General features: G+C 36.4%; 6 protein-coding genes and 1 pseudogene across 7 annotated transcripts; 4 read left to right on the forward strand and 3 right to left on the reverse strand.

The window, feature by feature from the left end:
- Positions 1-23,049: 23,049 nt before the first annotated feature.
- On the forward strand, positions 23,050-24,401 carry LOC148578551 (uncharacterized). Its single transcript, XM_088503093.1, has 3 exons — positions 23,050-23,575; positions 23,714-23,824; positions 24,214-24,401. The coding sequence occupies exons 1-3, from the start codon at positions 23,050-23,052 to the stop codon at positions 24,399-24,401; spliced, it is 825 nt and encodes a 274-aa protein (XP_088359219.1).
- A 3,625-nt stretch (positions 24,402-28,026) lies between these two features.
- On the forward strand, positions 28,027-33,909 carry LOC107619583 (type I inositol polyphosphate 5-phosphatase 12). 2 transcript variants are annotated; one of them, XM_016321887.3, is made up of 11 exons: positions 28,082-28,907; positions 29,009-29,261; positions 29,465-30,281; positions 30,436-30,560; positions 30,737-30,821; positions 31,327-31,492; positions 31,595-31,635; positions 31,726-31,993; positions 32,313-32,436; positions 32,519-32,876; positions 33,312-33,909. In XM_016321887.3, exons 1-11 carry the CDS (start codon positions 28,145-28,147, stop codon positions 33,588-33,590), a joined length of 3,279 nt encoding a protein of 1,092 aa, XP_016177373.1. In that variant the 5' UTR covers positions 28,082-28,144; the 3' UTR covers positions 33,591-33,909. The 2 variants fall into 2 exon arrangements, with proteins under 2 accessions (XP_016177365.1, XP_016177373.1); XM_016321879.3 differs by having other exon boundaries at positions 28,027-28,907; positions 31,327-31,635.
- Positions 33,910-35,019: 1,110 nt separating this feature from the next.
- LOC148578552 (uncharacterized) lies at positions 35,020-35,646 on the reverse strand. The gene has a single exon (XM_088503094.1). It carries the CDS (start codon positions 35,644-35,646, stop codon positions 35,020-35,022), a length of 627 nt encoding a protein of 208 aa, XP_088359220.1.
- A 549-nt stretch (positions 35,647-36,195) lies between these two features.
- LOC107612645 (uncharacterized) lies at positions 36,196-37,365 on the reverse strand (annotated as a pseudogene).
- Positions 37,366-43,157: 5,792 nt separating this feature from the next.
- Positions 43,158-47,078, forward strand: OEP37 (chloroplast outer envelope protein 37). Its single transcript, XM_016339310.3, has 6 exons — positions 43,158-43,725; positions 43,806-43,895; positions 43,978-44,154; positions 44,391-44,485; positions 45,954-46,074; positions 46,726-47,078. The coding sequence occupies exons 1-6, from the start codon at positions 43,351-43,353 to the stop codon at positions 46,855-46,857; spliced, it is 990 nt and encodes a 329-aa protein (XP_016194796.1). The 5' UTR covers positions 43,158-43,350; the 3' UTR covers positions 46,858-47,078.
- A 765-nt stretch (positions 47,079-47,843) lies between these two features.
- LOC107635754 (uncharacterized) lies at positions 47,844-51,321 on the forward strand. Its single transcript, XM_016339323.3, has 6 exons — positions 47,844-48,298; positions 48,594-48,779; positions 49,188-49,304; positions 49,454-49,603; positions 50,359-50,417; positions 50,696-51,321. Exons 1-6 carry the CDS (start codon positions 48,092-48,094, stop codon positions 50,829-50,831), a joined length of 855 nt encoding a protein of 284 aa, XP_016194809.1. The 5' UTR covers positions 47,844-48,091; the 3' UTR covers positions 50,832-51,321.
- Positions 51,322-56,600: 5,279 nt separating this feature from the next.
- LOC148578553 (uncharacterized) lies at positions 56,601-58,155 on the reverse strand. Its single transcript, XM_088503095.1, has 2 exons — positions 56,841-58,155; positions 56,601-56,740 (listed from the first exon to the last, which is right to left on the reverse strand). Exons 1-2 carry the CDS (start codon positions 58,153-58,155, stop codon positions 56,601-56,603), a joined length of 1,455 nt encoding a protein of 484 aa, XP_088359221.1.
- Positions 58,156-70,873: the final 12,718 nt, after the last annotated feature.

The raw sequence follows: 70,873 nt of genomic DNA on the forward strand, positions 1-70,873 counted from the left end.
CCGCACCGCGAACACCCCTAGTATCGCTAACTGGTCCCAGTGCCGAAAGGTAATAAATTTCTTCCAATAATTCACTAGGTGCGTGTCCAAAGTTTCTAGTCAAATATTACCCAATAACAGTTCTTCACTTGCAATAGGCAAAGCAAATGCTTCAATAAAGAGCATGTGATTTTGAATCTTAACTGGTAAATCTCTTATGTCGCCTTCACATTGTAGTAATTCACTTCTTCCCACTTGTACCCTAAATTTAGGAGCTTGGTAAATTGGAATAGCTAACCGAGTTGCTAGAGAGTGGTGAATAAAATTATTCAAATTGCCCTACTCCATTAGAATATGGATCTCCCTGCCATTAATAGTTCCGGTGAAGCGAAATGACCTCCTTGTTGGTATTCCAATGAGAGCATTATAAGAAAGATGGAAAAGCTCCTCTATAATCACTTCTTCCACCTTCTCTGGCTATTGACTCTCTTCAACCACCTCTACCAATTCTTGTTCTGGTAGAAATTCCTCAACCGATTATATAATAAAATAGTATTTGGTAGCACATTTGTAATTGGATGAGTCTCTCATCACATCTGAATCATATTCCCTTCTCCCTTCTGAATTGAATTTCGGCTGGAGATAATTTTCTCATCGATCATGGTTTAGGTGGGGATGATAACAATGGTGGAAGCTGTGGTTGTGATTGGGTGGCAGGGGCTTGGGTGGGTGGTTTATTGATACGAGTGAAATTGGGTTTAGTGTAAGTAGTCTAGGTCGTTGGTGCACCTGCGCGCCACCTTTGAGTATTGGGGAAGAACTTCTCTTCGAAGAGCTTGGCAAAAGCTACTGCTGGAATAAGTGAGGCTGGGTGCCATGCCTTAATCTCCCGTCTGAGTTCAAGGTGTAACCCACCAACGAAACAATCTAATAACAGGGTATCATCCATACCGTAAAAACCATCAAAATAGTTTTTCACAAAGAAAGATTGTTTAAGCACCAGTAACTCTTTTCCTAGGGTTCTTAAATTGGGATGAACTAAAATGTATATAAATTGCAATAGAAAGGGTGAGCCAATTGTTTAGCATATCTAAACTTTCACATATCTTAAACCACGCCAGTGCTCACTCTTCTAGATTCCCTAGCACCAGATCTAACCTCTACTCTTCAAGAATGTCATAGATTCTGAAGAACCTCTCAGCCCTATATATTCATTGAAGTACATCTTCTACCCTTAAGAATTTGGAGAATATCTTGTTTAAGTACCATTAAGTTGATAGAAAAATATCTTTTTTAATGAAAAAATTTTCTCTTTTTTTAATATGTTTGGTAAATTTTTAGTAGTAAAAATAAAAATTCTAAAAAAATAAAAAAAAAATTTGAGAAGCTATAATTTTTTACATCTTTTTTAAAAGATCTTTTTTTCTTTAAAAAAGATATTTTTCACATGATAAATAAACAAAAAAGTAATTTTGTATTGTTATACCCAAACATAATTGATAGATAAAAAGATTTTTTTAGATAAAATATTCAAATATAAAATTACTTTTACTTTTTCATAAGAACTTTTAAATAAAGAAAATTCGAAAAAAATCTATTCTTAGAAGCTCATCCAAACAAGCCCGAAGTCTACCTTCATTTGCCGTGGGGTCGCAAAAACGAACCGAGCCTGTGGCCGACACGACGCCTCTTCCATCCGTTGAGCCAATTGAACCTGAATCTAGGCTAAGGTTTGCACAATGGTTGCAAACCATTCGTTGTGTCTATCGACCTATTCTGTCAGCTTCATTATGGCCGCTTGCATTGACTGCATCCTTGTGTCTTCAGCCATTATAACTCACTAAAAGCACCCATTGATACGAATTAAAGAATGAAAATTCAATCAACTAATAATGATAGGAGTACAATGAGAATACAAAGAGTATAGTGAGGGATAAGTGATGAAACTCAAAGGAAAATTCTCAAATAAGAAGAAACTAGATGTCCAAATATCACCTGCACAAGAAGATTGAGGTAGTAGGAATTAGAACAGAGAAATATCAGAGAGAGAAAAGAATAAAAGAAAAATTCAGGAAGGAGAAGACACTCACATTACAATAACCTTCTTAGAGCCAGTCAAATATTTATTTGCTTCACATAGCACTTGCATTTGCAAACGACACTTTCACATTATTGACATCCTCCCTTGTATCGTAGACTTTCAATTTTTTTTTTTTATCAAATTGTACCTATGTGTAATTAAATTCTGCCTATGCTACACCTGCGATACATAGCTGGTCTCAAACTTGGATAAAGGAGGAGGATTGTGTTAGGTCTTCGACAGCCAACATAAAAACTTAGTCGAATCTTCATGATATAGATCAAAGATATCATTGCGCTAAAGCTATGTCATTGTCTGGAAGCAACACGATGTATGGCTTCCCGCATTTTTGTGAACGGATGAGGGTAAATAAGCTAGTTGACAAAGAAAAAGGTAAAGGTAAAAGTCGGAGCGACAGAAAGCTGAGATTTGGGACATGAAACATAGGCACTCTAACAGAAAAATTCATGGAGATAGTGGATACCATGACAAGGAGGAAGATTAACATCATGTGCCTAAAAGAAACAAAATGGGTCGGCGTGAAGGCTAGGGAATTGGATACTTCCGGGTTTAAACTTTGGTATACAAGAAAGGTGAAGAATAGGAATGAGGTAGGTATTATTGTGGATAAGCGGTAGAAGAAGGACATAGTAGATGTCAAGAAGGTGGGAGATCAGATCATCTCTATCAAACTTGTGGTGGAAGGAGGTACTTTTCATGTAATTAGTGCTTATGTATTGCAAGTGGGTTTGGATGAGCAATACAAGATAAGATTTTTGGAGGATTTAGAAATTTTGGTCCAAGACATACCTTCGGGAGATAAGATTTTCTTAGGAGAAGATTTAAATGGCCATGTTGAAAGAGAAGTGATTGGGTATGGAAGTATTCACAGAGGCCATAGTTTCGAGGTGGTCAATACCGAGGGTAAAACTATTTTGGACTTTTCCTCAACCTTTGACTTTCTCATCGCAAATACATGTTTTAAAAAGAGAAACAAACATCTTATAACCTATCGGACTAAGAGACAAAGAGACCTGGTGGTAGAATCCGAGTGTACAAAAAAAGATAAAGGCAAAAAGAGAGTGCTTTAAAGAGTGGTCTTTGTGCCGCAATACAGTTAAATGGAAAAAATATAAGACGGCTAAGAAAGAGATAAAAGTGGCTGTAAGTGAAGCAAGAACAAGAGTATATGAGGGTCTCTACCAGTCTTTAGGCACAAAGGAAGGAGAAAATGGTATATATAAAATTGCAAAGAGCCGTGAAAGAAGAACGAGAGACTTGGATCAGGTTAAGTGCATAAAGAATAAAGACGGAGAGGTTTTGCCTCAAGAAGAGAAATCAATGAAAGGTGAAAGAGCTACTTCTATGAGTTATTTAATGAAGGACAGAAGACTCTTTCGAGCCTTGGTCGGTTATGCACGAGGGAAGAAGATTAAAACTTCGACTACTATCAGAGAATTCGAGACTTCGAGGTAAAAGAGACTCTAAAGCGGATGAAAAATGGCAGGATAGTAGGACCCAATAATATTCCGATTGAATTTTAGAAGGGCCTTAGAGAGAAAGGCATCAATTGGTTAACCAAACTTTTTAATGAGATTTTAATGTAAAAAAAGATGCCAGATAAGTGGAGAAAGAGCATCTTGGTACCTATCTACAATAATAAAGGGGATATACAAAGTTGCAAAAACTATAGAGGGATCAAGCTCATGAGCCATACCATGAAGTTATTGGAAAGGATGATAGAACGGAGGTTGAGACAAGAGACACAAGTAACAAAGAACCAATTTGGTTTTATGCCAGACAGATCCACCACTGAAGTGATATACCTGTTAAGAAGGATGATGGAGAGGTATCGTAGAAATAAAAGGGATCTACATATGGTGTTTATTGATTTGAAAAAAGAATACAATCGGGTGCCAAGGGAGGTCTTATGGAAGATTTTGGAAAGAAAGAGAGTTAGGATTGCATATATTCGTGTAATTAGAACATGTATAATGAGCTACAACTAGTGTGAAGACTCAAGGTGGTGTGACAGAGAAATTTTCTATTGGTATAGAATTATACCAGGGATCATTCTTAAGTCCATACCTTTACACATTAGTCTTGGAAGTACTCACAGAGCATATCCAAGAGCCTGTGCCATGGTGCATGCTTTTTGCCGATGATATCGTCTTTATGGGAGAGTTAAGAGAAGACCTAAATAAGAAGTTGGATTTATGGAGAAAAGGTCTAGAAGTGTATGGTCTGCACATAAGCCTTAGTAAGACGAAATATATAGAATGTAAGTTCAGCCACCGAAGGAAAAATCCTAATACAGAGGTGAAGATTGGAGAAAATATCCTACGAAAAGTTGAAAGTTTAAGTATCTTGGGTGCATCATACAGGATAATAGAGAGATTGAACATAATATAAATCATAGGATCCAAGTAGGGGTGTAAATTACCGAACCGGACCAAAAATTATCACAAAACCGAACCGAATTTTACAACAACCGATTGAAAAACCGAAAAACCAATTTTTTTTTTTTTGAAATAAACCGATCGGTTTGGTTCGGTTTTTGTTGGCTCGACAGAAACCGAACCGAACCAAACCGAACCGAACCGAATAGTGAGGGTTCAGTGGCGTGTGTTTTTACTAAGTTGCCCTTTAACCTAGGTATAAAAGGGCCACTTAGCCACAACCCTAGCTTTCTTCTTCTTTTACGCCGCTACACCGAATTCACCCACAAAAAACTTCTCTCTCCCATTCTTCCACGGTTCCACCTCCAACCTCCATGCTTGACAGAAGGAGAGCCTGAGGGAGCTAGAGAGTGCTGTCCACCGTCAATGAAGTCGCCAATCGTTGCTCGAAGGCGTTCATTCGTCGCCGTCACAGGGTCGCCATCGAAACAAAGCCAAAGCCGAGCAGCACTCCAACCAGCCCGTCGCCGAGCAGCAATCCATTCGCCAAGCAGCAGTTCGTCGCCGAGCAGTCCAACTCGAGCAGCACTCCTGTCACCAAGCCCTCTCCTACAAAAAGCAAGTGAACAATGTCTTCTTCGGAGGTTAGAATTTGTGGTTGGTTATTTTTTTACAGTAATTTTTTTACAGTAATTTCTCCTAGTCTGCAATATTTTTAGTGATATTTGTACTTGATTTAGTGGAATTTTTAGTGATATTGTGCCTGATTTAACCTGAATAATTGTTTTTTAGAAATTCTGTTTGTGGTTTTGTTTTTAGAAATTCTGTTTGTGGGATTTTTAGTGATGTTGTGCTTGATTTTTAGTGATATTGTGCTTGATCTCATTTTCTCTCGAATTCTGGTTGAAAGTTTATCAAATCAAGTTCTTGTATCTCATTTCCACACTAATATTGATACCAAAAATTACTGACAGTGAAATATGCAACCAATAATAAATGCAATTCTTTGAGCAGTCAGATTAGAGAACTTGTTAAGATCATGATGCTAGATTCTGCAGATTACTTATGGAATTGATGCTCTAATACATAGAAGTGGATTGCTTAATTGACTTTGCTCTAACTCATGGTAACATATTATATTATTATGAAGTTATTAATAACAAGAATGCATGGTAGTTGTCTTACTTAATAATTTAATGCCTTAGTCTTGGTTTAGGGTTTTTTTTGGAACTTTTATTGTGTCTTTTTAAGTCTCTAAGATGTAACAGAACTGCAAGTTGAGGAAGGCTTCAACTGTGGCATGAAATATCGTGACATTTGATATTTCACATTGCAAAGGTCAATTTATAATATAGTGTATAAGTGTATATCTTTGTGCCGGTTCTACACTAATTACCCCTTTGATTTTAGTTTAAGACTTTGAAATATGGCTATATGTTTGGTGCAAGATGTTGAAGTTGTTATCCAATGGTTTTGTTCTGCATAAGTGCATATATATGGCTGCATATAATTAAAAATGCTAATTTTGCATAAGCTGCTTATGAGCTGTTGTGGTTTTGTTGCTGGAAACAAAACTTTTGGTGCTGTTCATGAGTTAAAAATGCTAATTTTTCTTTGTTCTGTTTATATATATGCAGCCAACAAGCAATGAGGTGCCCAATGAGCGGACGCCTGAAGTTGGGGGTGAAATTGTTGAGTCCGTGGTACGTTCTTCAACGGACAGCGACATGCTTACCAAACCCCCGCCCCATCCTAGATCAAAGAAGAGGAAGGTTGATTCAACTAATGTGGGTGCAACTCCGGGAGCAACTCCTACAAATCCAGCTCCAAGCACTGTGGAAACTGATGAAGAGGATGGCAAGGATGAAGCTAATGAAGGTAACAGAAAACCTTCTAGACCTAGATCTTGGACTTGGGAACACTTTACAAAGGATCCTAAGTCCAAGCCATCACATCCTAGGGCTAAATGTAATTGGTGTGGTGCATCATATGCATGTGACTCTCATAGAAATGGTACAACTAATATGCGTTATCATTTGTTGAACCAATGTAAAAAATTTCCTAGGGACTCGGGTGACCCTAGTCAAACAATCCTTACCTTCCAACAAAAAAAAGAGGGTGAAGGGGTATTTACTGCAGTTACTTTTGATGCTGAAATGTGTAGAAAAACCCTTGCTAGGATGATAATTGTTGATGAGCTACTGTTCAAGTTTGTTGAGGGGGAGGGATTCAGATTCTATATGAGTATTGTGCAACCTAGATTTCCACTTTCGGAAAGGATTACTGTTGCTAAGGATTGTTGGAATCTTTACATTAGTGAGAAGAATAGGTTGAAAACTGTATTCAAACAACCGAATCAATCTGTTTGTTTAACTACTGATTGTTGGACTTCTGTGCAAAATCTGAATTATATGTGTCTCACTGCTCATTACATTGATCATGATTGGAAATTGCAAAAGAGGATTATCAATTTTTGTCTTATTAAAAACCACAAGGGAGAAACAATTAGTAGAAAAATTGAGAGATGTCTTTTGGGGTGGGGGATATCTAGAGTGTTTACAATTACTGTTGATAACGCTAGTTCTAATGATACTGCAATATCTTATCTAAGAACTAGAATGGAGGATTGGAATTTACATCCTTTGAAAGGAGAGCATTTGCATGTTAGGTATTGTGTACATATTCTTAATCTTGTTGTTAATGATGGATTGAAAGAGATGCATGAATCTATTAGCAAGATAAGAAATGCTATTAGATATGTGCGTGCTTTCCCTAGTCATATGAATAGGTTCAAAAATTTCATTAAGGAAGCTAGGATACAAGACAAGTGTATTGTTCAACTTGATGTTCCCACTAGATGGAACTCTACATACACCATGCTTGAAAGTGGTTTGAAGTTTCAAAAGGCGTTCAAGAAGCTAGGGGAGAGAGATACAGAATATGCTCTAATGCAAGGTGGGATTCCAAGGAATATTGATTGGGACAATGCAAAACACTTTATGGAATTCTTGAAAATTTTTCATGATGTTACAAAGAGTGTGTCTGGTAGTTTGCTTGTGACTTCTTCTCAATATTTTCATGAGTTTTGTAAGATCTTGCGAGTATTCAAGGCTTCTTGTGGTAGTCGAGATCCATTACTTGGGAGTATGGCTGAGAGGATGAAGCTTAAGTATGACAAGTACTGGGGTAACATAAAAAATATCAATATGATGATTTTTATTGCTGTGGTTCTTGATCCTAGATACAAGTTGAAGTTTGTGAACTTTAGCTTTGAAAAGCTATATGATAAGGATGATGCTGATTTTTTGGGTGCAAAAGTGAAAGAGACCTTCTCCAAGATGTTTGAATGCTATGTGAATGCAAATAATGGGGGTAGATCTTTTACTTCAGCAACAATGGATGGTGCATCAGATGTGGGAGTACCTGATGGCGACATGGCTGGTGATTTTTTCAAGAAGGTGCATTTTCATGAGATCATCAACAAGAATGAGTTGGATTTGTATTTGATGGATGGTTTAGAGAAGTCTCGTGATCAAAATACTTTTGACATATTGAATTGGTGGAAGGTAAATTCTAGCAAGTATCCTATCTTATCCCAAATAGCTAGAGATGTCTTAGCAATGCCGGTCTCGACTGTTGCTTCAGAATCCACTTTTAGCACTGGTGGAAGAGTGCTTAACAACTATAGGAGTTCTTTAACTCCAAAGACAGTTGAGGCATTGATATGCACACAAAATTAGCTTCGTGCTTCTCCAATGACAACTGATTGAGGAGCTTATTGAAGAGTTTGAGAAACTTGAATTAGGTATGCAAAAAAGAAATTTGTAGTTCCTTTTATGGTTTATGTTTATAATTTATAATCTATATTATGTTTATAATCTATATTGATTTTTTTGTTTTATTTTTGTAGAAATTGCACCAATCGGAGAAGATGATGATGAGATTCAGATTAAGTATGGTAGCTGTTTGGTTTTTATTTGTTACAAAGTGACTGTTTCAGTTTAAAGTGTGTTTATTTTTGTTGTTTTGCTAGACATTTTTAGTTGTCTTTGTTTTATGTTTAATTAAGTTGAATTTGTATTGAATTTGGATGTGATATACTCTTGTTATTCTAGTTTATTGAAGGTTTTAAACTTTATTTTATGATAATTTTAATTCTGATCAATAGGTGTAAAAAAAACCGAAAAAACCGACCGAACCAAATCGCAGTTGGTTCGGTTCGGTTCAGTTCGGTTGATCAAACCGCAGCCAACCGAATGGTTGGTATTATTAGAGGACCGATCAGGTCGGTTCGGTTGGTTTTCGGTCCAAAACTGAACCAAATCGAACCGATTATACCCCTAGATCCAAGCAAGTTGGTCAAAATGGCAGAGTGCGTCTAGTTTTATATGTGACAAAAAAGTGCATTTAAAACTTAAAGGTAAATTCTATCACACTCTTATCAGACCGACTATGTTTTATGGTACAGAGTGTTGGGCAACCAAAGGAGAGTATGAACATAAATTAAGTGTGGCAGAGATGAAGATGTTGAGATGAATGAGTGGTCATACGTGATTGGATAGTATAAGAAAGGAAGATAAAAGAGAGAGAGTTGGAGTAGCACTTATTGTGGAAAAGATGGTACAATCGCGTCCCAGGTGGTTTGGACATGTGAGAAGAAGACCGACCGAGCATCCAATCAGGGGGCTGGATAAGATGAAAGATGGATAAGGGGTGAAAGGCAGATGAAGATCTAAGAAGACCATCTATAAGGTAGTCAAACGAGATTTATATATAAATGGTCTTCCTGTAGATATGATATATGATAGAGTTCAATAACGTCGTTTGATCTATGTAGCCGACTTCATCTAATGGGATAAAATTTTGTTGTTGTTGTAGTACCTATGTGTAATTAACCGAGAAAAGCTATAATTTAACGAATGATTGCTAATATATTCTTTATCACAAAAATTGTACGTAGATTTTCAATTTTTTGGCATCAAGTTTTTTTCTGCATTAGCTCCTATTTGATATGTCGTATAAGACCTAATACTATTAGAGTATTAGCTAACACTATGGGAAGCATTTTAAGTTTGTTAAAGTTTAAGTGGTTTAATGTTTGTAAACGATTGATCTTAACCATAAAATATATATATATAGTTGATATTGATAGCTAAAAGTACTTAGACACTTTAGTTTTTTTTTTTTTTTTTTGTGACAGACACTTTAGTTTTTAGATATCTAAAATAAAACAATTTTTATTTATTATATGCACCTAAGAATATAACATAGATAGTAAGGTGTCGTACAATCTTATTCATTTTAATTCTACAATAATAATGAGAGATATATCAAGTTTTAAAAAAAAAAAATTATTAACAATAATATTGGGTTTTTTACATAAAGAACGAAATTAAAAATAAAACTAATTACATGATTTTTTTCTAAAATTATTTTGATGATATCTTTGTTTTTTTTTTTCATGTGACTACTTCTATGAATGCATTTTTATACAAAAATAATATGTGAAATATTAGAATATTTTGTTAAATATGTTAAATTAAATATATTAAATTATCTAACGGTTTTATAATACTATTTTTATATAAAAATATTTTTATGAAAATAACTACTTCCTTATATTATATGTAATCATAGTTTAAAATTTGCAAAAATAAATAAATATAAACTATAATTATGAAAAATGATTTATGACCAAGAAAAAAAAAGTCATATTTTTTGGATAAAGACAAATTAATAAATAAAAAAAGATTGAAAAAAAGTTTAAATAGACAAAATAAAGCACCAAAACTTCTTTAATTGACTTTACTTAATTCTATTAGTAGATCATTGTGTGATGTATCTTATGCACGTGCAACTTTGTCTCTCATAAATAATAATTGATTTTGAATAAGTGTAATAATAACTATTTTTGAAACTGAAATTATTTATACTGGTTTTTTTTAATCACACATATTAAAGATAATAACGGTTATGTATTTATTATTTAGTGGTATTTCAGGGAAATAGATTGATGGTTTTAACGAGAGATTTAAATGGTAATAACCAATAGAATTATTTTTTACGTTCAAATAATTTTAACATCTAAGTTCATCCAAATGATTTAAAGTCACACGCTTCTTTATCCTTGATGCTAGAGATGGCAAAATCCCTCTCTACCGTGGGGATTTACCCGCCGGGGGTGCGAATACGGAGAGGATTTTTCACCCGCGGGGATAAGGGACGGGGTCCCGTTTGTTAAACGGGGCGGGGGCGGGGATAGAGGTCCCCGCCCCGTGGTGACCTGTTTAATCTCCGAATGTGTAAAAAGACTATAATACCCTTAATATATATTATGAGGGAAACTGAAAACCCTAGCCGCACTAACAACTCACAATTCACAAACTTAAATCTGAAGTCCCTCAACCTCAAACTTCCCCTTACCCCTGTCCTCTCAGACACGTGAACGGTGGCTGAACGGCACGGTCTCACCATCACCACCACCAACTGCCACCTCCTAACCCCTCAGTCCTTCACCGCTACTTCCCACACCTCAGTCCCTCACCGCCACCTCTCAGTCTCTCACGTAGTCAGGTCATACGTCACCGTCACGCACACTGCAATAGCCAATAGGGGGTCCGTTATCTTCGCCATCGTCGCCTCTTTCCATTGTCGCGAGTTCATCGATCATCGTGCCTTCGCAGTTCGTCGCCTTTTCACCGGTTGTCGCGCCTTTGCCGGTCATTGTAAAATCTGGTTAATTAACGCATAATTAACCCACAAATTAAAATTTATTCTAGAATATTAGAAATATGATTTTTATGGTTTAATATGATAGAGAAAATTAAAACGAGAATTTTGACACTAATTTTAAAGAATTTGGCCCAAGATTGGGCTAAACGGACCGAACCGATTAAACCGGACCTAAAGTGGGCCCAAGGCCCAACCCAAATCTCATTAAACAAAGGAACTCAGCATCTTCTTCCTCCCTCATGAGCCATTCACACTGAGAACTTAAGGAAAGAGGGAAGAAGAGAGTTCCAAGACAAAAACCTAGCTTTACCTTCAAATCTTTGTAACTTTTGATCCGGAGCTCTTATCGCTGCACCGTTTGTGGCTACGCAACCGCGACACCGAGCTCTACAAAGTTCACAACTTTTTTTTGAGGTAAGCCACATTTTTCTTCCAATTGTCCGGCCCTTTGAATTCGAAATTATTGAATAAAAGTGTTAAGATTTTGAGCTCTTTGATGTTATAGGATCTAATTAGCTTGAAGAGAAGGCTCAATCTCACTCCTTTGATCCTTGGGTATGGTAAGATCCTTAACCCTAAGTGAAACACTTAAGATTTTGTGATTAGTGATTGAGTTTGTGTCTAGGTGTATGTTATGTGTATTCAAGCCACCACACAATCCAAAAGCTCTAATAATCATAAATTTCAAGCTATACACAATTAATTCATCATAATTAATACCTAGGGTTTACCAAAATCATAAATCCATAAGGGTTTAAGATATTTTTACTTTACCTAATAGTTTTGGGGGCAAAATCCAATAGCAACCAAGTGTTAGAGTGTACCCAAACACCCAAAATCACAAAAATCACTAAAAAACCAAACCTAAAATTTTGAAGTTCATAGAGATAAAAACTGGGCAAGGATTTTCAAAAATCTTACCACTTTGGTTAGATAAAACTAACTGGCTCAATAAGAGCTTCGTGTGGCTGCAAACCATTTGCGAATCGGAGCACCATAGCTCAAGTTACGAGCAAAAGAGTGAGAAAATGAATAGTGTTCTTCCTTTCCTCTCTAACCCTACCAGTTGCTGTGTGTGTTGAGTTATGAAGTGTGAAGTGGCTGAAATGACCTCTAATTGGCTTATATATGTTGGGCTTGGGTCCAATTTGGGCCCGATCCAATCCGTTAGCGTTTTTAGCCCGTTTGGCCCAATTTTGGGCCAAACCTTTAAAATTTACGCCCGATTTTTAATTTTAAATATTTTCCTAAGTTTTTCTACTGTTTTTATTACTCTCATACAGTACTGGGCAGACTTAAGTCGGTACTGCGAGCTAATTTACCGGTATGTGTTTTTACGCAATCTTTCGCATAAAATCACATTTTCCAACTTAGAAAAATCTATTGAGTCCAAATATTATATTTAAATTTTCTAATTAATATTCTAAATTTTTGAACCTATTTTGAACAATTAAATTATTTTAATTAAACAGTTAATTAATTACGGTTCTTACAAAAAGTGCTCTAATTGTGGTGCTGTAGTACACAAGAAGGGGGGTGCACAAGGCCTAAGAAGAGTGTATGTGCCATTATATTCTAGGGTTTACTTGGGTTTATGCTATGTATGTATTTCACTTTTTGCTTATGTATTTAATTTTGATTCTATTTAAAAAAAATTGATTACCTTCATAGGCTCAAGTCCCAACACAACAAGCTACCAAAGCTCCTAAGAGAGGGAGGAAGGCTTCATACTCACAACCCCCTGGTCAAACAGTTCAGAGAGGGAAGAAAAGAAAGACTTCATCCTCACAACCCAACCTTCTAGCAACTCATCCCAAGAAATCAACAGCTCAACCCAATAATGCATCAACTCAGCCCAACAACCAAGTCCAGCCCAAGAACTTAGGTGTTACACCAGCTCAGTCCAACCCTAAGCACCTTCAATCCAACCATTGGCAAAGAACAAAAGTGCAGCAGCAACAATCTCATCCAACAAGAAACAATCACTGAGTCAACCAACTGAGAGAAAGGCTTATTTTTCAATCATCTAGACTGGTGAACCACATGTACCTCTGCAGAAGCTCAAGCTATTGGCAAAATTACCTCCTAGAGCTTAGGAAAATCTTTAGATATTGCTTGTTATATTTTTTTTTTGTTATCATTGTGTTGCTCAGTTAGAAACAATGTTTTGTGCAGCATTTTGGATACTGTTATTTGGTTTTAGGTGTTTAAGTATTTTCAACTATCTTTAATTGTATTGATTTTCTTTTTTTTTTTGTTTAAGTTGCATGGACCACTGTATGCTATGGTTTGGATTTAGACTTGTGTAAGCTATGTGTTGAATTGTGAAAGTTTTAAGTTGTCTTTAATTCAAATTGGCCATTAGGTTATTACTAGATTTACAGCTCTCATTTCTACAAATTGCTATATTGAGCTTCTGATTTAATCTTAGAAATTAAGATATCACTTTCCTTTATTGCTTTAAACAGATTCACAATGATACACCATTAAATCATTGTAACATCTCAAATTTTCCTAAAAATTTACCAATCGAACACAAAAATCTCCTAAAATTGCCTAACTAATCATCTCAAATTTAGGTGCATTCCATATGATTGCCTTAACTTATATGGATTTTGCAGCAACAAAAATAAAAACCTAATCCACCTAACAATCCCTAAAGCAGCAACAATCCTAAGTTTCCATTCAACATTCTTTAATCTTGCTTTTAAGCTTGTAATTTTTCTTCTAGTTTTTGCAATTTTCGTATCCTGCTGAGCTCCTCTAGGCTCCGGATCTGCCCAACAGAAAAAATTACAACCATCCTGAACCTGTCACAACCCAGAAACATAAGTGAAAAAACCCAAATCCCCAAACTCAAATTCACAAAGTAGAAACAACAACATACCTCATAGTATACACAATCCCAAAATCTTCGGCCTGGGTTATCCTTCGTTGATGAAGTTCGTAGAGTTGGCCTCTCTCCATGTCCGTATAGCAGCTCTTTCGCAGGTGAACGAAATCGAGAAGATCTTGAACTCTGGGACGCCATGGACGTAGCATTGTTGAATCTTAACTCTACTTATCTCCTTTGAGCTTTCGAAGAAGACGATCTTCTTATCTTCTTCACACAATGCTCCGTTATTTTTTTGTTTTGTTATTTATCTATTTATTATTATTATTATTATTATGAATATTATTATTTGATAAAAAATAATAACAGACACTAACAATCATAGGGGTATAATTGTTCAAAAGACAATTTTAAAATCAACTTGAATCTTAGAGATAATTTTATATACAAAAAAAGATTAGAGACAAAAAAAATATTAGCCTATACCTTAAAGACTAAAATCGTACTTAACCCTTTAAAAAACTACTTATATGTTATTAAGCTAAAATTAAATTCTTAACGAATAAGAAAAAATAAATAAATCACTGGTTAAAAAGACAAACAAATATCATAATTAATATTGTTGCGGTGATATTATTTAAAAAATTGTAACTTCTTAAGTATTTCTTCAAGGACAATTATTTTTATTTTTTCTGATTTATATTGTAACACAATAATAAATAATAAAAGATAAATTTTTTTAAAGGCTGTGCAATTTTCTTTGTTTAAAAAAAATGGATTTTGATCCTCTAAATTTTGAATTTCATTTTAGAGGGTAAAGTGTGATCTTTTACCATTTATTTCATAGGTGGAACCAAGAGAAAATATGAGAGAGACACTATTCAAATGTGAGAGATCACACTTTATCTTCTAAAATAAAAATTCAAAATTTAGAGGATCTAAATAAAAAAAAATACTATCTGTATACTAAAATTAAGAGCAAAGTATCGTTTTTGTCCGTAACGTTTGGAGTAAGTTCTAAAGTTATTTCTAATGTTTAAATCATCCTATTTAAGTCTCTAATATTTCAAAATTGGCTCAATATTATCCTGTAGTTAGGGATCTGGTAACAGAATTGACGGCGGGACAAAATTAAGACAATTTTGAAACGTTAGGGACTTAAATAGGACGGAAACGTTGAGGACAAAAATGATACATATAAATAAATTTTAATTTTATCCTTCAATAATATCAACTTTTTACGGTACATAGTTATTCAATTATTTTTTAATCACATCTAAGTAAATTATACTTAATCACATTACTTTCGTTCTAAATAAATTTATTTTTTATAATTTTACTCTTAAAAATTTTTAGTCATCATGGAATATTTGTAGAATGACTAGTACATAAACTTGAAGAAAAGAAAAAAAAAAGATACATATATTGTACCTTTTGTCTCTAATGTATCGAAATTCGTTAATATTTAATTTATACTTTATTTTTAATTTTATTCTTTAATAATATCAAATTTTTGTGGTAGATAATTATTAATTTTATTCTTAATCACATTATCTTTTTCTAAGTGAATTTATTTTTTATAAGAGCAAAATTAAACAATAAATTAAGTAATTATTTGTCGTAAAAAAATTGAAATTATTGAAGAAAAGATAAAAATTTATTAAAATTAAAATTATTGAAGAAAAGTTTTTTTAACTTTTTAATAAATTTTAATATTTTCTTCAATAATTTCAATTTTTTTATGACAAATAATTATTTAATTTATTTTTTAATTTTGTTGTTAATAAAAAATAAATTCACTTAGAAAAAATAATGTAATTAAGAATAAAATTTAAAATATAATCGAATAATTATCTACCATAAAAATTTGATATTATTAAAGAATAAAATTAAAAATAAAGTTTAACTAAATTAAATATTAAAGAATTTCGATACATTAGAGACAAATGGTACAATTTATACTTTATTGTATATGTATCATTTTCTTTTCCGCAAGTTTATGTACTAGTCATTCTACAAGCATTTCATGATGAGTAAAATCTTTAAGAGTAAAATTATAAAAAAATAAATTTATTTAGGATAAAAGTAATGTGATTAAGTATAATTTACTTAGATGTAATTAAAAAATAATTTATGTACCATAAAAAATTGATAATATTGAAGGATAAACTTAAAATTTATTTCTATATATCATTTTTGTCCCAACGTTTTCGTCCTATTTAAGTCCCTAACGTTTTAAAATCGTCACAATTTTGTTCTACTGTCAATTCTGTTAATAGATCCCTAACGGCAAGACAATATTGAGCCAATTTTAAAACAATTAGGTAGCGTTTGGTGAAGAGACAGAGACAGAAAGACTAAGACTGAGAGACAGAGACTAAAGAGACATGGATTGAAATAAATCTCAGTATTCTGTTTGGTGCAAAATGGGAGACATGAATTGAAACAAGAATGAAATTCTAATTTAATTTGCAAAAAGGATAAAATTGAAATTAATTAATTGAAATGAAAGTATTTTAGGTATAAAATGTTATTAAAGTTTCAGTCTCTATCTCTAAAAATTTCAGTCCCCTGTGTCCCTACTTTTTGGAGGTACTGAAATACTGAAATTTTAGAGACAGAGACAGAAATTTTAGTACCAGTCTCTGAACTAACAAACACGATTCTGAGTCTCAGTCTTTCAGTCTCTATCTCAGTACCTCAAAACAAACGCTACCTTAGGGACTTAAATAGGACGATTTAAATGTTAGGGACAACTTTAGGACTTACCTCAAATGTTGAAGATAAAAACGACACTTTACTCCTAAAATTAATTATTATGTAGCTGGTATAAATATATATATAATTTAATTTATTTTTAATATATATTTTATATTCTAATATATTTTTTATTCTGGTGATAATTTTAATAACTGATTTTTATATGTATATAACATTATTGATAATTATATACAGTTGACAATGAAGTAATTCATTTGAGACTTCTGCCTCTAATGCTAACTTTCATTTTAACTTTGTTTTGAGTCCATCAAATATTATATTAATATGGTTTAATTACTCTGTTGGTCCCTATAATTTTACGAAATTTTTAATTAGGTTTTTATACTTTTTTTTTCTTTTAATTGGGTCCCTATATTTTTATTTTTTTTAATTTAGTCCTTACCGTCATAAAACCGTTTGAAATAATAGAATATTCCATTAAAAATCGAATATTCTCATAATTTAGTCAAAAAATTTAATTAAAAACACCTATATTTTTATAAAATACCAAAAATACCCTTTATATTTCTGTCCCCCAAAATCAGAGAACTCTAACTATCCCTAGGTTATTCTCCTAAGTTCTCAATTGGATTTCTCCTCCATCGCACTCTGCTGCCGTCTTCCATGGCGTCGTCGTCGTCCCTCTGCATCGCCCACAGGTGCTCTGTTCTGCTCCGCTCATCCGCCTTGCCTATTGCATCCCCTCGTCCCGCCTTGCCTCACCGCGCTTCGCGGTGCCTTGCCTCAAATCGCCGCTCCTCGACTCCGCATTTTGCTGTCTGGACTGGTTCTGCAACAACAGGTGATGACTGAATTTTGTTTTAGTTTTTCAGCATTGGATAATAATTCTTCTCAATAATGTCTTCCTCCCACTGCACTAAGAACGGAAGAAATGTTATGCTTAAAATAACTAGTAGTCAAATGGCATCCTCTCCCGATTCTAATGCTTCAGGTTCAATGTTGAGAAATCTTAATTGTTAAATACCTCTAATTTTGCTTATGCTTATTTTTGGTTGCTGCTTGTATATAATTTGACTTTATTTAATTAGGTAACCAGCATTCTGAATGACAAAGAGAACCAATTGATCTAATTGTGAAGTTGAGTTTGCTAAAATTAGTTTTAATTATGCTAAAAAATTTTGATTATGAGTTCTGATTATGTATTTTATCTGTAATTAATTGATTGTTAGAAATAAGGAAAGAGGTGAGATTGGAGATAAGGTGTTTGATTAAATGCCTTTGAGAGAGTTGAATTGATTATGAGTTTTGATTATGTATGTTATCTATAATTAATTGATTGAGTTTAATTGATCATTGTCATAGAGGCATACAGGTTCTACTTGTAAAAGTTTGGGCTGCAATCCTCAAGGCATTGCTGCTGACAGGCTTCGATGCTTGGTTCCGCAATACCGAAGATCGGTGGTAAAAGCAAAGGCCTTAGATACAACTGAATGTGCTGCTATGGTTAATACCAATTCCCGCAGAGACTTTCTTGGATTGGCTTTGGGAATCTCAAGCCTCTTTGTTGGTTCATTGGAAGCCAAAGGAGCTGGTTTGCCCCCGGAAGATAAGCCGAAACTATGTGATGAAGCTTGTGAGAAGGAGCTTGAAAATGTATGGTGAGAATACATTGTTCCCTTCTCTGCCTCCTTTCTTTGTTTTTCTCTGCTAAGACATTACAAATAGTTGTTGTAAATTGCTAATAATGCTTTGATATTTGATGTAATTGCATTGCATCTCCTGTTTCTACTAATGTTAGTCTGCACCTTTCTCAAATGTCAGTTATTTTTTAAGAGAAATTCTTCAAATAAATCTTAGAAATTCAAAGCATTATTAGTATCTAAGCTATTCTTTCCTGATAATAGAATCTATCATTCTTAAAGGAATAGCAGACATTCTTATATTTTCAAAGAATTTGTGCACCATGCAAAGAATCTGTTAATAACCAATCTATGTGATTGCACTTAAGTTTTAATATTCACATTTTTAAGACCCTTAATCAATGACCACCATGGTATCAATGGATTTTACTTGGAATATCCATTGCTAAATGACTAATGTTGACTTTAAACATTTTATGTAATGAAAGTGCCTATGGTAACTACTGAATCAGGTTTGCAATACAAGGATATTAAAGTTGGACAAGGTCCTAGTCCCCCAGTTGGATTTCAGGTGTGGAATTTCTTCTAATTTGTTCATTTCTTTTTTATATGCAATACAAGATAGATAATATCTATTCTGCTCGAAGTTAACCGTTGAAAAAGGAAATATAGAACTAGAACACTTTCGCATTTTAAGCAACATGTAAGACACGGGGACAATGGTTTTGTCATGCTGTGTCTCTCTGTATCTCTGTCTCAGTGTAATCAAATATATTTGTATCTAACCAAATGCAACTTCATTTCTATACGCATCCTTTGGTAATATACCTTATGTAATGTAACTGTAATTGTAATTACAGGTAGCAGCTAATTATGTAGCAATGGTTCCTTCTGGACAAGTATTTGATAGGTAAATCCACTGATGACAAAACTATATCAATCTCAACTCATGTTCATGAATTCCAATATTTAGAATGATGTTTCTTCCCGTGTTTTGTCTGAACCTCATCCAGGAAAAGAAGCGAAAGATCAATGCAGAAAAGAAGAGGAAAGAGCTCGAGAAGGAGAGAGCGAAGGATGAACTTCTGACGAGAAAGCTCCAGAGAGAGGAAAGACGAGTGAGATACCGTGCGCAATGTGGTATGAATTAAGATTGGGCTGCAATGTGGCATGAATACACTGTTTTCAATTAAGATTTAAATGTTTCTTATTTAGTTCAAAAATCTGTTCTCTACCTTTGTTTCAGAATGCTTTGGTGTTGCTTTGTGATTATAGGTGGTCCAAAAGCAGCATGTGTTGGTTGTGCTGGCTTTGCGGCATTCTCAGTCGTTATAGAGAAGTTTTTAGACAGGCATGAGTACTTACCTATTGAATTGAAGTCACCCAATTTTGCATTCATTAGGCATAGCATGGATTTTCATAGTGATAATCTTTTGCCCATTTGCTAAAGGGCGCATACAAAATTGTAGTATTTTATTTTACATCGATTATTGTTTATTTGTATACAATATAAATTGGTGGATGCATTCCTCCAATTCCAAACTAGATGTAAGTATGCTCTTAAGTATTAATGTAAAGTTTATTATGTAAACTGGATACATTATCATAATCAATACTTGAAGGATGAAAACTGAATTTTATATATGCTTATTACTACTATTTCTATTTCATTTTATCCATTCTTTTTCTTTAGGTTCTTAAGATAAGGTATTTTGAAAGTCGAAAAAAAAAAAAGAGAAAGTATTTTTGGTACAATTTGTATATAAATAAGCAAAACAATAATACTGACAAAATAAAAGGGATTATAGAAATATTTTTCATGTCTTAGAATCATTGAATAGGGATTATAGGAATATCTTTCATTGAATATTTATAGTTTCACCGAATTTTCAATTAAGTCCCTATATTATTTTTCTTTTTAATTAGGTCCCTAAGGGTATAAAATTAATTTCACAATTTACTAATATTTTTTTGATGTTTAACGTTAATAGGGACTAAATTGAAAAAAAAATAATGTATAGGGACCCAATTAAAAGGAAAAAAAGTATAGGGACCTAATTAAAAATTTCGTGAAACTATAGGGACCAACAGAGTAATTAAACCTATTAATATTTGTAGAATTATATAAGTAATAATTTTTTTTTCAATTTTTTATGAGAAAAAATCCTAAATGGCCCCTGACAATAGCATCAAAAGACAACGAGACCCCTAGAGAAAAAAAAACTTTTTGGCCCTTGTTTTTTAATTCCGTTAGACAAGTTAGCCCATTCGTTAATAATTTCTCTCTAGAGCTAACTGACCATGAATACGTGGCACGTTAAGTTAATGATGTGTCACTTAAATGCCAACCTGGATGGACAGATTAATGGGCCATCCAACCTGACCACTAACAATTCTACTAAAAAAAGAAGATTCAACCCTGATGACATGAAAGTCCTCTTTCACTCTCTGGAATTACAGAAAACCCTAATCCTCTCTCTCCAAAAAATTGTTGATGATGCTTCACTTGGAGAAAGAAGTTGGTTCCGACGGAGCTATTGACGGCATTTTTTATGGCGCCGTGATGGAATAACTGACTATTGAGGTAAGCTTCGTTACTCACTCTTTCTCTTTCTGCCATTGCATGTGTATGATCAAGTTGAATATGCTTTTATTCACACTCTCTACCATTGAATATGCTTTGAAACTTATGATTTGGAGTATAGCTTATATTTAAATTTTGCATGATGGGCTGAATTTACTATTTAGAGGCTTGTCAATATTATATATGCTCTGTATATTTTGACTGAAAAGCTTATGTGTTTTGTTGAGGTTGATGCTTCCATTCCTTATTATTCATAAGTTTGTATTTTATTCTACTGCAATGCAATATAGTGTTTAGTTATGAATCTTACTTGCTATTCTTGGAAATGATATTTGTACTTGCTCCAGCACACATACGCACACACAAAAATGTTCCATTGGTCATAGATTTTCATTAACTTATTGCATAGTTTTATTTAATTTTTTGCAAGAGTTTAAACAAGTATAACTTGAAACCATTTGGTATGAACTAATCTATCTGAATTTTAGATAAGTTGATATATAATTCACATTGACCTGTTTAGTTAGACATGACTATCAATCATTAAAATTACTAAATAATCTACATTACTTTTAAATATATCTATCTATTAACTATTGTTATTGCTACTGAATTTGTCTTTTGTTGGTGCTGTAAATGTCTAACTTTGCAGTACTCGTGTTTAACCGTGGTGGGAGACTTGGGAAGGATAGTAATGGGGTGTTGCAATATTTGGATGGAAAGGTACATAAATTTCCTCAAATGGACTTAGATTTAGTAAACTTTTTTGATCTGGAAGAACTATTAAAGAGTTTAGGATATGCTAATTATGCTGCAATGTACTGGTTAGAACTCATAGCTCAAAATTTAGAATTTGGACTTCATGTGATTAAGGGAGATTCTGAGATAAATGATTTGAGAAACAGTTTATTGGCGACTGACTGTCTGGATTTTAATTTATACTTTGAACACCTAGTTGGTGAGCCTTGCTATGTTAACAATGATTTAGGTCAGACTGCTGGTCAAGTTAATGATTCTTCCTCCTCATCCTCATCTGATAAAGATGACGGAAGTTCTGAGGATAAGGCATACAATCCTCTAGGGGTGTCCGCGGATCGGATCGGATCGGATCGGATATGGCCGAAAATTCTATCCGATCCGCACAATTTCTATCGGATTGGATTGGATATGATATCCGCACTTTTTAGTGCCGGATCCGATTCGATCCGATCTGCACTTTTGCGGATCGGATCAGATCGAATATCGGATATATCCACATAATTAAACCTTCTCTTTTTAATCATATTTTTATGTAAAAGGATTCGATAAAAATATTTCTTTCATACTTTTAAACTTATTTATTCCTAAAATATTTTTAATCAAACTCTCTCTAAATAACAAAAATAAAATAATACAATATATGAATAATAATTACTAACTAAAATATACAAATAAGTAAATATAATACCAAACATATATATTTATTTATTTTTTAATTATTATAGTGCGGATCTGCGGATCTGCGGATCGGATATGCGGATGTAGAGCAGATATCCGAGATCTGATCCGCAAAGGGTGCGGATCGGATCCGATCCGATCAATTTGCGGATCGGATCGTATCCGTAATTTTCGGATCGGATGCAGATATTTACCGTGGATCTACGGATACGATCCGATCCATGGACACCCCTACAATCCTCCTTCAGATGCATATGATGAAAGTAGTGACACTGATAGTGACGAAGATAGAATGAAGCTGAGGACGTCTACTAAAAAGAAGGCTACTGATGGGAAAGATGATTGTGGTAATGGGAAGGGTAGTGCTGACGGGAAGATTGCTGGAAATATTAACATGGACAAGAAAAAAGCTAATTCAATGAAGTATGCTAGGAAGAGAATGAAACATGATAGGCCCAACTTTAGTCCTAGTGGAAGGGGTAATATTGGAGTTGGTTCAGGGGGCAATATAGGTGGACAACATACTGGGCTTAGTGGTTCTAAGGCCCAACCTGATTCTAGACAAGATAAAAGTGGGTCAAGAGCATAAAACCAATTATGGCTATGGAGAAGTGTACTTTGAGTTGGGTATGGAGTTTGACACAATGGCTGAGTTCAAGGAGTGCTTGAAGGATAACTTTGTCTATGAGGGAAAGGAATGCCGATATATTAGGAACGAAGCAGAAAGAACTAGCATGACGTGTGCTGAAGAAGGATGTCCATGGTTAATCTATACCTCATATAATTCTAGAGATTGTTGCTATCAGATCAAAACTTTTGTAAATAACCATACGTGTGGGAGGGATTTTGGTTCTAATTTGGCCGACCGCAAGTGGGTTACAAGCAAGTTGTTTAAGATTTTGGAAACTCGGGTGGACTTGACACCAAAAGAGGCTAAGGTGCACATGGTTGAAGAGTATAATATGCAACTGCATGACAAGATGATCGCAAGAGTCTTGAAGGCTGCAAGGGAACAAGTAATTGGAAAAGTAGGAGAAGAATATGGTAAAATACAAGACTACTTGAGTGAGCTGTTAAAGAGAAACCCAGGTTCCACTGCAATGATGTGGGCAATACCTCAACCAGAGGGTCTGCCATTGTTTGATAGGCTTTACATCTCGCTTGAGGCTTGTAAGCTTGGGTTCAAGGCTGGTTGCAGGCAGTTGATTGAGCCTTAATGATGCTTTTTGAAAGGATATTATGGTGGACAACTCCTATCTACAATAGCATAAGATGGAAATAATCATTTCTTTGTTATATCTTATGCAGTGGTGGACAGTGAAAACACTGAGACAAGGAAGTGGTTTCTAACAAGGTTAAAAGAAGACTTGGGTGATGTTTGCAATGAAGAACTAAATTTCATCTCGGACCAACAGAAGGGTAAGCATTCTATAACATGCTAAAGAGTATTATTAGTGAAGTTTATTTATGATGCTTGTGGTGTTTTAAATTCTGTTATAATGTGTTCTGAATTTTGTTATAAGAGTATGATTAGTGAAGTTTATTTATGGTGTTTATGGTATTTTGAATTCTAGTATAATGTGTTTTGAATTTTGTTATCTGAGTATGATTAGTGAAGTTTTTTTTTATGATATTTATGGTTTTTCTGAATTCTGTTATAGAACTTTATTAGTGATGTTTATTTATGATGTTTATGGTGTTGCTAAATTCTGTTATAGGAGTTTATTAGTGGATGTTGTCCTTAATGCATTTAGTATATTTTATTAGTGAATTTTGCTTTAATGCTTTTTGTTAGTATATTTTATTAGTGAACTTTGTTTTGAATTTTGTTGTTGGACTGAATCAGGGGATAGCAGCTGCCCTTATTTATGTTATACCAAATGCAAATCATCGGAATTGTGTACTTCATATTTGGAAGAATTTCACAAAAAAATTTAAAGACAAAGATTCCAAAAGCATGGTTTGGAGGTGTGCAAAGTCAACTACTGAGATGTAGTTCAATAACAACATGGAGAAGTTGAAGCAGATGAATTGTAATGCTTGGGAGCATATGATGCGATTTGCTCCATCATGTTGGTCAAAATCATACTTCAGTCATAGACCAAAAGTGGACAACATAACCAACAATATGTGTGAAGTATGGAATGCCAAGATTGTTGGTTATAAAGAAAAATCAATATTAACCATGTATGAGGAGTTGAAATGCTATATTATGCGAAAAGTAGCCAATCACAAGAGAAAACTAGCTAAATACAATGGTAAATTGGCTCATGTGCAACAGATTAAGCTGGAACAGATTATTATGCCTGGAAGCAACAAGTGGAATGCAGTATGGAGTGGAGATAATGACAAAGCTATCTATGAAGTTCAAAGAAATTCCCACAAGCTTGGTGTAAATCTCAAAGAGCACACTTGCACATGCAATGTGTGGCAACTCACAAGTAATTCATGTATACTATGCTATCATTAATTATATCAACTATATTTATGCCTATTCATTATGGTCTTTGATTTGTTAAAAATGTATGTAGGACTTCCATGCAAGCATGCAATTGCTGCAATTTCTAGATTGAAAAACATGGGATACAAATCATAAGACTTTGTCAATAAGTCACTGACAATGGATGCTGTCCGAGCAATATACTCTTATGTGATCCAACCGGTAAACATTGAGAAATATTTGATCCCTACAGATTGTCAAGGAATCCTCCCTCCCCCAATCGTACGTCTAGCTGGCCGGCCAAAACTTTGGAAGATGAAAGCTCCTATCGAAATGGTGATTGGCAATAAAGTTAGGAGATCAGGCCAAGTAACTTGTAGTAAGTGTAGAGAGAAATGTCATTATCACAAGACTTGCAAAGGTGCACCTAAAAATTCAAATTGACAATCAAAGACTAAAAGGACAAAGAAGGCAACCATGACTCAATCAGGAACTTCTGTTGGAGCTGCACAAACAAGCAAGGACAACAGCATGATTCGATGGTTGCATTTGTTATTTTTTGTATTCTATTTTTTTAATTGTTTTAATTCTGCCAAGTCTGTTATGTGTTGTTGATTGCAAATTATTGAATCTATATGTTATATTTGTGTCATCATTTCCAGGCAAAGGCAAAAAAGAATAAGAAAAAGATGCCAAAAGTGAGAGCCTCACCTAATGTAGATTTTATTGAAGAGATTGATTTATCTCAATTTGCACCCCATAATGATGGACTTGTGAGTATATGATTGTATTTGGTGACTTTAATGTTGCTCATTTCTTGTGCTGAAATGGTTATTTTATCTTGTGCATGTTACTCAGCAAATTTCCGAGCCTCCTGTTGGGTTCTAAATGAAGCAAACCATTGTGAGGCCTCTAATACCATCCACTCAAAACTATCTAGAACCACTTGGAGTAGCTACCTTAGGGACATCCGGCAGCAGGTTTACCTTCATGCCAACACCTGATTTTAGGCCTCCAATTCATACTTGAGGAGATTCATTAATGGATTGCAAGCACCAAGTGAAGACTCATATGTATTTTGTTGGTCTATAAATGAAGAGTAATATGTGTCTTATGAACTCAATTAATTATATTTTGGTTCATTAATAGTTGTAAACTTATTCGCTGGTATATAAGTTAGAATTTAGAGACATTATTTTGCTACTGCACAAACAATCATACTTTAGACATAGTGCTAAGTTTATTATAATAGATTATGGAACTATTTTGGATTGTGCTTATAGTTCCATCTTTACTATCATATAACAGATACGAAAATCATATTGTAGAGACTTTTTTCAGATTGATGAAACATATATTTTAGATTTAGCTTACAATTATTGTATACCCAGATTTTTATATATTTATCCATTAAAATATGTGATTACATATTTGTAGTATAATCTAATTTCTTTCAATACAATATCATTTCAGATTAAAGTGATAGCAAATTTATTAATGTAAAATATAATCTTACACAGATTTAGTTACATCTTAAAAGCATTACAAAGTAACATAATTATCACAAAATATCACAACTAAGGTTATGACAATTACTTAGGACATGTCCTAAAAATTAAATCAATTATGATACTAATTATACTCAAAATTATAAGCCTAAAACATTTGAAGTAATATCTACCACCTTAAGATCCAATTTCATTTTGATTTTTCAAATTCAATTCCATCTCTAGCTCCTTCATTCTATGTTCTACCTCCTTTAATCTCCTTTCTATTAAAATAGCATTTTTAGAAATAATGTCCTCATCAATATTTTTTTGAACTAATACATCTAGCCATTTGAAATACTTACAATGTGGGATGGGTACCTGAAAATTAAAAATTTTGATTGTAAAATACAAAAATTATATAAAATTTTTAAATTTAAAAAATATATAAAAAATAAATTTTATGCAAAAATTATAAATCAATATTTACATTGTAATTAGGGTATCCCAAGAAGAACCTAATTGGATTAAGTTTTGTGCAAGATTGGAAGAGAATCGCATAAGTGTCACAGTGACATTTTGGAGACATGAATTTCTTCTTTCTTGGCTGCCCAAGACTTCCACAGAAAAAAAAAGATGCAGCTCCTACTCTCTTCACCAACACTATAACCACGCAGAGTGCGACTCCTAGTTTTTGAAGAATGATCCCATGACTTATGGTGGTAGCATAATTAGAGTTCTATACAAAGAGGAAGGAGGAAGAGGCACTTAGGGTTACTCATGTTCTGCGCAAAGCCGCAAACAAAACCCTAAGTTATATTTTTAAAAATTGTCAAGAGTCGAGTTGGATGATTCATTAATATGCCAATCCAATCTGGCACTTAACGAACACATCATCTTAACGTGCCACATATTCATATTCTATTTGATAGTGTGTGTATTAGTTGTGGTAGTGTATTAGGCGTGATAAGTATATTACTGTGATGATGCATTAGTTAGTTAGTAGGTGTGTGGTTCTTAGTGTGCCACCTGGCAGGGAGTTCATTAGTTGCAGTTACATATTGCAGATATTCATTCATTGTAACTAATTTATTCATCTCACTCAAGTAAACATAATTGAAAGTTTATCTTCTCTGTTTTCTCTCTCCTCTCTCTTTCTTTCCTCATTCATCTGCTTCCCTCTAAGCCTGGTACCTTTACTATTAATCTCAGAGATAGATTATTGACGTAAGGACTAACTTATTTTACGAAAAAAAAATATCAAAGGTTAGAAAATAGTTTTTTTTTTTTCTAGGAGTCTCGTTGTTTTTTAAAAAAATTATCAGGACTCGAATTTAATATTCACTCATTTTTTATTAATGTGATATCATCTTTTTAAAATCAGATTTTATTTTATCCATTAATTTCAATTCAAATTTCATTCTAAATCAGTCAATTTTTTGTTGAATGTTAGTTACACTTATGGATACATGTCACCATGCACATTTTAGTTTGTTTAAATCTAGAGTAATAATAAAGTATTTATTATTTAACACTTAATAACTCACTATTTTAATTTTTTTTAAAAAAATAATATTGATTTGGCGCGCCAAAGTGAAAGATTGATATGAATGTATTGTATTTCAGTGGTGAAGAAGTGCAAAGGCTTTCCTGTCCGTAAGGTTGGAGTATGCAGCGCCTTAGTTCCCGCATGGCCACACTCTCCCCAATCCCTATACACCCTTTCCACTTTTCTCTTCAATCATTCTTCGTTTTCTCTCTCTTCTTCTTCAATCTCCTTCGATTTCCGCTACTCCCATTCTTCCACCGACCATGGACGAACGAATCGAAGACGACGACAAGGACAACGAAAATTTAGCGGGCGGAGGCTCCCTTCCGCCACATCGCAAGGCCCATTCCTACAGCCAGCAGCTTCCAGGACCTTCGGAACGCAAGCGACACAATCAAGTCCGCAAGCACAGTTTGGATGACAATCGCATTTCCAACAACATTAGCTCTTTCTATGAACAATCTGATTCCGATGATGAATTCTTCACGCGCTCCTCCTCTGCCACCGATGAATACCTCGAGGGTCCCGGTGGACCTGAAGATCAGGCTCAGCCTTTGCAGGAGTTTATAGGCAGCGGCGGCGGGATGGGGATCTTCAAGGCTCCTACTAGATCCGCCGTTCATCCAGGGCGGCCTCCGTGTCTTGAATTAAGGCCGCATCCGTTGAGGGAGACTCAACTCGGTAAGTTCCTGAGAACGATTGCTTGTACGGAAGAGCAGTTGTGGGCTGGGCAGGAGTGTGGGGTGAGGGTGTGGGAGTTCAAGAATGCATATGAAGCAGGTTGTGGTCTTGGTGGAAAGGTGAGAAGAGGGGATGAGGATGCTTCGCCATTTTATGAATCAGCAGAGATATCACCTACCATGTCTTTGGCGGTTGATAACGGCACTAGGTTGGTTTGGAGTGGCCATAAGGATGGAAAAATTAGGTCTTGGAAGATGGATCAAACTTTTTCTACGCCCTTTAAGGAAGGTCTTTCTTGGCAGGCACATAGAGGACCAGTGCATTCCATGGTCATAAGTTCCTATGGTAGGTGCTATGCTAATTTCATTCTCTTATCACTTCCTTATTAGTGTAACTGTATTTTCTTCCCACCTAGTTTGTGATTCTTTCTTCTGGTTTGCATCAAGGTGATCTCTGGTCGGGTTCCGAAGGGGGTGTGATTAAAATCTGGCCATGGGAATCCATGGAGAAATCTCTTTCTCTGTCTCCAGAGGAAAGGCATATGGCGGCGTTACTTGTAGAGCGGTCTTTCATTGACCTTAGAAGTCAAGTCACAGTTAATGGTGTTTGCAGCATATCTTCTCAAGAGGTTAAGTGTTTGTTGTCTGATCATGTTAAAGGTAGAGTCTGGTGTGCTGGGCCTCTTTCTTTTTCACTATGGTATGCTTCTTATTCTTACATAATATTACATTCGTTGAGGTTGATGAGAGGATATGTTTAAAGTTTTGCATCCTTTTGTGATTTTTTTTTGTGGTAATCTCCATTTTGTCCTCCTCAACATTTTTAGAAGGATTTTGCCTACAAAAATAGGCCATGAATGTCTAAGTAGAATTCGTGTAACTCAATAATTGATACTTTAATAGGGATGCCCGTACCAAGGAACTCCTAAAAGTATTTAACGTGGATGGCCAGGCGGAAAATCGAGTTGACATGTCATCAATGCAGCAAGATCAAGGAGTAGAAGATGAACCCAAGGCAAAGTCTAATTCCTCCAACAAAAAGGATAAATCTCAGGGTCCTAGTTTTCTTCAACGATCGCGTAATGCTATAATGGGAGCTGCAGATGCTGTCCGTAGAGTTGCAAGCAAAGGAGCTGGGGCATTTGTTGATGATTCTAGAAGAACAGAAGCTCTTGTGCAGACAAGCGATGGAATGATTTGGAGTGGATCTACAAATGGCATGCTTGTACAATGGGATGGGACCGGGAACCGTGTGCAAGATTGTAATCGCCATCCTTGTGCTGTCCAGTGCATCTGCACTTTTGGAACACGGATGTATGTAGGTTATATGAGTGGTATTATCCAAGTTTTGGACCTTGAAGGCAATTTAATTGCAGGATGGGTCGCTCATAATGGTCCTGTGATTAGATTAGCTGTTGGCAATGGTTATGTTTTTAGCTTGGCAAGTCATGGAGGCATACGGGGATGGAATATCGCATCTCCAGGTCCTATTGACAACATAATAAGGACAGAGTTAGCTGCAAGAGAAGTTAGTTACACGAGACGGCACAATGTTAGAATTTTGATTGGCACATGGAATGTCGGTCAAGGTAGAACATCCCAGGAGGCACTTTTGTCATGGTTGGGTTCCGTCGTATCAGATGTAGGCATAGTTGTAGTTGGTTTGCAAGAAGTGGAGATGGGTGCAGGTTTCCTTGCAATGTCGGCAGCAAAAGAAACTGTAAGACCTCATTCATATGCCTAAATTATGCAATTATTTTTTTTCCTTTTTAAAATTTAGAATAATGTGTATTGGAGAATCAAATATAAATATTACATAACCTATCTTATCTAATATGCATTTTGTTTGCATGCATTTATTGCCTACATCTCAGGTAGGGCTCGAAGGAAGCGCAATGGGGCAATGGTGGCTGGATACAATAGGAAAGGCCTTAGGAGAAGGAAAAGCTTTTGAGCGTATGGGTTCTAGGCAGCTTGCCGGTTTGCTTGTTTCTCTTTGGTGAGTAATTGTTGTGAAAGTTTGTGGCTGATCAATCAAATTAATGAGATAAACTAGTTATTCCTGTTTCTTTTGCCATGGAAAGACATCTTAAATCTTTGGTTTATGTACTTCTGATTTCTATGTTTAATATTTTTTTCTTGTTCATATATTATGAGTTGACATTCCTCAATTAGGGTCAGAAAGAATCTTAGAACACATGTTGGTGACATTGATGCTGGAGCAGTCCCATGTGGATTTGGACGTGCAATTGGCAATAAGGTTTGCATCTGTTTTCCCAGTTACTTTAAGGTTTAAAATAAGGTTGTACTTCAATTCTGCCCATGAAGGCACTATAATTATAGTAAAGTTTATCAGTTCATTATGGTTTCAACTGTTTGTTATAGTGAAATTCAAGCAAGTAATGCTCAAATGCTTAAAAACTTTATATTCAATTATGCCATTCTCTTCTCAATTTAGCGCAAGTACATTTTCCTACATAATTTGGTTAACCTTGAAAGTTATCTATGAAGTTTCATCCAAATACCCCTATTCAGTACCTTATCTAAACTGTAGCGAATGTGTTACATGGAAGAAATGTTAGAGATTCTCTCTCTCTCTTGGAGTTGAACAATTCACTTTATTGTGACTTCTTAGTATGTATATAGCAGTATTAATTTTGATGTTAAACACTAGATGGGCATTAAAAAATAAAATGCTCGAGTTGTGAACATAAGTTTCACTCTAAATGAAATGAATACTAATGAGGCAATATTTGATCAAGCAGGGAGGAGTGGGTTTGAGAATCAGAGTATATGATCGAATAATGTGCTTTGTAAATTGTCACTTGGCTGCACATTTAGAAGCAGTTAATCGGCGTAATGCTGATTTTGACCACATTTATCGAAATATGGTATTCAGTCGATCATCCAACCTACTTAATACTGCAGCTGGTATGGTGCCATACCTGTTCTTCTCTTCCTCTCTTGCCTTGTCAACATATTTATTTTGGCTACTTTACACTTCTGGCTTGCCATTGGTCCTCTCTATTGCAGCTGGTGTCTCTACTGCTGTTCATATGCTGCGCGGTACAAATGTGAGTATTTTTCTTACATCTTATGATAATGTTTTCATGTCTTTCCAAACTAATTCATCATAACTGTTACATGGCCTCATTGTGCCATAGGCTATGGGTATCACCATTGAAGAAGCAAAACCTGAGCTATCTGATGCAGATATGGTGGTATTTTTTGGTGATTTCAACTACCGACTTTTCGGTATATCATATGATGAAGCTAGGGATTTTGTTTCTCAAAGATGCTTTGATTGGCTAAGAGAAAAGGATCAGCTCAGGGCGGAGATGAAAGCTGGTAAAGTTTTCCAGGGAATGAGGGAGGGTATTATCAAATTTCCTCCAACTTATAAATTTGAGAGGCATCAGCCTGGTTTAGGAGGTAATAAATAGGGACAGCAAACACTACTTTTAGTGTCTGTGTACTAGATTTTTTTTTATTTCGTTTTTGTTCTTCACTATCATATTTTTTTGTGGAAACTGAGGTGCACTCGACTTCACTTGTCAAATCAGTCAAATTATCTAACGGTTATCAACTTCACGTGAAGTCGACTGTACCTGAGTTTTCACCTATTTTTTTAGTCAAAAGCATTATTAACTCGGTGAACACAACAATTTGAATATGTCCGTTAATAAACTTGTAACTTTACATGGTTAAAAATGAAAATAACAATAGCATAACTTTTAATATATTCTTTTAGGTTATGATTCGGGAGAGAAAAAACGAATTCCTGCATGGTGTGATAGAATTATCTATCGTGACACTCGATCAAGTACACAAGCTGAATGCAACTTAGACTGCCCTGTTGTGTCATCAATTTTACTGTATGTTACATCGTCTTGATTGCTTTTTCATTGTTTGATTTTCGTCTTGGCTACATCATTTCACCATTTGATCCGTTAACAGGTATGATGCTGTAATGGATGTGACTGATAGTGATCACAAACCAGTTCGGTGTAAAATCAATGTGAGAATTTCTCATGCTGATAGATCTACAAGGAGAAAGGAATTTGGAGATATTATGACATCAAATGAGAAAGTTAGATCTATGCTTGAAGAATTATGTCATGTTCCAGAAACCATTATCACTCCAGACAAAATAACCCTTCAAAACCTGGATACTTCATCGTTGCTTATAGTAAACAAAAGTACGAAGGATAATGTTGTGTATAAGATCATTTGTGAGGGGCAGTCTGTTGTCAAGAATGAGGGAGAGCCTCATTTTGTTGCAAAAGGTGACTTTGGATTTCCTAGATGGCTTGAGGTATTGTATCTTTCTTTTCTCTCACTTATTTTTTTCTCCTTTCCCTTTGCTCTCTTTCTCTTTTGTTTGGTGTCCTCACCAAAAATGACTTCATATAGCGTTATTCTTATGCCTCAAGGCTTTTAGGTGTAGTTTACTAGTTTTAATTTGTTTATATGCGTGTTTTGTTTTTGCTTTTGCTTTATGATTTTATCTCTGTGTACTTTATTTTGTTCTCCTCTCCTGTTGAATATTCTTATCCTTTTATAATAATTGTTAAGAAAAATGGTTTTCTAATCATATGCAACAACAAAGTCTTATTCCACTAGATAGCGCGTCAGCTTCTATGGATCAAACAATGCCATTCAACCCTATCATGTATGGTTGTCAAATCATATACCTTAAATAAAAATTATGATTAGCAAAGAGTTCTTATCTGAAATATCTTAAAATTAGGTTACTCCACCTGCTGGCATAATTAAACCTGAGCAGAGCGTAGAGGTTTCAGTACGGCATGAAGAGTTGCATTCGTCAGAAGATTCTACAGATGGTGGATCAACGAAACGGAGGAGTGAAGAGAACCAAGACAAAGAAGTAATCTTAGTTGTTCATGTCCAAGGCAGTTGCTCCATCCAAACATACAGTCAGAAAGTCCACGTGCGTCATTACTTCACGGCAAAGACACTTCGAACTGACTCAAAATCCAACAATGCTAGAAGAAATTATGCATGCTAACTACATAGATTAGTTTCAGAAATTAAGCAGTTCCACTTATGTGGTTGATGGCTTGTAAGATGTGAAAAAAGAGGAAGAAAAAGGTCTAAGGGGAAGGAGGGAAAGGTCAATGATAGAGACTCACAGGATAAGAGGCATTGTTGAATTTGTTAAACATCTGAAAGCTCTCTATGTTTTGATTTGTAGTGTATGTTTGGATTAGAGTTTGTAAAATTAATTTTCAATCAATGTGATCTTTGTAAACTTGATTTTATCAAACTTTTGAGTTTTGTATAATACTATAATAGGGAATTATAAGAAATCACCCTTGAAAACCAAAGATCCATCTTTAGTCTTAGCATTCCAATAATATGCCCACGAGTTACTTGACTTGAAGAATCACAATTTCACCATTCTCCCAAATTCATATTTATAATTAAACTCAAACACAATCAAGGAAAATAACAAAATTAAATTCAAGTTATAAATAAAATTATCAAACTAAAACTTGAATAAGGATAATGTATTTGATCTTAACTATATAAAAAAAGTTGCTAACATCTACTCTCTTCTTTTCTGAGCAATTTAGCAAGCTATACATTTTGGTTGAAACAATAAAACGCATCCTTCTCTCATGAGAAACTAATAAATATATAGATAATTTTATAATTTAATTTGTAAAGATTAATCATAATTTCTTCCCCTTGTCTGTATATAGATGTATTATGTGTAGGACTGGAAGTGAGTCCCTCATGAGCCAGCTTGAGCTCGACTCATTAATAGCTCGATAACCTGAACTCGTGAGCTGGCGAGCCAAGCTTGAACTTGGATTTGAGCTCATAAATTAAATGAGTCGAGCTTGAACTTGGATAAGTTCAGCTCATTAGCTCGTGAGCTGGCTCGATTATATATATAATATTAAAAGTATAGATTAAATGCATATAGGTTATGCGTATTAATAATTTAATATATATATATATATATATATATATATATATATATATAATAGTAATATATAATTGTAGATATATATTAATGTTCTTAATTGTTTAAAATTTTATAGTCATTTTTATATATAATTTTGATGTAGGATATAAATAAAAAATTTATAATTGATAGATAGACAATATATTAATTTTTTAAAATATTTTTTAATATATATATAAGTTATAATTTATTGGTATAGAATTATAGATTATATTCCTATTATTTGAGCCAACTCATGAGCTCGAACTAACTCGTGAGCTTTCGTTGAGTCGAATTTGAGCTTACAAAATAGGCTCGATTGTTAATGAGTCGAGCCGTGAGCTAAACTTAATTTTCGTGAGCCGAGCTTGAGCTTGGTCTAGCTCGGCTCAACTCAACTCACTTCTAGCCAGTGACGGATCCAGAAAATTTTTTTAGTGGGGGCAAAATAATAAAATAATAATTCAAAATAATAACAAATAATTTAGAATTCCATTCTTCTAAGTTTCATATTTTGAAAAGATTGAATAATCTTTTCATTGTCAATACAATCAAATGTCTCTCTTTCTATGTATGTCACTAAACAATCATTTAAAAATTCATCTCCCATACGGTTACGAAGTCGACTCTTTATGACGTTCATAGCAGAAAAAGTTCTTTCAACTGATGCAGTTGCTACAGGCAAAACTAAAGCCAACTTTAAAAGAAGAAACACTAATGGATAAACAATATTCTTTCGAGTCTCAACCAACTTCTGAGAAAGAGCACCAATTCCATTTAAGTCCGAGAAATGATCATCAGAATGCACATCTAGTATGAAGTTCTCAAGTTGACTGTCAAGTGCCAAAAGTTGAGTGGAAGAAAATTCTAATGGATAAAATTGAGCTAACTGGATCAACTTCTCCTTATCAAATGCAAAAAATGAGTGTCTTGGATTCAAACAAGCTATGCAAAGAAGCAATTCAGTATTCACCTCTGTAAAACGATTATTGAGTTCTTGAAGTTGTCTATCAACTACTTGATAAAATATCTCAACTTGAAAATGATGCAAATTTGATATCTTTTGAGCTTTGCGTCTTGATCTTCCTTGTGACACAAATATATCATCCATGATTGGAACAATAATATCATGTTTGTCACAAAACAGTGAGACTTCATCAAGTAAAAGAGACCAACCATCATCTCTTATATTTTGCAATCATTACTTAGACACTTTGACTAATGCCATAGCATTTACAATATCTTGATCATTCCTTTGTAACGCCTGAGATAACTCATTAGTAACTCCCAAGATATTTTTCATCAAGTGCAAGTTGAAAATGAATTCAAAGGATTGAATGACATTCAATAAATGACATGCTTCAGCTCTTTGTTCTGAATTATTTCTATCTTCCTCAACATATTCAAGAACATTAACCACAGAAGGAAATAAAGAAATTAATCTAAGTATAGTTCCATAGTGTGAACCCCATCTAGTGTCTCCAGCTCTTTTTAAAGCTGTTTCTTGATTCAAACCACGCCCACTAGAAATTTCTCCACTCTTTAATGCTTCAATTATCTTAGTCATCTAATTATCACGAAGTATATCTCTTCGTTTACACGAAACTCCAATAACATTGCACAAATTGGTTAACAAATTAAAAAGCAAAGCAATTTCAACTTATTTTTTTACAACCGTTACAAGAGCTAACTGAAGTTGGTGGGCAAAGCAATGTACATAGAAAGCATAAGAATTTTCTTTCAATATCAAAGTTTTCAAACCATTAAATTCTCCTTGCATGTTACTTGCACCATCATATCCTTGTCCACGTACTCTTGATAAACTTAAATTATATGTTTCTAATAATGACTCCAATGCTAATTTTAGAGATAAAGCATTAGTATTAGAAACATGAACAAGACCAAAAAAATGCTCCCTAACTTGTCCTTCTTTGTTCACATACCTTAAGCAAACTGACATTTGCTCCTTAATGGAAATGTCGCAGGCTTCATCAACCAATACAGCAAATAATTCATCACCAAGATCATCAACAATGACTTTTGTCGTTTTCCTTGCAGCAGCTCTTACAATGTCTTTTTGGATTGAGGGTGCTATTAGTTTAAGATTTTCACGAGCATTTTTGAAAGCACGATCAATCTCTTCATTATGTTGCGCAAGAAAGTTTAGAAGTTCCAAAAAATTTCCTTGGTTAACAGAATCATCCGTCTCATCATTACCACAAAAGGTCAATCCTTGTCGCAAAAGAAATCTAATACAATCAATTGTTGCTGTCAAGTGAATTTGATAATTATTTTTAGCTTGCTCAGATTGTTTTTCAATAGCAGCAGTGATGTGTTGTTTTGGTCTCATAAGTGCTTCACATTTTCTCTAAGCCTGATTATGAGCGCTATCATGAATCCCAACATGAATTTGTAGTCTCTCCTTCTTTTTCCAATTTGAAAAGCCATTAGTTACAAAAGCATCACCACCTTCAGTCTCGGATTTCATAAGGTAACAACAAAGACAAAAAACAGCATCTTTTGATATACTATACTCTAACCAGTTGCCATAGTCATCAAACCAATTAGGATTAAATCTTCGAAAAGAAGAACCATAAGCAGTTTGTGGAAAATCATGAGTCCTTGGTTGACAAGGACCTTTTTGCAAATATGCACATCTAACTTTGTCTCTGTCATTCGGGTGATAACTTGAAATCTTTGGTCGTTGTCCTGGATCTGCTATAAGACTCTCTACTTCGAATTCTAAAAACCTCCTTTTATTAGAAGAGGTCGATGAATTATTTTGAGATCCAATCTCCAATGACGAGGTTCTTTTGAAATACTTCTCCATTACTAATAAGATAAAATTATAAATCTAAGTTAATTAATTAATAAAAAAGTTCACAATTCTATACAAATTAAAAATTATAAATACAAAATTGATATACATATGTCATTTAAATAAATTTCCAAGTTCCAACAAAAATAACAACAACTAATATCCCAATCCGTTCTAAGCTCTTGCAGTGCTGATGCACACCTGATGATGAGACAGAATTGCTATAGGCCTGCCTATAAATGCCATCTAAGTCAATGAGGTAATATTACTCATTGAGCCATTGTTCAACATTGGTAGAATAGTAGTCCAGACTCCAGAAACAGAAATTGAGCATATAAACTTATTTCAAAGGCCCTGTAAGGCTGTAATGAAATTTAAACAATACTATATAAACTTATTTCAAAGCTCATATAAACAATATCATATGATATAATGAGTCTTTACATATCAGATATTAGTCTTCATTTTTTTCCATCTTAAGCAAGTAGGAAAGACCAAAAGACGCAATCTTTATATATCAAAGAAGAAAAAAAGGAGTATAGTGTAAATGAATAAAATTCAATCCCAATTCACAAATTAACAAACAAATTAATCCAAGAAGTGAATAAGTGAATTAACAAACAAATTAATCAAACTAAACTTGCAAAGTTGCAATTACATCAGAACAAATTCAATCACAAATTCACAATTAACAAACCAACTAAATCAATTATCAAACAAATTAATCCAATTAGCAAATAAGTGAATAAACAGAATTGCAGATTGCTGAATCATGATTCATGAATGTACCAAGAAATAGAATAATTCAAGACTGAATCTGAACAGCTGAACTCTAGGAACTAAGAAGCAAAAGTGCAGAACCCAATAGACAGTAGCGGTGTTGGCGTGCAACGTTCAGCGGCAGCAGGACGAAGACGAAAGGTAGGCGTTCTCTACTGAAGTCTGAAGAGTGAAAATCGAAGAGAGAAGAGGAACTCAGATTCGCAGATTCGCAGTATTCGAAGAAGAAGAAGAAGAAGAAGAAGAAGGCACAAGGCAGAAGCCAGAAGGGGATGCGGTCGTTCGGAGACGCGGCACGGCAGCAGTGAGCCAGTGACTCTGGACTCTGGAGACACGAGGGCGGAGACGTAAGCGAGGAGAGAACCGTGACACTGTCTGAAACGCGGAGTGGTGGGCTGGTGCTTGATGGCATGCGACACAGCAACTGGCGGCTGGAGCCTGGAGGGAGGGCTGGAGCAGATGAAGAAGATTGGGGAAAAAGAAGGGTTAGGGATTTAGTTTGAAGTGGGGTCTGGGTCCTGGGGTCAAAATTAATTATATACTGGGGGCAATTTAGACATTTCACTAAGAACTACTAAGACATTTTTGGAATTTCACTGGGGGCAGTTGCCCCCACTCCCCAATGAATACATCCGTCCCTGCTTCCAGCCCTAATTATGTGTAGCTTTACACTCTGTTTGGTTTGTGTGTATGTCAGGCCAGCCAAGACATAGACACAGTGGCGTGTCTCTTGTTTGGTTTGTGAGACACAAAAAATAAAAGACATGCTTACACATAGGGGCACACATAATACACGTATTTCATGTCTCAATGAAATGATGAGACACAGACAAAGAGTGATGGACACTTATCTGAATTATTTTTTACTATTTTATCCTTATTAAAATTTTAACTTCCAGACTTCTTCTTCTACCTTTGACAAACCCTAACAAGTCTCAAAATTTTTTGTGGAGCTTTCTCATTGATGGCTACTTTTGTGGAGCTTCTCTAACCTTTTTCTGTTCTTGAAAACTCCACTAAAGGTTTGAGATTATGCTATCCATCTCTATTATTATCTCAAGTTTTTTATTTTTGTCTTCCCTTGCTTTGTTACCATGAACTTTAATACATTTTGTTTTGAAAAAAATAGTGGTGTGTGAATAAAGGAACAAATAATACTGGTAGGCTGTGAAGTATTGTGAATGTTGAAATTTGTTTTGGAGATTAATGTGAGATGATAAGCAAATTAGAAGTATCATGAATTTTATTGTTGTTTAGTTAATATTTGGAGCTATTATCTGATTATGGTAAGGGTTAGTATGAGGAATGCCTATAAAGTTTCAACCAATAATTCAATAATATTTGTCATAGTCTGGTTGTCTTTCTTGTATTTTCAAACAGCAAGAAAACTATTTATGTTGTATGAGTAGCAAGCAATTTTTGGAATGTATTGTTTTATAAAAAGCACATAGTTTACATGTCTTTTATCTTTACCAGAAAAATTTATGAGTTTAGACTTAAAATTGCATTAGATTTAAAGTTCAAGTTGTTGTCTTTTCTAAATTTGAAAGTTTTGAAATATTAATGAGAAAATTTAGAAGCTTTTATATAAGTATGAAATTCAGTGTGGGTCATGGATCTTTTATTTTGTGAAGTTGGAAGTTTAAAGTATTGAATTCAAGTTTTTTATTTTGTTTTTTTATAATTTAGAGCATTGGTTTGGGGAAAAAGTCTTTGATCCCAGTCCACTCTAGAGTTGCTAGCTCTGCTTCTTTTGGATTTGTTATGGTCACTATATAAAGCTTATTTGAATGTTTTGGTGCTGGATATTTATATTTATTTATTTTTACGCATTTACTTTTTATTGTTTGTTAGGAAGTGATGATGGATCGTTCCGAGCAAATTAAGTTATGTGTTGGATATTACTGGATTATGAGAATGCAATTTGACACGTTAATGTTATTTTTTTTAGTTACTTTATATATGTATGTTAGGAATAGAAGGCGGAGTCATTCTTCGATTGGTCAAAGAGTGAACATATTGCCATTAAGGAGAGATGCATTAGATAATATCATTGGGGCAGGTGGAGATAGAAATTGCATATGGGAGTTACGAATGAGTTTGAATGCATTTGCCAATTTGTGTGAATTGCTAAATGTTCAGGGTGAGTTGGACGAAGATGGTCATGTTGGCATAGGCGAGCAAGTAGCTACTTTCTTAATCATATTAACTCATCATACCAAAAATCGTAGCGTACAAGTTAGGTTCTATAGGTTTGGTGAAACTATAAGTAGGTATTTTCACAAGATATTGTTTTCAGTTTTGCGTGTTCAAAGTATATTATTTGCAACGGTAGATCTTGTATTGGAAGATTGTGTGGATCCCAGATGGAAATGGTTTAAGGTAGGTCTTTTTTATAGCTTAAATTCTTGCTGGTCAAGTTTATCTGGTGTGTAATAACAATTTTTTTAACATTTGATAGGGTTGTCTAAGAGCATTAGATGAAACTTACATAGATGTCATTGTTCCGAAGAATGATAAATCTAGATATCAGACAAGGAAATCTAGAATATCCACCAATGTCTTAGAAGTTTGCAATCGGAATATGAATTTCGTCTATGTCCTTAGCGGTTGGGAAGGATCGGCATCTGATTCAAGGATATTTAAGGATGCAATTGATGTTGATGAAGCCGACACAATTGATGTTGCGAAAAATAGCCACAAATAGACTCAATGGCGTGAGAACCTAGCAACAGAAATGTGGAACGTATAGAGAGGAGAACATGGCGCATAAAATTTTTATTTTTGCTAGTTTTATGATGTATGCATACAATTGTTGTCGACTATTATTATATTTGAATTCATTTGAATTTTTTTCCTTGTGGCATATGTATTTGCCAATTCAGTTTGATGACTTGTATTCTAATTAAAGACACAACTAGACAAGAGTTTGTTTTAATGGTTTTAAAAGATGTTAAATGTCTATAATATTATTGAAAATGTTGAAGCATGTTGATATTGTGCTAGTAATTATTTATTTTAATAGTCCTACTCCATCCCAAGATGTAAGTAGTACTTTTCTACTATAAATGTATTATTAAGTATTAGTTTGCTGTGAGTGATAGTTTGCTATAAATCTGCTAGTAATTTATTAAAAATTCTGCTATATTCGTATTAGTAAATTTGTGCTCATTGTCATAGCAATTCTTGTATAGTCCTGAAAATAATTTTACTATATGGTGCTCTTTTTTATTATTGTGCATATATATTATCGAGCAGCAAATGGGTATGGTAGATGCTTCTTAGCATTGGCTTCTTTTTCGATAGTTAATTCTACACACGGTACTTTTTTATCGATGAGCCATGCCTTCCTCTTTCTTTCTGTTAAACAGAATCTAACAAACACACTCACAACAATTAAGACAAACAATTAAGAAGAAGAAGGGCACCGCACAGCAGCAGCAGAAGAAGATCGCACAGAGGACCACACAGAATAGCGAAAAAGGAAGATGTCAACTAGGGAGAAGGGAGATTTTTGAGAGTTTGAAGTGAGGGGGAGAAACCCTCGATTCAATTTGGGATTTCTGCCTCTCTTTGGTCTTTTTTTTTAAATGATTGAATTTTCAATTTAAATTAAAAAGATAAAATAGTCATTTTAATTATATAGTGTTCTTGTATTTTATTAATCAAATATAATATTAGACACTATGTTACTGTCATGTTTATTATATTCAAACATTATACATAAACTAACACAAATATTTTATATCTATGTCTCAAGTATTTATATCTTAATGTCTATGTCTAAGTACATACACAAACCAAATAAAACATTTATAGATTATGGTTAGATCGTATAGACAATAAAATATGATATACACAAAATATAATATAATACAAGATAAACACATATTAATTTTAATTTTTTTAGACAAAAGACATGTAATATATATAAAATATAAAAAAAATAATTTAATTGACTTTTTTAATTATATAAAACATCTTACGTAATTTGAGTGTGTCAAAAGAAGTATTTATATTTTTTTATTAAAATAAAGTGTACATAAAATAAATATGTATCACATAAATGTCATATGTATCTGACTTATAAAGTATGAATATAATAATTCAACAAAATATTCATACTTCATAATATTATATTATTATGGACTTTATTTAAGTTATTCCGAAAGAAATTTAAAAATTTATATCTTCTCCAACTTTTTTATTGTGTTTGAGAATTCATTGTCGCACAAAAAAAATTCAATAATCAGCAGAATTTATTACTTTTAATTAATATTTTTAATTATTAATTATATTTTTTTAATTAAATAATTTGATAACATATTTTTAATTCATATTTTTAGATATTATTAATTAATTACTGAACAAAAATTTTAAATTCTACCGATCTTTTAATATTTTTTTGTAATTTAAAGTAGAATTATTAAGAAAAACGTTAGAAATTATATTTTTACTTTTTAAAAAGAATTTTTTGATCACATATAAAAGGATGTTTAAAAATAAAATAAATCATTTTAATATACATCAAAATATAAATTGGAAAAAGAATTAATTTACATTCAAATGTAAATTATTTCTTCAAAAATTAATTTAAAAGAAGACATCTTTCATAAGGAAAAAAAATATCTTTCAAAAAAAAATCTATATAATATTTATTTAGATGTTATTAAATTGATAAAAAAAATATCTTTTTTAATAAAATTTTTTTTAGTATATTTGATAAATTTTTAATAATAAAAATAAAAATATTAAAAAAATAAAAATATTTTTTAAAAAGTTATAATTTACATATTTTTTTTAAAAAAATATTTTTTACGTCATAAATAAATAAAAAAATATTTTTATATGATTATATTCAAATATAATTAATAAATAATAAAATTATTTTTGGATAAAATATTTAAACATAAAATTATTTTATTTTTTTATAAATTAAAAAAAACTTTAAAAAAAAAAATTTCAAAAAAATTGACGAAACAAACCCACGGCGATATAAACGCTCATGCTATCACAACTGAATTGTTATTTTCTTATCTCAATTGAAGAGTGATTAATTAATTAATTAATGTTTGAATTGGTGGACTTTTCTTTTCTTTTGGTCTTTTACCAGAGTCAGTAAAAGAAAGGTGGATTGTATCGACGATCGACAAATTAAACATAAAAATTGGAGCCACACCAGACGAGACAGATAACGGGAAGCATTGGTTGGTAGAAATGGAAACAAACCCTAATCACATGGTTCCACCCACACCGGCGGTTGATCCTCCGCCGCAGTCACTGCCGTCAAGCCAAAGCCATCCGCAGCCAATCTTCTCATTTCCAAGGAGGCCGACCCTAAGAGTGACTACTGAGTTCGACAGTGACAGTGCAATCTTCTTCCATAAAATTTCTTGCAAGTTGTTGGACACACTTGCCAAGTTCAAGTTCCAATTCCACAATAACAGCAAAGGTGAAATCTCCGAGCCTCAACTCAGCTTCGTGTCCAAGCACCTTAGTCTCCACTATGACCTCGAAGACCAGAATGCTCTTGTTAAGAGTTCCTTCGATGTTGGTCCCAGATTGCATGTCAAAGCTGCTCACGATGTCAAGGTCATATCTCTCTATCAATCTCAATCTCAATCTGATTTCTCCATATTCCTCTTTGTTCTCACTTTTGTGCCCTAATTAAGGCTCAACAAGGAGAGGTTACAATGCTTGCAAACCTCGCTGATCCTGGCTATGCGCTTGAATTGTCCACTCCCGTTCCATCTGTTGGATTGGTATGATTTATTTATTTGCATATTTTTATTTATTTATTTTTGTATCAAGGTGAGTAATAAATAGCAGCTTTGACTTTTGCAGCCAAAAGCAACCCTTAGATTTCCTGTAGGTGAAGTTTCGCTACAGGAGAAGGAGACAGAGGAAGAGGAAGCCAAGAATTTGTTGTCAGTGAGTGGGATTCTCAAGGGTCAGTTTTTTGATGGTGTTGGCACTGCTCAGTATAAGGATGAAGAATTGAAATTGAGATATTGCTATAAGGTGATTTATTTGGTAGCAGCAGTGATGCTTTTCTTTTATTTATTTTTTTTGGTATGATCCTTCTGTTGCTATTTCATCACTTTCCTAAACATTCTCTTGGGATATTTACTGTAAACTTCTTCTTGTGTTTTCTGTATACATTATTTGCCATTTTATTTTTCCCCTCCTTGTTATTTGATGATTTGATCGTTTGATGCTTTGTCTAACTTAGTGTTGAATGTTACAAATAAATGCAGGATGATGAAATGTCTTTTATTCCCACATTATCTGTCCCTTCAAATGCTCTGTCTTTTGCCTTTAAGCGTAGGCTTACTCCTTCCGACAAGTTAAGGTTAGAACAGCCTCTTAAGACTCCACCATATATATGTCCACTGTTCTCTCCCTCACTCATTGATGTCAAAGTGTTTTTAAACAATAATAATGCTAATGGTGGTATTACTAGTTTACAGTCATTGCCATACGACCTGTTCTTGACTAGCATGCTTATTTTCTTTATTTTCTTTGATCTATACCATACCAAGGGATACAATTTTGGCAACATCGGGAGGTAAACGATGTTATTTGTTTAGGGTTTTGAATATTGATTGTGTTCATTTTTCAAGTATTCACATGCTACTGAATAACGAAACTGGAGTGGTGGCACTTGAATGTTGATATAATACATCATAACCCATTGAATAATATAAATTTATTGGAAAGACAATTTTATATTGGTTGTCAATTGCGCAACATACTATTCAACATAGTTTCAATGATGTAGCTGCTTGGATGTTCAATGAGATTAATTGGGTTGTAAAATGCTAAGAGAATGAATTTAATGCTCTGCATACATGAGAATATTGCATTAGATGAATGGAAAAAAAAGGTATACTAAGGGATTGGAAAGCGTTGCTCATTTGAATTATACTTTGTATGAATTTAATGCTCTGCATATATGAGAATATTGCATTAGATGAATGAAAAAAAAGGTATACTAAGGATTGGGAAGCGTTGCTCATTTGAATTATACTTTGTATATTCTAACTTCTTGTACTGTGGTCTGTTGTCCAGTTGTCCTCCACTATTATTCTTTTCTTATTTTAAATAATTTTTTTTATAGAAAAGATGGTATAAATATTCTTTTAGATGGTTTTTGGTCATATATGAAGAACATTTGCAGAAGATTTCGTAAAGAGAGTAGAAAATATAGAGGATCGCCAACAGTTAGAAGTACAGGAAGCGTAAGTAAAATATAGGCAAAAGTGTAAAACCATTGGAAAGGTTTTAGGATTGACTGTTTTGTTTGCAGACGATTTACAACAGAACAGTAGAATGGCATTTGATCTATAAACAACAAAACTTTGTGATTTCTTTGCTGTTGTTGCATCCTTCCTGGCAGTAATCTGAGTGGTTTTGAAATTTGGCTTTTAAAATGTTTGGGAAGTAATTTTGAGTTAGTTAGCATGATGCAACCTTATTACCTTATTTTAAATATTCATCATGAGATTGTGGAATAATGGTATATACTTATCTATGCTATTAAAGACTGTAAGGGGAAAATATGAGCTTGCTACTGGGCATGATTCAGTATTCAGGTTGACTGATTGAATACTCCCTCAATTTTCTTTTTGTTTTTTTCCCCCTTGGGGTACAAGTTGTATTGTAAATTGTCCTGAAATCACAGCCATTGTTAAACTTAGAACAAGATAACTGAAAAAATTTCTGCTATAAAATATGCAATATCTTTACCAACTTTGTATATGAAAAGTTAAAGTCTGCCTATGCTAATGTGGCTTTTATTTTAAATACTTTATGTATAGTTATTGGTACAATTGTGATTCCAACTATTGGAGTGCTGTCTACAAGCGCACCTATGGTAAAGACTTCAAATTCAAAACTGGTTATGATTCAGAGGTTCGTCTTGGCTGGGCATCTCTTTGGGTATGTTCTCATCTTGCAATTATTGAACTCATGCTTGATATCCTTAATAGTATTTTCTCTCTGTGTGTGTGTGTTACTGTGTTGCAAGTGATATGCATTATTTTCACATAATAAAATGTTAAAATATTGGGTTAAATAAGTTCTTGTCCGTGAAAATTTTTTTAATGTGTGTTTTGGTCCTGAATATCTTCAAAATTTCTGGTTTTGGTTGTTGCCATTAATTTGTCATAGTTAAATGCTGATATGGCACATGACATGTGGCATGCCACATTAGATTTCCCTTAGTTTTTTAACTAGAGATGGGAGTGGATTCAGTCCCCCCCCCCCCCCCCCTCTTTTCCTCTCTCAGGCACCATTTCATTAATTCACAAACTTGATACGTAAAATTGTGCAACCGTGTTATGGTGTAAGAAGTCATATGTATAAGCAAACAGAAATGGAAAAGAATGTTATAAAATACTAATAACATTCAAGTAAGAAGGCTTGGCAATGGTATAGCTGTAGCCAGAAGTTGAACAATTCGAAAGTGAAGCTGTAAAACACGAAGTGGTGTGTGCAATTAGAGCAAATGGACAGCCACATAAGTACATAGCCGTATGGATGGTCTTAAGTGCCTGTACTATGTATAGTGACTTGATTCGTTCCATTCAGGTCGGAGATGAAGGTGGGAAAGCCAAAGCAGCCCCCATGAAGATGAAAGTTCAATTCATGCTTCAAGTGCCACAAGACGACATAAAATCTTCAGTTTTAATGTTTCGGGTTAAGAAGAGATGGGATATTTAATAGTTTGCTGATGTATTTCTATTCATCTCATAGAAAAGAAAAAAAAGAAAGGTACTTGTTATTGATAACTCCATGGTGTCGTGGTACCTTGACACATCATCATGAAAAAGTGTTATTGATCAACTATTTTGACTGGTTTATGTGAAGACCAGAATTTTCAACTGTACACATTTTGTAAAATAATGTTCTGATTTGTAATTTTCAAGCTTAATATTCTCAGATGGAGACGATGCTGAAATTATTTATTAATTTTTTTAGTTTTTTGCGATATCTCTCGATCCGTCAGACTAATAATTAATTCGTCCATTTACTATGCTTTTGGTCGTTGCACATGTAAATTTGCAAGTTCATGTTCTGATAAAAAACGCCTTTCTGTACAAAAAATAAAAAGCCTTTCTTCATACGCGTAGGGGGTCCAGAAAACTGTAAGTGTCAACATCCTTACTACTTGGTCTTTACAATTGAGTTATATTTTAGCCCTGTTGGATACAGGGCTAAGTCTGAATTTCAGATGAACATGAGATTTTCAACAAAATAAGTAGCTTTGGGATTTTGAGCAATTTGGGCTTGGAAGGAACGTGACTGATGAGTTCATCCAATGCGACTATACTTGAGAGGGCTTATTCCCCATGGAAATGAAACATGGAGAAGTTTTCTTACAATTATTATCTTTTTTCTTACAATTTGTCAAATAGATTTATCTTTTTATGCATTATGATATAATTATTAGTCTTTTCTGTCCATAATATGGTATCTATCATTTCACTGCCACCGTGTATTATGATTAATTTAGGGCTACTTTATTAGTCTAACATTTTAAAGTTTTTTCCATATCCAATACGAGAATCAAACTTTCGGGTTAAAGTATTTGAACTTTCTTCGTATCATCTTTATTCTATGAAAATGATTGAAATATATTATTTTAGAGGATATTAAACACTTTATTGAAAATCTATATATTCTAATTTCTAACGCAATCTTAGGATATGTTCAAAAAAAAAAAAGTTAAATAAGAATTTTATTTTATGTTTTTCTCGGAAAGTAGCTCGAATCAAGCCCTTATTCTTTCGATTAACAAAAAAAAAAAAAAAGGAAAGGTGGGATCCCACTCCGTCCGTGCGAAGCGCTGAAATCCGAAGCTTTTACAGTGAGAAGGAAAAGGTGTAGAGATAATTGAATTGTATTGTATTGTGAAGAAAAAAGGAAGGGAGGGAGGGAGAAATTGGGAGAAGAGATGAACGCAATTATGTCTCTAAGTCCTTCCACCAATACCATCATCACTTCCTCTTATCTCTCCCCACATTGCTATTATTCCTACAAAGCCAAGCCAAACCCTAATTTTAATTTCAATGCCTTCTTTTACTTCTCTCTCTCTCACCACCACAGCCGCCTCGCTCACTGGAACACCGCTGCTCCCAAACCATTTCCTTCTAGACGGACGGTATCTCTCTCTCTCTCTCTGAACTCCTTGGTTTTTGAATTTTATTCCAATTGCTTAATTATGTTCTGAACAGTTTTAGAATGATAATTCCATGTACGTATTCAAAGCTGCTACCTAGAGTATTGCCTAATAAGATATAATAGTGAAGTCTAGCGTTATCATATTTATGTAATGGAAAAGTATGCTTTCGTTTGGGTAGTGTGTGTAGGATTGGTTTGTGGATCTTGCATCAGCAGGCAGTTATTTTTTCACGAATTTTTACTACCAGGGACTCTGTTTTTGTGTACTGGTATAGTGGCTTTATGGACACATGAAGAGGGATCAAGAGCCAGGTTACGAATTCGATGACGTGTTAGGCTTATATGGTTCTGACGATGAACTAGGCAAACAAATTCCCACTCAGGCTCAATCTGTTGTCGAAGGATCAGGGTCAGTTATGGTATCTGAGTTCAAGCCTGTTCCTGATGTTGATTATCTCCAGGTTCGTAACCATTCAGCTGCAAAACTTGTATAAATTTTATTGATCCTCTAATGTTTGTATTGACACATCATTGAATTGGTCGTCAATAAAAAGGTTAATGAGTTTCTAAGTAGTTGGAATTCGGAAACGTATTATTGGGTCAATACTCTAAGGAGGTGTTATATTGGCATTGGATAGAAATTAAATACTTGAAATTTTCTGTAGTTATAACTAAGTCTTTTTTGCTATCATTATTTTTAATAAATAGTATATGTTCTTTAATGAAGTATTACAGGCACTTTTTAATTATTTTTTTCCATGGCTAAAAATAATATTAATCTAGTTATTATTGTAACCTGAAAATAACATGAGTTGTCTTCTTGATAGTAGGTTACACAATATCATTAAATAAAGTTTGATATTTTACAGGAGTTACTGGCCATTCAACAGCAAGGACCTAGAGCTATTGGCTTTTTTGGAACACGGAACATGGGATTCATGCACCAGGAATTAATTGAGATTCTTAGCTATGCTATGGTTATAACGGTAAGATGTTGTAACTTGTATCATCAATCAAGATTATCTTAAAATATTGTAGATAACACTATTCTGATTAGGATTTCTCGGTATTCATTCCTATGTCTTTGTCTAACAACTGCTTGTGCCTTTGTTTATGTAAAAATTTTTGCTTGCAGAAAAATCACATATTTACATCTGGAGCATCTGGGACTAATGCAGCTGTTATTCGAGGTGCTTTACGGGCTGAGAAACCAGAGTTGCTTACAGTTATATTGCCTCAAAGTTTAAGCAAACAGCCTCCTGAGAGTCAGGAGCTGTTGTCAAAAGTAAGGTTTAAGTTTGAAGTGTTTGTGCACCCTCTTTCAGATGAAATGAAAGTTCTGTGTTTATACTCCTTTTCATAATATGCTCTACTTAATTATTTCAACCAAAGATAGTTTATTTGTAGAACTTAGTCCTCTTTGTAGTTGTTTATGACGTATTTATCCTCAGTTAAGAAAAGATATGATATCCTTTGTGTGTTTATCTATTGTTATATCTATATATATTTATATAATTACCAAATGTAAAGAATAGTGTAAATTTTATTCCCTTTTATGGAGTGTGTGCTGAGGGGATTTTTATTGGGATTAGGAACTGGATTATTCTTCTTTTGAAGGATGTGAACTAGATTTTTCATTTCTATGTGTATTCCCGTCTCTTAGTCTCAATTATATACTTTACCTCTTTGAATTTAGAGGTTATATAAGCTGGAATCTCTGCCCACAGTTAGAATATCTTTTGCTATTTTTTTTGCTTTTATTGGAATATGTTCATCTTTATTTCTTTTAACACATTTTTTTCCTTCCTTTTTCACAATTTTTAGTGGAAATCTTTTATGCATGTTGGAAATGAAAAGATGTCACTAAAAAGAAAAGGGGAGGGGGGAGGGGGGGGGGGAAAGAAAACTGTCTCATACTACTAAACCTATTGGATCTTTGAGATCAAATAACATCTTAAAATGGCTGTCTGATTTCTCTAGTAATTCTAGACAGGCTAGTCCAGTTTTTTAGACTGATTCCTGATTTCCTTCAATGTGCAGGTGAAAAATGTGATAGAGAAGCCCTACAATGATCATCTACCTCTGATAGAAGCAAGCAGGTTTATATTTGCTTTTTCTTGTTTCATTTTAGCATAAATACTAACCAAAACTTACGGGAAATGTTAATTTGACAACTAAAATGGAGCAACTAAGTGAACATTCAACAACTATAATGTAAACGTCTCAATTGTCCTCATTTAGAGATGAGAGAAGAGAGTGATGAGGGAAATTGAGACTTTTCCTCTGTAGTAGTTGGTGGTGTTTTTTTTTCCCCTTTTAGTGGTCAAATCAGCATGCTTTCGCACAACCTTCGATAACATCTTTGTTCCAAATGCAGGCTATGCAATATGGACATCATTTCTCACGTCCAGCAAGTCATTTGTTTTGCTTTCCATGATAGTAGGTTGCTAATGGAAACTTGTCAGGAAGCCAAAAATTTAAGGAAGATCGTGACTCTCTTCTACCTTGACTGACACATTTTTTACGCATCACAATAAATTATTTATGTGCATAATGGGTTCACCAAGAGAGTAGTGCTTATTTTTACTTGTAAATTATATTATAATCATTAAATGAGGTATTGCTTTCTCGTGCTTCTTCGAAGATCGTTAGGAAGGTACATCAATTTCATTCGTGAAGAATGGTTATGGATTTTTTCTTTAAATCTTCTTTTTTCCATTTCCTTTTTATTTTTTATTTTGCTTTTTGTTTTTGTTTTAGTTTAAAGATGGGGTTAGGAGGGAGGGAGGGAGGGAGGGTTGGAAGGAGAAAGTGCTTCGAAGAGTATTTTTGGATCCAATTTTTTCATAGATAGAAGGCTACTTTTATATTTATGATATCTTGAAATTTGACCTTACTTAGAATTGAGAATGAGAATTGTAGTCAAAGTGCTCAATATCTTTGTGTGGTGTATAAATAATCGAATTTTTTTAATGAAAATTATGTCTATAAATTTTACCTGTATTTGAAGAATTATTTATTACACTATCCATTTCAAAATATCCACGAAAAAACAAAAATAGAATAAATATATAATATCGACGCTTTTATATTCTTAAGGATACTTGTTAACGTAATTAAAAAAAAAAAACTTTCTTTAATCCTCAAAGTTATATATATTTTAGTGTTCAACAATTATTTATTCACTATTAATTTGTTAAGAGAATCATTTATGAATGTTTTGCACCCTTATTGACTATTTTTAATTTAAAATTTGTGTGGAAAATATCCGTAACTATATCATATGAGATATGATTTAATGCTCGCAATTTCATTTGTTCACTCTAATCATAAACTGTTATGGGAGATCATAACGAAATCTAACTAAGATTTAGAAACAAACTCACATGATTATAATGGAGTTAATACTCCCTAAAATTTGATCGCGACTCAATTTAGTCCTCAAAATTTCAATTGATTCTAATTGTACCCTAAAATTTTGATGCGTGCTTCAATTTGGTCCTTTCGTTGTTTTCCGTCACTGGAAAGCTGACCTGGCAATTTTAGTTGACATCTGGCACTGTCAAAACGACGTCCTTTAACTCTTGGCGCCGAAAATATTTAAAAACAACGTTGTGTGACATGAAAAAGGGGTTAAACCAAAAACTTAACCTTAACCACTTCAAAAGTGAAATCTAAATTGACCTTTCTTCTTCCTCCTCCTCCCCTCATATACGTACCCTCAGAGAAGAACCATGGTTGTCGCTGTAACTGAAGTTTGAAACTTTTCTTACTTGTTTCGCCTCCCATTGTGAAAACTAATTGCCTGGAAATCACCATCTCTTCAAAAACAGGTTAGTAACAAAATCGTTGCTCTCAACATACCATGTTCTGTTTTTTGCAAAATGTTGCATGAGGTTTGTTTTTCATTTTTTTCGCTCTACTTCATAAGTAAAACTTTGGGGGACTTTGGTTGATTATGGTTGTTGATGATGATAGAGTTCTTGTATGCTAGAGTTTAATTTTTTTGTATGTATGTGGCTGTGATCAACTGAATCTTTCAATTCTTTGTAACGCAGTCATTAATTCTTCATATTTCATTTTGTACAAGATGTCTCTGGTACGGGTTGAGAGATAGATCAAGAACTTGCGGGTTGAGGCAAATGCCGGATCACTTGACTGGAGCAATGGGGGGAGGTACCTGCAAAGACACTCCGACGCTCAAGTCAGAATGGATCTAAGAGGTATAAGGTGTGAGGAATGAATGAATACCTGAGGGACTTGGGTCCTCATTTTATAGGCGTTGGTGAACATCTTATCTTATCTTATCTTATCTGGCTAAGATAAGGGAGATGTTTGAATTTGAAAGTCGGTTAGGAGTTCTAGAGGGCCGGTTTCGGGCCTTTCGGAAGACGGAGATGGGTCAGACCCGAGGAACCGGGTTCGAGTTTAGCCGTGGGTCCGGGATCCGTGGGCCGGATCCGTAACAGTTGCCCCCGCAGCGGGAGAGCGAGCAAGGTCGGTCTGTCGCTGGGAGGTGTGGTATTTGACTGCGGGCTGGGTCTTTAGTTTTTCTTGGGTGTTCGTTTGATTCTCCGTCGTGAGATCGGTGTCTTGGCCTCGGCTTTTGCTGGAAGGTTCGTCTGACCGTTTTGGTTTGACGTGACTCTTCCGAGCCTACTGCGTCTGTTGCGTTCTTCGAGGCGTGCTTTATTAGCTTCTATTTTCGAGGGAGGTGTTTAATGCGAGGGAGCATTTTCCTCTTTTGCCCCTACGAGCCTTACCTTGTCTTAGGGTTATTTGTGTATTTTTGCCCCCCTCCTTTGGTAACCGTTTTGGCCTTTTAATTCCCTCGTTTGTTTTATTTTTCCTTTTTTCGTTTTTTCTTAAAGAAATCTTCTTTTCTCTCTGTGTTACTGCTCTCTGGTGCTTGTTTGCCGCTTCTGCTTCTCAAGCTTCCCCAGGATCTTTTTTCTCCGTTTCCAGGTTGGTGTGCTTCGCTTTTCTTCTTTTTTGTTTTGTGCTATGCCTGTTTTGTATTTGCCATGCGTTGCTTTGTTATTTCCTTGCTGCATTGTGTTTTCTGTGGTGGTATTTAAGTTTTGGGGGGGGGGGGGGGGCTGAGTGTGGTTGTGTTTGGTTAGTAGTGGCGGTGCACCACCGTGTTGGTTTTGGCAGTAGCGGTAGGTTTCTGTTCTTGCTTCTGCGTAGGGTTGGTAGGCTGATGGTGGTGCTCCTCCCTGTTTTAGGTATGCATCGGCGGAGAAATGAGGGTGTTGGTGCTCCCGTGGCTCCCTCCAGGGGCGTCCCCGCTCGCTACACTTGGGTGACTAGCGACGTGTGGGGTGTTCCGTCACGGATGACGGAGGCCGATCTTCAACGCCTCCGTGATCAGGGGGCGATTTGTGGTGGTGGTGAGATGGAGCGGCAGTACGAGCTTGCCCTTCCAGATGCCGACGAGCGTGTCTGTTATTTAAATCTTCATTCGCCCACTATTCCGGACTGGATGTGGGTTTACGAGTCGATGTTTACACGGCTCGGCGTGCGGTTTCCTTTCTCGCCGTTTGTTCAGGATTTGCTGAGTCGGTGTTCCGTGGCGCTGTCTCAGCTTCATCCGAATAGTTGGGCTGCCGTGCGGTCTTTTGAATTGGTGTGCCGGTATCTCGACCTTCCGGCTTCTGTTCCTATTTTTCTTTTTCTCTTCTTATGCACTCTCCCGACTAAAGAAGGGAAGCATAAGAAAGGATATATGTCATTCCGTGCTCAGCCTCATCGCCGAATTTTTGGGTTGTTTGAGGATTCCTTTCATGGTTTCAAAAGGGAGTATTTTAAGGTGCCTCCCGTTCAGGGGCATCATCCGTTTTGGTTGTCGCCGGAAGGCGTCCGCCGGTTTCCGACGTACTGGAATTTCCGGGCTGGCCCGTCGGTTTTGACTAAGTTCACCTATGATGGCTTGTCCCAGAAGGATAAGGATGTCGCCAACATTTTGTGGCATTTGTTTGGCGAGCGTCCGTTGAATCCTCGTGATGTCATGGGGGACCCCGAGGCTTGTCGGGCGTATATCGGTGTGTGCCCTGTCTCTTTCCTGATTTTTTATGTTTTGTTTTCCCGAGTTTGTAACTTGATTTTTTCTTTGGTTTCTTTCAGTTGAGATGGCTGGTGGGCTGACTTCTTTGGCTAGGTTGAAGGCCGCGATGGGTCAGGAGGAGGGATCTTCGTCTCCTTCTACCCCTGTCTCTAATCCTGCCGTGGATTCTCAGCCAGTTTCTCATGAGGTGGTTTCCTCAGGTGCGCGGGCCGATGCTCAAGTTTCTCCTGGTCCTGCGAACTCTCCTGAAGTCGTCGTGGTGACGGCTGCTGAGGCTTCTCGGAAGAGAAAAAGGCCTGAGGACCCGAGCAGCGAGACTTTTGAGGAGGAGGGTTTGGTGCCTAGTGTGATGGATCGTCGTTTCGATGCCCCGGGTTTTATTGATCAACACTTGATTCCTGGTACGAAGTCGTTTTTTGATGGTTGCGATGTTTCGTTCCAGGCCAAGTCGGTGTACCGTGCCCTCCTTCAGTCTGCTGTCGTTGTTCGGAAGGCTGAGCCCGTGATGGCTCAAGTTGGTTTGCTGGATAAGAAACTCCGTCACTCTCAGGCTGAAATGGTTAAGCTGAAGGAGAAGCTTGAGGCTGCCGAGATTGCGAGGGAAAAGGCAGTGAAGTCTTCTGAGGAGGCCGGGGCAGAGATTCTCCGGCTTTCTGAGGTTGAGACTTCACTTCTTTCTCAACTGGGTGAGGAGCGGCAAAAGGCTTCTAATGCGGGTTCCCAGGTTGCCGTGCTTCTCGGTGAGACGGAGGCTTTGAAGGCCGAGGTTGCTGCCTTGAAGAGGGAGAAAACGGAGTTGTTGGCTGATGCTAAGGATGCGATTGCTGCTACCGAGGAGACGATGAAGGCACAGGCCCTGGTGCTGGCTCCGGGCGTGGACGTGTCCGTGATGGGAGCGTTCAAGGCCGTTCGTGATGGCCGGATAGTCGACCTCGAGTAGCTTTATCTCTTGTAATTTTGTATTTTTGTCTTGAGACTTGGCTTGTTTTTTGGATATTTTGGTTTAGCCGTGGGCTGTGTAACCGTGACTTCGTAACTCCGGATTTCGTTAAATGACTTTTTTGGCCGTTCGGGCCTTTTTGTATATTCCGTTTAAGACTGTTCCATTTTTTGGTTTATTTCGTTCCCTGTTTGGGATGAGCGGACTGTCGTGTGGTCGTATTTTTGTGGATATCTGTGTGTTGGGCCTGGGGGTGATCGGTCCCCCAGTTGTGGCCGTAATTTTGTTCCGTATTTGGGATATCTTAAAATTAAAGAATTTAGGGATAGCCTTTTAATGGAATTTTATTGATGGGTGGGCCTCGTTAAAACCCTCCGTCTTTGGGGGGAAAGAGTACCCGGGATTGATACTTAAGCAATTTCAAGAGTTGTAAAATGGGAAGATAAGCAAATTTGAGAGTTGTAAAATGGGAAGATACATAAACAAGTAAAAAGGGTGACCTAGTTAGGTCGGCCTAGGTGTAGTATCGCCGTAAATTTGCGGCGTTCCAGGTCCTTGGGACTTCGTCGCCGTTAAGCCGTTCGAGTTTGTATGCTCCTTTTCCGATTACCGCCTTGATTCTGTATGGTCCTTCCCAGTTGGGGGTGAGTTTCCCTTCTCCTGGGGTCGGGGGACCGATGTCGTTTCGTCGTAGGACGAGATCGTCGGTTGTGAATTCTCGTCGGATGACGCCATGGTTGTATCTTAAGCTGATTCTCTGTTTTAGGGCTAGCTCTTTGATATGAGCTATGGTTCTTTCCTCGTCAATGAGGTCTCGTTCTGCTTCTTCGTCGTTACTGCCGACCGTTTTTCTGGGGCTTGGGTCTCCGATTTCTACCGGGATGACCGCTTCCACACCGTATGTTAATCGGAAGGGTGTTTCTTCTGTGGTCGTTTGCGGTGTGGTTCGGTATGACCATAGGACCGATCCGAGTTCGTCGGCCCATAGTCCTTTGGCTTCGTCGAGCCGCTTCTTGAGTCCTTTGACGATTATTTTGTTTGCGGATTCCACCTGTCCGTTTGTTTGGGGGTGTTCTACCGAGCTGAAACGGTGAGATACGTGTAATCCTTCTAAAAATTCTCTGAACTTTTTGTCAGCAAATTGGGTTCCATTGTCCAAGATAACGATCTCGGGGATCCCGAATCGGGTGATGATATGTCGCTAGAGGAATTTTCGGCATTGGGCTGCCGTTATGGAGGCTAGGGGTTCGGCTTCGATCCATTTGGTGTAGTAGTCTATGGCGACGATGAGGTACCTGAGTTGACCGGGTGCCGTAGGGAAAGGCCCGACGAGGTTGATACCCCAGGTGCCGAACGGCCGTTCTGCCGATATGATGCTGAGCTGGTGAGGGGCGGCTTGGTGGATATTGGCGTACCTTTGACATTTGTCGCAGTTTTTAACTATTTGTATGGAATCTCGGATAATTGTGGGCCAGAAGTAGCCTGCCCTGATGACTTTTTGGGCTAACGTTTTGCCTCCGACGTGGTGGCCGCAGCAGCCTTCGTGGATTTCGCAGAGTATGTACTCCGTGTCCCCGGGTTCAATACATTTGAGCAGGGGTTGCGAGAATCCGTGTTTGTATAGTTGTCCTGCGACAATAGTATAGTTGGCGGCTTCCCTTTTTATTCGCTTTCCCTCTTTGGGGTCTGGCGGCAGTGTTCCCTCGAGGAGGTACTGTAGGATAGGGTGGGTTAAGGACCCCTGGTTTGACAATGTCAGATGAGCGTTGGTTGTCGTTGACACGGAAGGTGACTTGACGACTTCCTGGATTAGTGATTTGCTACCGTGTCCGGGTTTGGTGCTGGCTAGTTTAGAAAGTAGGTCTGCCCTTGCGTTTCGTTCCCTAGGAACGTGCTGTATGGTGATGTGCTCGAATCCTTCTTTTAATTTGTTTACCTTGGCGAGGTATTGTTGGAGTAGGGGATCTCGTGTCTGGTAGTCTCCGTTAATTTGGGAGCTGACTACTTGGGAATCGGTATTTACCTCTAGGATTTTTGCTCCGACCTCCCGGGCTAAAGCTAGGCCTGCTAAGAGGGCCTCGTATTTTGCCTGGTTGTTTGAGACCGGGAAATCGTATCGTACTGACTGTTCGATCACGACTCCATTTTGGCTTTCAAGAATGACTCCGGCGCTTCCGGAAGTGATGTTCGAGGAGCCGTCAACGTGTAGCCTCCATGATTCGGGGGTGGAGTTTCCTGGTGTCATTTCGGCGATAAAGTCGGCCATGGCTTGTGCTTTGATCGCGTATCGGGGTTCAAACCTGATATCGAACTGGGATAGTTCGATGGACCATGCTAGCATTCTGCCTGCTAGGTCGGGTTTTTGTAGTACCTGCTTAACCGCCTGGTCGGTTCGAACCATCACAGAATGGGCCTGGAAGTATTGTCGTAGGCGTCGGGAGGCTGTAAGGAGTGTGAAGGCTAGTTTTTCTAAGCGTGAGTAGCGAGCTTCCGCATCCTGTAAGACTCTGCTTATGAAGTATACAGGTTTTTGTTCTTTTTTCTCGTTTTCACAGATGAGCGCTGCTGCGAGTGCCTCCTCCGTTATGGAGAGGTATAGGTAGAGTGTTTCCCCTGTTTGGGGTTTGGCGAGGATTGGTGGTTCCGCTAAGACTCTCTTGAAATGTTGGAATGCTTCTTCGCATTCCGTTTCCCACTTGAAAGGGGCTCCTTTTTTCATTAATTTGAAGAAGGGGATCGCCTTTTGGGCCGATGCCCCGAGAAAGCGTGATAACGCCATCAATCGGCCGGTGAGCTTTTGGATGTCTTTAACATTTTTTGGGCTCGTCATTTCGGGGACGGCGCGACATTTCTCCGGGTTTGCTTAAACTCCGCGTTGCGTGATCATAAAGCCGAGGAACTTCCCTGCCTCCATCCGGAAGGCACATTTTGCCGGGTTGAGTCGCATTTGGTGCTTCCGTAGGGTGTTCATTATGACCTTGAGGTCGTCGGTGAGTTGCTCGCCGGATTCGGTTTTGACGAGCATGTCGTCTATGTAGACTTCTAGTTTGTTTCCGGATAGGTTTTGGAATATCTTGTTGACGAGTCTTTGATAGGTGGCTCCTGCGTTCTTCAGGCCGAAGGGCATCACTGTGTAGCAGTATGTCCCGTCTGGGGTGATGAACGCTGTTTTTTCTTCGTCTGGGCGGTGCATCGGGATCTGGTTGTAGCCGAAATACGCGTCCATGAAGCTGAGGTATCGGTGGCCGGATGCGGCATCTACTAGTCCGTCGATGTTTGGTAAGGGAAAGGCGTCCTTTGGGCAGGCTTTGTTGAGGTCCGTGTAGTCGACGCACATTCGCCATTTCCCGTTAGACTTTTCACTAGTACAACGTTGGCCAACCATGTCGTGTAGGGGAGTTCTCTGATGAAGTTGGCTTCGAGTAGGGCTTTAACTTGCTTTTTGACCTCGGCGGCTCGGTCTGATGACATTTTTCGTCTCCTTTGTGCCACTGGTTTAGCTTTGGGGTCCACGGCTAGCCGGTGGGACATTAGGTTGGGGTTTATTCCCGGCATGTCGGCTGGTGTGAATGCGAACAAGTCTCTATTTTGCTTCAGGAGTTGGGAGAGTTCTTCTTTAAGATCGTATGGGAGGCTCCTATTAATGAAGGTGTATTCTTCCTTGGTTGGCCCTATTTGTAGCTTTTCCATGTCTCCTTCTGGTTTTGGCCTGGGTTGGTCGTCTTGGCGGGCGTCCAGGTCGGCTAGGAATATCCCGGCTGCATCTCGGGATTTCTTCCTTAGAGCTAGGCTGGTGTTGTCGCATTCGGCTGCGACCTCTCGGTCCCTGTGGATGGTACCGATGGATCCGTCCTCGGTTCTAAACTTCATGAGGAGGTATTTGGTAAAGATGACTGCGGAGAAGTAGTTGATTGTTTTTCTTTCGAGAATCACGTTATAGGCTGTGAAGTCTTTTAGGACTACAAATTCGGATAGGATTGTCTTCTTCTGGCTGCTTGTTCCTATGGTGATGGGAAGGGTGATTGAGCCGTCTGGTTTGAGGAAGTTGTCTCCGAGTCCCGTGACTCCGTTGCGGTGTGTTTGGAGGTTGTCGTTGTGGAGCCCGAGCTTGTCGAAGGCTCCTCGGAAGAGGATGTTCGAGTCTGCCCCGGTGTCCACCAGTATCCGTCGTACCAGTCCTGTTCCGATTCTGGCCGAGATGACGAAGGGGGCATCTTCAGCCGAGGTGCCGTGCTGGCAGTCCTCTGGTAAAAAGGTTATCGTGTTGTCGGCTGTAGTGGTTGGAGTCTGGTTTCTGACCGCCATTACTTTGAGATCTTTTTTCATTGTTAGTTTTGACTTGCTCGATATGTCTTTGCCCGTGATGACGTTTACTATGATGGTCGGGTCGTCTTCTGGGCTTCCTCTGGAGGGTTGCTTCTGGGTTCTCGGGTTACGCTCGTCTTTTTCCGGTGACCTGTCTCTTTCCACGCGCCTTGGTTCTCTGATGATTTTGGCAAATTCTGGGAGCTTGCCGTCTCGTATGGCTTGTTCGAGGGCGTCTTTAAGGTCAAAACAATCTTGTGTTTTGTGACCGTAACCTCGGTGGTAGTCGCAGTAGAGGGTTTTGTTGCCTCCCGTCCTTTCTTTGAGTTGTCGGGCTTTCGGAATGATGCCTCGGTCTGCTATTTGGTGGTATACTTCCGTAATTGGTGCTGTCAGGGGTGTGTAATTAGAGAATTTGCCAATTCTTGATGGTCGGTTTGTATTTGTCGGTCTGGGGTGGTCCCTTTGATTCTCTCTGGGTGGTGGATTTTGGCGAGGAGCCGAGTTGCCGTGTTGGGTGTTGTCGTGCTGCCGTTTGTTGGCGGCGACAACCTGGCTGACTTCTTCGTCATTGATGTAATCTTTGGCGACCTTCTGGATCTCGTGCATGGTCCATACTGGTTTGGTGGTGAGGTGTTTGCGAAAATCTTCGTTCGTGAGCCCGTTGGTTAAGCGAAGGCTTGCGACGGAATCCGTTAGTCCGTCGATCGTCAAGCATTCATCGTTGAAGCGGTCGAGGTATTTCCTTGTGGATTCTTCTTGTTTTTGCGTGACCCCTAGCAAGCTGATAGGGTGTTTGGCTTTGGTGATTCTGGTTGTGAACTGGGCCATGAACTTTTGTGTTATATCGTGGAAACTGGCTATGGATCCGTTTGGGAGGGCGTTGAACCATTTGATTGCCGGCCCTGCAAGGGTTACCGGGAAGGCTTTGCATCGGACCGCGTCGGCCGCTCCTTCTAGGTTCATCCTGGCCTCGAAGACCGTTAGATGTTCCTGGGGGTCCTTGGTCCCATCGTACTTCATGTCGGTAGGTTTGTCGAAACCTTTGGGGAGTTTCGCTCTTAAGATTCTTTCTATGAAGGGTGTAGCTCCCATTATTGTGTGGTCGTTTCTTGTGCGCTTGGTATTTCGGTACCTCCGATCTTCGTCTGAGTCGTGTTGACGACTTAGATCTCGGAAAGTGCTGCGGTTGTGTTTCTTGTTGTATCATCGTTCCGGAGATTTCTCATGATCGTGGTCGTGTGAGGCGCTGCGACCGTCTCTCCTATCGTGTCGTCGGGTTGGTGACCTGCCGTGGCGAGATCTTAATCTGGAAGTTGCCTAGCTTCCGCGTTCGTTGTTGTGTTTTTCTCTATTAGTCAGTTTGCCTTCGAGCTCCTGGACCCGGAGGCAGAGATCCTAGATGATCTGTGCCGCTTTGTCCCTAGCTTTCTCAGGATGTCGTTGGTTCGTGACGACGTGGTCGTTCGTGTGGTGGAGGGTACTTGCTATTCTTGCTTGGTTTGTGACCTCCCGGTGTTCTGGGGTAGGGTTAAGCGGTCGGGAGTCATCCTGGCTTGAGGGGGTTTCCTCCAGGACGTCCCCCATCCGGCTCGGCTGGCGCAAGTTCCCCACAGACGACGCCAATGTACAAGATGTCTCTGGTACGGGTTGAGAGATGGATCGAGAACTTGCGGGTTGAGGCAGATGCCGGATCACTTGACTGGAGCAATGGGGGGAGGTACCTGCAAAGACACTCCGACGCTCAAGTCAGAATGGATCTAAGAGGTATAAGGTGTGAGGAATGAATGAATACCTGAGGGACTTGGGTCCTCATTTTATAGGCGTTGGTGAACATCTTATCTTATCTTATCTTATCTGGCTAAGATAAGGGAGATGTTTGAATTCGAAAGTCGGTTAGGAGTTCTAGAGGGCCGGTTTCGGGCCTTCCGGAAGACGGAGATGGGTCGGACCCCGAGGAACCGGGTTCGGGTTTAGCCGTGGGTCCGGGATCCGTGGGCCGGATCTGTAACACATTTTAAAATGACAATCTTACTCCTTCAAATTCCATTTTAATTTAATTATCTGTCCAGTATTTTTCGGTTAAAATTACATATATTTATTTACTGGAACAACTATTGATAAAACAATTGTATTACTCTTTAATCAATTTAAAATGACAATCTTATTCTTTCATTTTTCTCTATTTATATAACTATACAATTACATATATTTAGACCATTGTATTACTATAGCAACCATGATTATTGTTAAAACAATTGTATTACTCTTTAATCAATTTAAAATGACAATCTTATTCTTTCATTTTTCTCTATTTATATAACTATACAATTACATATATTTAGACCATTGTATTACTATAGTAACCATGATTCTCGTATAAATTTGTCATTTTAAATGATTAGAGCAATGTAAAAGGAATATAATTACTGTACATGACAGAAACCTGATGAAATCAGTAGTGAGAGTTCTTATTATTGTAGAAAATTGGTCTTGGTAGAATTAATTTGTGTTGAAATGAGAAAGGATTGCATGAGATAGTTTGGATTTAAACTACACTTTAACAAAATACTTTACTCTAAAATTCAAGTTTTAACACCTCTTTTTTTAATGGTTGCCAATACACTTTTGATTGATTAACTTACTCAATATATTGAAACTAGGCCCTAATTGAATTGTTTGTAATCTGAATTACTATTTTCAATATATTGAAGTTAGTGTTATTTTTAACCATTGTGTCTTTTTTAATCTTATTTGTAGATGGATGAATGTATAATCATTGTGTATCATCATGGAGGTTGTTTTATCACCAAATCAAATGGCAGTTTGGTTTATAACAATGATCACATTGATAAGTTGATTGGGATGAATGAGGATGTACTAGACGTATTTTCACTGAGAGATTACTACAAGGTCCTAGGTTATGATAATATGGTTGAGTGTTGGTGGCTTGTTTCTGGTAGACCTATGAAAAGTGTACTGCGAGCACTAAGTCATGACAAGGAGCTGGTATAGATGTGCTTCTATGCAAAGAACAATGATAGAAGAGTGTGCAGGCATGCCGTGTGTCCATGCATGTGCAACCATCTCCAGGATAAATCGAAATTCAGAGAATTTTTGTCATTATTGGCTGACCATAAAAGCCTATAGAAATACCTACAATCACTCTCTCAATCCAATACCAGGGCAGGATCTTTGGGAGAGAAGTCAACACAATAGGTCTCATGCACCTAAAATGAGGAAAAAGCCAGGGCCAATAACCAAAAAAAGAAAGAAGGACGCTGATGAAGAGCCCTCTGGTGTTAAGAAGTTAAAAACTTCAACCAAGTTGAAGAGGCAATACAAGGAATTCACGTGTACTTACTGTGGTACGAGACGGCATACAAAGAGGAATTGCGCTCACAGGAAGGCTGATGACCTTGCAAGTGCCCTTGCTAATGCAGTAGCAGCCATTGTAGCAAAAGAAAAAGATTCCAAGGCTAGAGAGACTACAGACCCAACAAATGCTGCTACTGCTGACACACAAGCTGTTGAGGTTAATGGAAATGCTCCATTAGCACCAATTCATGCTGATGATGATGCACAAACTTCAGAGATTATACTCACCCAACCCACTTACTCACAGCTAGAAAACCAAGAACAGGTAGTGATTGATTTTTAATATTTGATTAACTGTTGACTAGTTTGTATTGGTTTATCATATATGATTAAATGTTGTTTGTATCCAATTAATTGATATTATTTGATTATATATTAATATCTTTTAATTGGGATGTATTAATTTTTAATTCTGTTAAAAATCTTATTAGGTCCCTCCATCAGACCCACCTCCACCTCCACGTTCACAACATGTGACAAGGCCTGAGAAGTTGCAATCTAAGAGAAAAACAACTTTTAAGATGGACCCAATGCAAGGAGAAAGCTCTGGAACAGCTGCACGCTTGCAGAGTTTATGAAATTCGTCCTCACTCCGGGCTTCAAACCACCAACAACAAAATAGAATACGATTTACAATGTTGACTGGAAGTTGTATAGGACATATTTTGTAGAGAGCATTTGATCAAACTATGCTCTTTTGATATTTTGAGACTCTGTTATGTAGAAAAATCTATTTTGGCTAAGGATATTCTAAAACTGTGTTATGTAAGGTATTGTGGTGTGTTACAGATACTGCTATTGTTAATGCTGCTTATCACTGATGACAATGATTAATCGCTATGTATTACTAAATGAATGGCTATCTTTTGTTTTTTTATAACTTATTTTGTAAAATTTTATATCTCTTTCATATAATCTCAGTTTTATACTATTTTCACAGGATACATCATTACTCAAGAGAACAGAAAATTCTATTTCTATTTTGTCATCAACTTCGTGGTCCATGAAAAAAAATCAAATACATAACAATATTTCATTTAGATAATTGATATCATATTTACATATATTTCATCCCACCTAATCCAGAAGCTACAATCACAAATTCAAAAATAATGACAAACACAGACAACATAATATTCCACATTTTTAAGATTCTAATTTCAGCTTCAACTACACTAATTTTTCATCCCAAAAAAATTTTTTCAATGATCTTCACTAATGGGAGTTTTATTTCTCCCATCTATGGCTTCTTCTTCTTCACCATCTACCCATTTAAAAAAGTCGCATCATCTCTTACCGGCAGTCTACAACACTAAAAATCCAAAAAAAAAATTGAGAGAAAGAACAACTACAAAACCAAGAAGAATTTGAGAAATGAGATACACAATCAAGTTGCAACAATTCAACCAACTCACATTATAGTTAGGGCATCTATAAAATGGTCTCTCTGGATTTGAATCTGTCCCAGACCATCGAAGAATAGAACGCAACCCACAACCGCACCAATGCAGAACATTCCCACATCTATCACTGTGTGCGTTCTTCACCCAGTCACCATGCGAACATGCTTTACTAGAATTACCTGAGCCTTGGCTGCTGCTCTCCAACATTCTTCTCAACTCTTGGAGAGACTACTGCGATTTGGAAAAATTGGGGCTGCTAGGTGTAAGAACCTGGTTTTCGGTAAACAAACTTTTCTGGATATTTTAAAATTTATTTTGCAAAATCTAGAATCACTGTCCAATAAGAAATAGTGAGGCTGACCCAATGGTAAAAAAAAAACAAAAAGAAAAAAAAGAAAAAAATAAAAAATTAAAAAGAAAAAAGTCATTAATAAAATCAAAATTAACTTTATGAGGGTAATTAATTTTCCCTAAGTCAAGTTTGACTAGTAAATAATAGATATTAGATTACCATTGGTTTATTTTCTCACTAGAGACTTTTTGAGCCGGGAATTCACTTTTAACTACGGTTTTCCATGCGTCGAGAAAAATTCTAGTAACCGAAAATCTCGGAATTAGTGGTCAATATTTTTTACCCAACTAAATGTGCCTCAAAATTTATATTAGCCATCCATTAATGATTTACTCCTTTAAGAATAAATAGTAGCCATTAATTATTTTACCATATGGTAAAATTTACTTTGTACCGAATTTCTGACTAGTATTTCGCAAACGAATCCTAAAGACCCCAAATCTTCTTACTTGCCACCCAAGTAACTTGTCTCTCTTTCTCAGGCTCTAGGCTGAGATTATCTAAGCCTTTCACCCCTCTCTACTGTGCTTTTAACCTCGAGTAACTAACTGCGGTTAACCGTGGATAAGCTCGACATGCAAGCACTGACCAAGCTTCCTCGTTTTCACACCCCTTATTCATTGAAGCTTAGCCCTTGACCAAGAAAATTTCAGTCCCTTTTACCATCATAAAGTCAGCAAGACTTTGATTTTATATTTAAGGAAGCATTTGCCACAAAATTCACAAAACATTTTATACATTTTTACACTCTTTTGACCAAATTCTTGAGAGAGAAAGAGAGAAAATTCTGCACACACTACCTACGTTTTTAGCCTCTTATCTCACCATTCATACACTATTCTTCAAGTGTTCTTCAATGACTCAAACCATACAAATACAAACTCTTGCCCGTTTTTGCTAATTCTTGCATTTATACCGAAATTTCGGCTAGATAAACCCTTGTTCTTCTTCTTTTCCTTTTCTATTTTAAAAATAGTAGCCATGATGAATTCTTACTCTCCTCCATGTATAGAGAACTCCTCTTGAAGCACCCATGGAGCACGCCTAAGGAGTTAGAGAAATTCAAGCTCAAAGTGGTTGAATTTCAACGTTTTTGCGACACTTTCGCCCAAAAATGAAACTGCACCATCACCAGCTGTGCTTCTACCCTTGTGTGCACATTTTCTAGTGGGTGAAAGGTTTAAGAACTGAATTTAATAAGAGGTAAGGGTTAGGATTAGTTAGAGTATGTTTGTGCTTGTTTTTGGTGTTCATATGAGTCATTTTGTGGTGATTTTGTGCTTGATTCTTAATTCTGTAAATTCAGTGATGATTTTCTATTTTTGAACTGTTATTTGAGTAATATATGATGCTATTTGCCTCTGAAAAATGTATGGGACAGTAAAAAAATTAATGGAGCACTTGGGGTTTAAGTTTCAAGCCTTAAAAGTCACTAAAATTGGATAAAAATAAAAAAATGCACCCCTAAAATCCAAGAACTAAATGATCATGAAAGTCACGTGTTTAAGGGTTAGAAAGAGGTTAAAAAACTGATTTTTAATCCTATGGAATAAAGGTGTAAAAGTAAAAAGGGTATTATGGTCATTTTGGGTAAAAAGAGAGTTAAAAAGATAATTTAAATGAAAAATAAATAAAATTTTGAACTTAGTATCATTAAGGGTAAGATAGTAATTATATAAATTAGTTGAGTCAAAATTATAATTATAATAAAATTTCGGGTCTAAATAAAAGCTTTAGTAAAAGTTAGAAGTAAAATGGTAAAAAGTGGTAACTAGAATAAGTAAATAAATTAATAAATGGTGAAATGATCTTTTAGGTCCCTAAGGGTAGAATTAACATTAATTAAAAGTATTATGGGTAATTTGGTCATAGAAAAAATATTAGGATTAATCCGGTAACATTTTGACGGTAAATCAGGTTAAACGGTAAAATTAGAGTACTTAGGAGCATATTAGTAATTTTAGGCATAAAGTCAAATTAAAAATGATTAATTAACTTAATGGAAGGTTAGAAGGTCTTTAGTAAAAGTATGAGGTTAGAATGATAAAGTAATAACACTAGTGGTGAAAGCGTCACTAAAAGTCTAAAGAAAGCTAGAAAAATGAAGTTATATATAGAAAGGGTAAAATTAGAAATGTACAAAAAATTCCAATAAAAAAATGGTAAAATATGTGATAAGGCTGAGATATTTTAAGAAAGGACCGGGCACACGTTTTATTTAAAAAGAAGGGCAGAGAAGTTCCTTAGAGATAAAGTTTATTGCGATGTGTTGCGAAAAAAGAAATGTAAACCCCAAGGTGCTAGAGGTTGTTTGGAGGCGGGTATTTACCCACTGATTGCTAAAACTATGTTTCCCCTTTGTGCGTATATTATGGCGTCAAGTTTTGCGACAATTTCCTGTTGTCACGGACTGGTGGTATGCTTAACCACATCGACACGTATACACGGACGGACGCAATTGGGAAACCATATCTAGGACTAGTTCCTAGGTAACGCCAGGTTGCGGGTAGTCAACCGACGCATGAGCTCATGGCCTGCATAGGACTAGACATGCATCATACTTGGTTGCTGCATTATCTATGTTTGTGGTTGCTTACTTGTACCTGTGATTGTATTTTGTCTCTGCTTCCTATACTTTGTGTTTGTTTACTATTCTACTATATACTTGTGCTTGTACTTGTTTGTGTGACTTACCGACCTAACTGCGTGAAGTCTTAGACTTAGGCTGCGGAACCCCCCCATAGGATTCCTGTGTAGTACCCTGCTGGGAACCATAGGTTCTCACCCCTTACTTCCCTATTCCGCAGATGCAGACTGGCGAGATCTTCTTTGAGTTTCTAGCCTTGGGACTAGTGAGTAGCAGTAGCATTACCGGAGGGTCAGAGCGACTTCTCTTACTTCCACACAGTACTTCCGTGTTTCTTCAGCTACCAGGGATCGATGACCAGTAGTAGTTATAATAGTAGTAGTAGTTGTTGTTGTCTTTGCCCTCGCTTTGTATAGACTTTTAGAGGGCTAGGTGCTTTTGTAAATACCTATAGAAACAAGTTAGAATAGGTCCAGACTAGGGTGACTCTTGTCAGTCGAGGCTTGTTAGTATAAATACGGTGTTTGTAAATATTTTTATGAATAAGCAACAACGTAACCCGGTGTGAATTATGATGTACTAAATGAACCTTCAGGCATATGTGTATGATATTACTATGTTTTATGTATTTTCTATGCTTCATGTATATATTATCTATTTAACTATTATCTATTTCGTTATATCTATATATCTGATATGCGATCTCAACTAGCGCTACAGGCTCATATGTATATATTTAATATAGGGTCTAAAGTCTCTAGGGAAAGCCGTGTAGTAGCGCCTGGCGACTAGCATTGGTCATGACATGCTGAAAGCTGGGTCGTTACAAATGGTATCAGAGTAGTTCATCCTTGGTAGAGCCTGGGAATAGACTGACCATGCTTCACCGTATGCCCTGCTTGTGTATTTCTATGCTGCTAGGGTATCTCTAATGATACATTTTGCATGATGGTCTGTGAGCATTCATTTTGGAAATGTTAGCACTTAAACTGGATATATTAAGACTGATCACCTTAATGTTGATCGTTTGGTGTTAACAGGACCTCAATGTCTGCAAACAGGCGTAGCCCACGTCAATCGAGTCCGAGTTCCGAGCCGGCATTTGACCCGGCCGCCTTGTTAGAATCTATGAACGCAATGGCTGCAGCTATGCACGATTCCATCGCTGCAACCAACAGAGCGGTGTAAAAAATGGAACGACAGTTGGGGAACGGTAATAGGAACGGCCATGGAAATGGAAATGGATCGGAAAATAGCGTACCGGAGGGGGATAGGCCAATGACTTTGGCATCTTTCCTTAAAGTTAATCCGCCAAATTTCTCTGGAACCACCAACCCGACCAGGGCAGATGATTGGTTTCGTGGCATGGAACAGGCTCTACAGGTGCAACATGTCCTTGAAGGACAACAAGTGGAGTTCGCCACTTACATGCTAAAGGGGGATGCATAACATTGGTGACAGGGAGTGAGCTAGTTGTTGAAACAAGGAGGCACTGAGATCACTTGGGTTGACTTCCGCACTGAGTTCTACAAGAAGTATTTTCCTTTGTCCGCCCGTGTAAAACCCGGTTAATTAATGACTAATTAGCCCATAAATGAGAATTTATTCTAGAAAGACAAAAATGTGATTTTTATGGCTTAATATGATAGAGGAGATTGAGACGAGAATTTTAATACCAATTTTATAGAAATCGGACCAAGATTGGACCGAACGGGCCAAACCGGGCCAACCGGACCCATATTGGGCCCTTGGCCCAACCTAAGCTAAACCTAAAACCCGAATTTTCATCACTCTCTCTCCTCACAACACACTCATACACGCCAAAAATGAAAGAGTGATTTGCAAGTTCTTCGATTGAGCGGGGGAAATCGGCTAAGGTATGGTCTCGGTTTCCTGTATCTAAAATGTAATGTGGTGTGAAAACTTAGGCTAGAGGCCCTAAAATAGGCATTGAATTGTTGATGTTGTTGGATGGTTGAGATATATTATGTTGTCATATATGTGATTATGAATATTGATGCCTTGATGGTGTGATATATGAGAAAAATGCATGTTGTGACATATGCTTGATGAATGATTGAGGTTGATTTGTGGTTGAAACCATGTTGATGGTGAGTATGATATTGGTTATGTGTAATGATGGTTGATTGGAAATGGTGTTGTTGGAAATTGGGATGAGGAAGGGTGTATGACATGTTAATGTGTTTGTAATTTAGCCATTTGATTGAGATGTGCTAAAATGGTCGGATGATGGTTGTGGTTTTGATAAAAATGTTAATGTATGAGTTGAGGAGGCTTGAGGTTGAATTTGGTATGTTTTGTTGATTTCAAAAAGGGTTGAAATTGGTATGCTTTGGCTGATTTTGAAAAGGGTTGTAATTGGTGTATTTTGAAAATGGCACTTTGTGGTTTTGTATGAAAATATGGTTTTTGGGCATACTTTGACAGAGCATAACTTGGACTCCGGATCCCCGTTTTGTGCCAAATTTATTTAGAAACGAAATTGGATCCGGGATGTTTATGCCGTTCGAAGAACAAGTGAAAAATGATTTAAAACGGAGAAGTTATGCCCGTCGAAAGATTGGGGTGTGAAACTGTGAATTCTGCAGCTTTTTAACTTAGAAAATTTTTTGGCAGAAAGCACTCCCATGCGTAAGCGTGGCCGACGTGCACGCATCGTTTTCAAAGTTTCACTACGCACGCGTGCGCGTGGCCCACGCGTACCCGTCGATGAGCGAATTCGATTTTCCCAGCCAAATTCCAGAGTTGTGCCTGACTTGTGCCGGTTTTGTGCCTAGGGCACAAAACGCACCCACGCGTACGCGTGGTTGACGCGTAGGCGTCTCTTGGCTTTTCTCTCATCCACGCGTGCGCGTGGGGGGATGCGTACGCGTCGCTGTATCTTGAGGCATTCCATGCGTGCGCGTGGGCGACGCGCACACGTGACTCTGTTTTCATCCCAAAGTTGATTTTTGAGTTTTAAAAGCCAAATTTCATACTTCTAAGCCTCCGATCTCACCCCTTATGTCTTAAATCATTATGATAAGTCTAGCAATGAGAAGAAGCTAGGAAATGTGGTAACTTGTGAATGAAGAAAGGGGAAAATATACGATTAATGATTATCAAAGATGATTATATGGGATACAGAGGATGGCGGTGGAAGTGCTTTATGTGCCATGAGCCGAAGGGCTGTATTTGTTGATAAATGGCTGGTTCTAGATTGAACTGTGAGCCGGATGGCTGAGTTATTGTCGAATTACGGTGAGACCATTATTGATTTCTGGCTAAGTATGATTGCATATATGCGTATTGAATGAAATGTGAATGTTGCACTTTCACTATCTGAGATACGAGTTTCCATGGGTAGTAGCAGTGGCTAGCCACCACGTGCTCCAGGTTGAGACTTGATACTCTGCTGACTCTATGTCGTAAGTGTGGCCGGACACTGTGAAAGTTCTAGATGAGCTCGCCCCCGTGAATATACACCAGTGATGGTGTTGGATATGAATTATGAATATGAATT

This window comes from Arachis ipaensis, chromosome B1 (genome assembly GCF_059453495.1).
Source record: "Arachis ipaensis isolate K30076 ecotype BB chromosome B1, ASM5945349v1, whole genome shotgun sequence".
NCBI classification, from domain to species: domain Eukaryota; kingdom Viridiplantae; phylum Streptophyta; class Magnoliopsida; order Fabales; family Fabaceae; genus Arachis; species Arachis ipaensis.

What these genes read in the sequence shown, in the direction of transcription:
- LOC107635754 (XM_016339323.3), top strand. Translation starts at nt 48,092, where the DNA reads ATGAACGCAATTATGTCTCTAAGTCCTTCCACCAATACCATCATCACT. An exon ending in GCTATGCTATGGTTATAACG is followed by an intron (nt 49,305 to 49,453) that starts GTAAGATGTTGT and finishes TTTTGCTTGCAG; the next exon opens with AAAAATCACATATTTACATC. An exon ending in CCTCTGATAGAAGCAAGCAG is followed by an intron (nt 50,418 to 50,695) that starts GTTTATATTTGC and finishes TTCCAAATGCAG; the next exon opens with GCTATGCAATATGGACATCA.
- LOC107619583 (XM_016321879.3), top strand. Translation starts at nt 28,145, where the DNA reads ATGGACGAACGAATCGAAGACGACGACAAGGACAACGAAAATTTAGCG. An exon ending in TGTCGGCAGCAAAAGAAACT is followed by an intron (nt 30,282 to 30,435) that starts GTAAGACCTCAT and finishes CCTACATCTCAG; the next exon opens with GTAGGGCTCGAAGGAAGCGC. An exon ending in GCATCAGCCTGGTTTAGGAG is followed by an intron (nt 31,994 to 32,312) that starts GTAATAAATAGG and finishes ATATTCTTTTAG; the next exon opens with GTTATGATTCGGGAGAGAAA.
- OEP37 (XM_016339310.3), top strand. Translation starts at nt 43,351, where the DNA reads ATGGAAACAAACCCTAATCACATGGTTCCACCCACACCGGCGGTTGAT. An exon ending in ACTCCTTCCGACAAGTTAAG is followed by an intron (nt 44,486 to 45,953) that starts GTTAGAACAGCC and finishes CTTTATGTATAG; the next exon opens with TTATTGGTACAATTGTGATT. An exon ending in TTGGCTGGGCATCTCTTTGG is followed by an intron (nt 46,075 to 46,725) that starts GTATGTTCTCAT and finishes CGTTCCATTCAG; the next exon opens with GTCGGAGATGAAGGTGGGAA.
- LOC148578551 (XM_088503093.1), top strand. Translation starts at nt 23,050, where the DNA reads ATGGCTGAGTTCAAGGAGTGCTTGAAGGATAACTTTGTCTATGAGGGA. An exon ending in TTACATCTCGCTTGAGGCTT is followed by an intron (nt 23,576 to 23,713) that starts GTAAGCTTGGGT and finishes TATCTTATGCAG; the next exon opens with TGGTGGACAGTGAAAACACT. An exon ending in CATCTCGGACCAACAGAAGG is followed by an intron (nt 23,825 to 24,213) that starts GTAAGCATTCTA and finishes ATATTTTATTAG; the next exon opens with TGAACTTTGTTTTGAATTTT.
- LOC148578553 (XM_088503095.1), bottom strand. Translation starts at nt 58,155, where the DNA reads ATGACGAGCCCAAAAAATGTTAAAGACATCCAAAAGCTCACCGGCCGA. An exon ending in CTGCGGCCACCACGTCGGAG is followed by an intron (nt 56,741 to 56,840) that starts GCAAAACGTTAG and finishes CAAATGTCAAAG; the next exon opens with GTACGCCAATATCCACCAAG.
- LOC148578552 (XM_088503094.1), bottom strand. Translation starts at nt 35,646, where the DNA reads ATGGATGATATATTTGTGTCACAAGGAAGATCAAGACGCAAAGCTCAA.